The 71,938-nt window shown below is 41.6% G+C and overlaps 4 protein-coding genes and 1 long non-coding RNA gene across 5 annotated transcripts in view; 2 read left to right on the forward strand and 3 right to left on the reverse strand.

The window, feature by feature from the left end:
* LOC138959329 (uncharacterized) overlaps nt 1-1,006 on the reverse strand; it is a 17,970-nt gene extending 16,964 nt beyond the window's left edge. The window contains exon 1 of the long non-coding RNA XR_011453691.1: nt 876-1,006. This is a non-coding gene — a long non-coding RNA (uncharacterized lncRNA). The remainder of the gene's footprint in view (nt 1-875) is intronic.
* Nucleotides 1,007-33,740: 32,734 nt separating this feature from the next.
* On the forward strand, nt 33,741-41,970 carry LOC138959330 (uncharacterized). The gene is made up of 5 exons (XM_070330759.1): nt 33,741-33,924; nt 34,520-34,555; nt 35,147-35,293; nt 37,518-37,669; nt 38,356-41,970. The coding sequence occupies exons 1-5, from the start codon at nt 33,825-33,827 to the stop codon at nt 38,467-38,469; spliced, it is 549 nt and encodes a 182-aa protein (XP_070186860.1). The 5' UTR covers nt 33,741-33,824; the 3' UTR covers nt 38,470-41,970.
* Nucleotides 41,971-42,108: 138 nt separating this feature from the next.
* On the reverse strand, nt 42,109-57,481 carry LOC138959331 (intraflagellar transport protein 70A-like). The gene is made up of 16 exons (XM_070330760.1): nt 57,310-57,481; nt 57,034-57,099; nt 54,235-54,444; nt 53,780-53,836; nt 53,209-53,277; nt 52,642-52,813; nt 52,033-52,161; nt 51,297-51,499; nt 50,900-50,965; nt 49,642-49,761; nt 48,160-48,297; nt 45,956-46,105; nt 45,033-45,104; nt 44,152-44,255; nt 43,555-43,763; nt 42,109-42,983 (listed from the first exon to the last, which is right to left on the reverse strand). The coding sequence occupies exons 1-16, from the start codon at nt 57,361-57,363 to the stop codon at nt 42,859-42,861; spliced, it is 1,944 nt and encodes a 647-aa protein (XP_070186861.1). The 5' UTR covers nt 57,364-57,481; the 3' UTR covers nt 42,109-42,858.
* Nucleotides 57,482-57,697: 216 nt separating this feature from the next.
* On the forward strand, nt 57,698-59,857 carry LOC138959332 (protein KTI12 homolog). Its single transcript, XM_070330761.1, has one exon. The coding sequence runs from the start codon at nt 57,758-57,760 to the stop codon at nt 58,604-58,606; it is 849 nt and encodes a 282-aa protein (XP_070186862.1). The 5' UTR covers nt 57,698-57,757; the 3' UTR covers nt 58,607-59,857.
* Nucleotides 59,858-62,001: 2,144 nt separating this feature from the next.
* The window catches only part of LOC138959334 (uncharacterized), an 11,463-nt gene continuing 1,526 nt past the window's right edge, over nt 62,002-71,938 (reverse strand). The window contains exons 2-4 of the mRNA XM_070330762.1: nt 69,679-69,931; nt 69,318-69,455; nt 62,002-67,571 (exon numbers count right to left, since the gene is read on the reverse strand). Of these exons, the coding sequence (XP_070186863.1) occupies nt 67,231-67,571; nt 69,318-69,455; nt 69,679-69,922 (723 nt within the window). The 5' untranslated portion in view covers nt 69,923-69,931 and the 3' untranslated portion in view covers nt 62,002-67,230. The remainder of the gene's footprint in view (nt 67,572-69,317; nt 69,456-69,678; nt 69,932-71,938) is intronic.

Below are 71,938 nucleotides of genomic sequence, written 5' to 3' on the forward strand. Positions count from 1 at the left end.
CGTCAAATGCGTGAGAATGCGTACAGCAATTGTGACATCTGCGTGAAGAGAGCGTAAAAAGCGCGTAATGCCTGAGAATGCGTCAATAATTTGTGACATCTGCGTGGAGAGTGCGTAAGATGATCAGGACATCTGCGTCAAGAGCGCGTTAAATGCGTAAAGCAATCGTGTCGTCTGCGTGGAGAGCGCGTTAATAGCGTGAGAATGCGTAAAGCAATCGTGACGTCTGCGTGGAGAGTGCGAATTTGTCTTGGTGTCAAATAAGCGTGCGCTGGAGGTGCGTATGGTCTGCGTAATCTGAGGGAAAACGAGTGTGTCACGCATGTATTTCGCTTTGCAAAATCGCGCGCGTTACGCATGCGTCCAGTGCAGTTGTTACGCAGAGTTTGGCGACTGCGACACGCATTCGCTGCGCAAAATTTTGCTGGCTGGGTAATTAGTGCACACAAGAACAACCATGGCAGTTGGCAATGGCACTGGCAGAATACGATCAAATATCATTATTAGTCTCACCATGGGTTGACGTCCCATCAAAATGAATCACTGAATGAATTAGGGACTGAATCAAACTTCAGAGACATCATGATCATTACAATTTTTCACAAAGACTGATTTTCAGCAAACAGCCATGTTTACCTGTACAAATGTATCAGTGCTATCACTATGACTATGAGTATGACAGTGTGGTAACTGGTAAGCTTAGTATTTGGTTCGAGCACAGGCGAAAGGTATCGTCCACTGGACCACCAGACTACTTTCATACTCAATACTCATAGAAAGTTGTGGTCCAGTGAAGGATACCTTCCGCCTGTGGTTCGAGACAGAGACAAAGTTGAAACTTAATTCGAGAAGCCAAACGGCTGACGAATACTTACGTATTTTGAGCAAAACCCACACACGTCGACCACAAGTTGATGTCTGCTGGAGTACGTAGTCATAAAAACGTCCATAAAGCTTGGTTTTGAAACGTTTCTTAGCACGAGTTAGATTTATCCGCCATTTTTGATAACATTTTACTGCACATGGCGCATGCGCGGTCTGCGCGACGTTACCAAACTATCGCCGGCACAGGCCACTGGCACTGATCTAAAAAGAGAGACTGACAAGTACAGGCACCTTATGGTGACTGATAACCCGACAGGCACAACCATGCTGTTGTTGTACGTTGTTGTGTTTTGTAGTTGTTATATTTAGTCAAGTTTTGACTAAATATTTTAACATCGAGGGGGAATCGAAACGAGGGTCGTGGTGTATGTGCGTGTGTGTGTCTGTGTGTGTGTGTAGAGCGATTCAGACTAAACTACTGGACCGATCTTTATGAAATTTGACATGAGAGTTCCTGGGTATGAAATCCCCGAACGTTTTTTTCATTTTTTTGATAAATGTCTTTGATGACGTCATATCCGGCTTTTCGTGAAAGTTGAGGCGGCACTGTCACGCCCTCATTTTTCAACCAAATTGGTTGAAATTTTGGTCAAGTAATCTTCGACGAAGCCCGGACTTCGGTATTGCATTTCAGCTTGGTGGCTTAAAAATTAATCAATGACTTTGGTCATCAAAAATCTGAAAATTGTAAAAAAAAAAAAAAATTTTATAAAACGATCCAAATTTACGTTTATCTTATTTTCCATCATTTGCTGATTCCAAAAACATATAAATATGTTATATTCGGATTAAAAACAAGCTCTGAAAATTAAATATATAAAAATTATTATCAAAATTAAATTGTCCAAATCAATTTAAAAACACTTTCATCTTATTCCTTGTCGGTTCCTGATTCCAAAAACATATAGATATGATATGTTTGGATTAAAAACACGCTCAGAAAGTTAAAACAAAGAGAGGTACAGAAAAGCGTGCTATCTTTCTTAGCGCAACTGCTACCCCGCTCTTCTTGTCAATTTCACTGCCTTTGCCATGAGCGGTGGACTGACGATGCTACGAGTATACGGTCTTGCTGAAAAATGGCATTGCGTTCAGTTTCATTCTGTGAGTTCGACAGCTACTTGACTAAATATTGTATTTTCGCCTTACGCGACTTGTTTCAAGTTCAGATGATGAGGCCGTGTGCCAAAAGCAACTAATTAAAAGTGCGTGTGTGTGTGTAAAGCCGAGCGGTGGTAGCTTCACGTAGCTCCTAATATGGACCGGCTCCTAATATGGACCACCTCCTGTTCTGAAAAACTAACGGCGCTTGAGCGCTCAAAAAAGTTTTGTTCGCTGTATTGCAGAAACACAAATCTCAAAACCGTTAGGCTTTTTCTCTTTTTTTCACTCAGTTTGGCAGCGTTCACTCTAAACGGCTTTGCCGCCGAAAACGGACTCGTTTCTGTCCACAGCCAAAGCTTTTATCACACAAAAATTGCTATATATGACAGCTAAGACCGCATTTGTTACATTTTAGCAGGGTTGACCCCGAGTTTTTACCGTGCAAACAAAAAATATTAGCAAGATCTCAAAGTATGTGCGAGTCCCCTAATATGGACCACCTTCAACAAATCGAGAAAAAAAGCTAAAAGCTATTTTCAATAATTCATTAAGAAGCTTGCTGGAAATAACCTATAACTAGTCCTCGAGATTTAAAAAAAAAAAGTCTTCTTTTCGTGGAAGTTGATAATTTCACTTATTTTCACTCTGTTTTTGATAAGCTTCTTTAGTTTCCTGGTGTGCTTCAAATAATGCTCTCATCAACCCGAAACAGATCAATCTAAAGCATATTTGAATTAGACTGACTTGTACACTAAGTTGTATCATGTTATTTTGAAGTATAGGGGGCTTTTTACAGTGATTTGTGAAGGCCGCTTCACTGATCCATATTAGGCGCCCAGGCTCCTATTATGGACCATTTGTGATTTTGTCTGTATTTAATTTTTGTTGAATGTTTATCAAAGCTATTTCACTCTAATTAGGCCTAACGGTTAACCTAAGAGAAAAGGACTACCAAACACAAAATAAAACTTCTTCGCAAGAAAACAAGCTAGTTATCAGCATGAAACAAAAAGTGGTCCATATTAGGAGCCCTTCCTAACTGTCTGTGTCTGCGTCGAAGATGTTACCGTGAATGTGTTTTTAAAAGACATTTGACAGGACGGCATTCAAACCACACGCACCAGACACGAACCGACGAACAAAATACTTCTGACAACAAAATGTAAAATCAATTAACAAGAGTGTAGTAAGATTCCAAATTGTATTCAGACCAAAACAACAATCATAAAAATATACATGGGTTCTTTCATATGTGTGTGTGTGTGTGTGTTGATGATGATAACTAGTTTTAACGTCCTCTTAGAACTGCAACTTGCTTTAGGACAGGTAGAGTTAATATGCTTTATGTTGGGACAAGACACTGAACAGACATGCAACCAGAGAACACATATATGATCGTGTTATAATTATATCTGGAAGTCTTTTGCGATATTTCAAAATGGGGATGGAAGTAAAGATTGTGTACGCGGAATATGGTTGGACTGGAGCGGTTTTGTAGGCTTATTTTTTTAATTTTTGTTATGTGGGATATTGTTATATTTTTGGCTGAATAGGTAAGTAAATAGATAACTGGAAAAATAATACAATGAAGAAGAAAAAGCTCGGTGTGAGGAACGGAGATCAGGGTTTTTTAAAACAGATATCCTATTTCAGCCTTCTACTATTGAGAGACACAGGGTGTATGCTAGCTTCCATTGAAGCGTGCAATGTTTATCTAAAAAAAAACTCATGGGGTTTCAGGTTATGTTCGTTGACAAGGGTGTGTAGGTTGCAGAAATCTTGCTGGAGTGATTGGCAGCGGTCAAAGAGGTGTAACAAAGATATAAACTGTCCACATTCACAGAGACGGGGAAAGCACTTGTGAGCGCATCCATGGCCATCCGTGCGAATTCTGAGAAGTATTTTAAGGAGGGAGGTGGGGAGTGTAGGCCTGTTTTGTTTTGTTTGTCGGGGCAGAATAAGCCAACCATGGGCATTGCCTTCTATTTTCAATTCTGTTTCCCAGTGACGCCAGGCAACTTTGGCCATTTTGTGTTTTGCTCCCGTCTTTGTTAATTTTATGTCATGAAATGCTGCTTGATCTGTAACAGCCTCTTTTGCTTCTCTGTCAGCCATATCCTTGCCTCTGATCCATGTGTGTGAGGGGAAGTACGTAGCCTAAGGGTCAGTTCTGTTCAAGAGGCAATGATCTGGTGACAGAGGAACAATATTTCCGTCTGAAGCTCTTCTCGGTTTCTGGAACCATTTTGAAGAGCAGTTATGCTGGTTTTGAGTCGGAGAGAATCACGACTCTTGTTGGAGGTCGAGGGGGGTCATTGATATAGTTGCATGCTCTTAAGATAACGTAGCCAGCATTTCTGCAGTGAAAATGGACACATCCTTGTTGAGTTTAATTTTTTTTAACTTATTTTGAGGTCAGGAATGACAAAAGCACAGTCAGCTTGGTCATCATTTTTTTGGAGCCGTCAGTAAATATTTGTAGGTGATCTTTGTTATTGTTTGAGATTATTTCTTTTACTATTGATGAGACAAGTACAGGGTTATCTTTTTTTGTTACACCCAGATCATGATCAGGGATGATAATGGGGGATTCCATGAACCAAAATGGGAAGGGGTGAATGGGAATGTGGGCCATCCTACCTGGGTTTACCCCCACTTTCTTGAAATATCGGTTGAACATATAGTCTGCTAGTGGGATCGTTGCTTCGTGTATTTTGGGTGTTTTTCTTTTTAGGTTTTGGTAAGAGGCCGAGGTTATTGTGTCGAACTCAGCAGTGAGCTCTTCGTTCACAGCATTGTCAAAAGTACTTGCTCTTGATACGTACTGGGCCGACTTTAGTCTTCTTTCTTCATCGAGGGGCAGCCAGCCAGCCTCTTGTTTATGGAGTCTTTTGGGAGATCAAAGATGAGTTAGAGTGCAGCCATTTCGGCTCTTAGGCACAATAATAGCAAACTAAAGAAGGGGAAGGGAAACGAAAGGGAGGGTAAAAACCACGCACTTCTTTACTCAAACTTCATAAAACCGACTGTAAAACTAACACCGGCTATTCTCCTTTCTCAATCATTATCAAAATCGATCCTAAAACAAAACAAGTCGCGTAAGGCAAAAATACAACATTTAGTCAAGCTGTCGAACTCACAGAATGAAACTGAACGCAATGCAATTTTTCAGCAAGACCGTATACTCGTAGCATCGTCAGTCCACCGCTCGTGGCAAAGGCAGTGGAATTGACAAGAAGAGCGGGGTAGTAGTTGCGCTGAGAAGGACGGCACGCTTTTCTGTACCTCTCTTCGTTTTAACTTTCTGAGCGTGTTTTTAATCCAAACATATCATATCTATATTTTTTTGGAATCAGGAACCGACAAGGAATAAGATGAAAGTGTTTTTAAATTGATTTCGAAAATTTAATTTTGATAAAAAAAATTATATTTTTATTTATATGTTTTTGGAATCAGAAAATGATGTCAGATGAAGAATAAGATGAACGTACATTTGGATCGTTTTATACATTTTTTTTCTACAATTTTTAGATTTTTAATGACCAAAGTCATTAATTAATTTTTAAGCCACCAAGCTGAAATGCAATACCGAGGTCCGGCCTTTGTCGAAGATTGCTTGACTAAAATTTCAATTAATTTGATTGAAAAATGAGGGTGTGACAGTGCCGCCTCAACTTTTACAAAAAGCCGGATATGACGTCATCAAAGGCATTTATCGAAAAAAATAAAAAAAAATGTCCGGGGATATCATACCCAGGAACTCTCATGTAAAATTTCATAAAGATCGGTTCGGTAGTTTGGTCTGAATCGCTCTACACACACACATGCACACGCACACACACACACACACACACACCACGACACTCGTCTCGATTCCCCCTCTATGTTAAAACATTTAGTTAAAACTTGACTAAATGTAAAGAGACAGTATGTATTGCATCTAAACACGAGCTAAGTAAAACATTATCAGAAAAGGTAGAGCAAGAGAAATCCCAAAACTCAAATTCGAGTCACTGCAGTTCGTACTGTACAAGTTGAGAATGTTGCAAGTCCAGTCAGTAGCCACCATCTCGGACGGATGTTTCGGGGAGGGGGGGGGGGGGGGAGTAGAACAAATGCCTATCTGTGGTCCTTCGCCGCTTCGAATTCCTTACAGGTCCCACACACATGGGAAAACGATTAACTCGGCCAGTACCCCAGCAAAAGTGCATAGGAATATAGAAGAAAACTAAAATCTGACCGCGCTAAATAGTCAGGTTAGAATGACCTACTTTCTCTGCTCAACGCACGGGCAATGCAGTCTCTCGTGTACACTGTACTGTGACAAGGCTCATAATTATAGAGAAAATAAGAGATACCCCCAAAAATGTTTGTGCACTGCACTTTTTTTCACATTTATAAACTGATGATCAGTGTGTGTATGTGTGTGTTCAGTTGTGTGTGCGTGTGTGTGTCAGTTCAAGGGGTGTGTGTGTGTGTGTCACTGTGTGCCCGTGTGTGTGTGTGTGTGACGGTCAGTCAGTGTGTGCCCGTGTGTGTGTGTGTGTGTGTGACGGTCAGTCAGTGTCAGTCGCAGTGTGTGTGTGTGTGTGTGTGTGTGTGCATGTGTGCATGTGTGTGCATGTGTGTGTGCCGTGTGCAGTGACAGTGTGAATGTGTGTGACGGTGTGTGTGTGTATGATGTATGTGCAGTGTGTGTATGTGTGTGTGTGTGTGTGTGTGACCGTGCTGAGAGAGAAACTAGAGAGAGAGAGAGGGAGCCGATAATCGTCTGATTCTGCAGGTTCGGCACCAGGCTGATGAAAACGCAGAATAATCCATCAAAACAACACTCTAACATCAAGTTTTAGAAACCAGAAAAACTTATCGAAACTCCATAGGTTTCGTGGTGTTTTGCGCACTGCTGAAACGCGTTTAACACGACGTGAATCGCCGTGCGTTAATGTAGCGAAAACGTCCAAAACGCAGACACCCAAACTCGATGTTTTACTGTGTTTTGCAGCCCGCTAAAATCTCAGGGATTTTATTGCGTTACGGCAGTTTTTCTAACTTGATGTGAATCGCACAGGTATAATGCCACAAAATTCAGTTGATTAACTTCATGTTTCATGTTATATGCCACGTTATAGTGCCAAAACGTGACTTTTCGCCCAGTGGAGACAGTTGGTAATTCAGTGGCGAGACAAGAGTGTCACAAAGTTCATAGCTTCCACCGTGGCCTGCCAAAGTGCTACATCGCCATTACTTGTGTACGCTCTGTCTCTGCGGTGCTGAGGTAAATACCTCGCCGGCTACTCGGTGTCTCCTGTGCGATTTACACCAGGGGTTGTGTGCACGAGAGAGTGCCCAACTGGGTGGGAACCAATAACAAGAGCAAGATCAGAATGGTTGAAATTGAGATTTTTTTTTTATTGGTTTCAACCAATCAGACCACATGCTTGGTTAAATCCATCCAGTTGAGAACTTTCTCGTGCACAGCGCTCTAGAAGACTGACTGTGGGTGAAGGATGATAAAAGGGATGGCTGCCCGGTAAAAAACAAACACAAAAAACCACTTACCAACTAACTAACTAACTAACTAACTAACTAACTAACTAACTAACTAACTAACTAACTAACTAACTAACTAACTAACTAACTAACTAGCAAATAAAAACACAAAACAACAGGTATCTCAGTCTCCGTGGCCAATTTTATTCAGATACATTGTATTGTTAAAATAGTCTGTTTAGCAGAGTAACTAGTACACTGTTACCAAGATACCGGTAGATTTTACAAGTAAACCAAAGTCAGTCTTAGAGTACATTGGAAGGGAGGGGGGGGGGTGTAGCGCGCACTTTTCTTTTACACCGTTATGTGAGATAAGCAGAGATAAGCCAATTGTTGAGCTTTCTTTTCGGTGAAAATACCGGTACCTTTTATACCTTTTAAAAATTTTTGTTACAGGTTTTGTCAAAACGGCCAAGCAAGCAGAAAGACAACGGTAGCAATAGCTGTTAAGACACCGGTAGATTATACCGCAGACAAAAAAATCAGCTTTAGAGTTCTATATAGGATGGAGGGGCAAGCTGAGGTGGAGGCATTTTACATGTAAGATAATTATAATGATTGCCTTTTCAGTTTTCAAAGTGACACCGCCTTTGGTACTGCCCAAACCTGTCGGAAAATGAGCACATGAGCACCTCAAAAAGTCACGTGAATGCATTGAAAACAGCGAGTTGTTTAAAAATTAAGATCCATAAGCAGTAGCAAAAGTGGAAATAAAACAAACAAACAAACACATCAATCATCCAATAAAGGAATAAATAGAGAGATTACAATAAAAATAAGTCGCGTAAAGCGAAATTACTACATTTAGACAAAGTCACCCTGTCGAACTCACAGAATGATATTGAACGCACTGCATTCTTTTCACCAATGCAGGACAATATAGCTTTGTCGATTCCCCACGGCAAGGAAATCGCTGACACTTTCACGTGACAAACGGACAGAAATTGACAAGCCAGAATAGCGCAGTAGTGATTGCGCTTCACACGAAAGCGCCCTTTTCTGTATTCAGTCTTTTAAACTTTCTGAGCTTGTTTTTAATTCAAACATAACATATCTATTTGTTTTTGGAATTAGGAAATGATAAAGAATAAGATGAAATCAGTTTTGGATCGATTACTCAAATTTTTCTTTTAATTAGAATTTTTCAAATTTTAGTATGACCAAACTCGTTCATTATTTTTTAAGCATCCAAGCTGAAATGCAATGCCGTAGTCCGTGCATGCCCGAAGATTGCTTGACCCAAATATCAATCAATTTAATAGAAAAATGAGGGTGTGACAGTGCCGCCTCCGCTTGCACAAAAAACCCCGGACATTTAGACACACATACACCACCACCCTCGTCTCGATTCCCCGTCTATGTTAAAACATTTAGTCAAAATGTGACCAAATGTAAAAATAAATAAATAAAAAAGACAGCAATCCCTGCTGCTTCGAGTACAACCAAAAATCATAGCAACAACGACGACGATGGCACCGACAATAACAACGGCAATCATTCCAGGAAAACAATAAACTCGATTGATGATAGATCACAATGGGGGTCGGGGGGGGGGGGGGGTCGGTGAGAAAGAAGGGGGTATGGGGATGACTGGTAGGTTGGACCGGGATTTCGGGGGGGGGGGGGGGGGGGGGGGGTTGCAGTTGTCGAAGAGAGAAAAGAGAAATATGTGGGTAGGGGGGGGGGGGGGGGGGAGGAGACGGGAGGGACAGAATGAAAGTGTCAATGGGAGGAGACAGTGTGGCGGCGTGCGACACCTCGCTAACCGAGGGTCAGTCGCCGTCAGTAATTGGACCACTGTCTCTGCCCTGTCTGCCCGACTCCATGACTATCTGGTGTGACGTCTGCGTCCCCTCCTCTCCCCCTCACCCCTCCTCCTCACTATCCACAGGACTTGTTTCCTCACCAGCCTGATCGTCTCCTGTTGTCGCTCTCCTTTGTTCCGCCCTCGTGCTCAAACTTTGCTGTGCTACTTCGCTCCTCTCGGTCACCACCTTCCCCATTCCACCTTTGGCCCGGGATTAACACCAGTATCTGCAGCCGGTTCAGCACCACCTTCAAACCCCTCTTAATCCCATTTTGCACCAAAGTCCCCTGTAGTCAACACTATCTCGAATGCGGTTAAAAAAAAATTAAATACACTAGATAATGACGCCAGCATTTTAAATACAACAGTAAGCTATTCTTAACCTATGAAAATATGTGTCGTATAGGTCGCAAATAATTATAATAACAACGTGTAGTCGTTTTCTTATTGTCGTCACTGACTCAGTGTCATGTTGGCAACCTTCAGCCCTTGAGGATAGAGACTTGGCCCAGGCCTCCAAGACAAGCTGCACGGTCCCGTGGAGGCTCTACAAAAGACCACCAACTTCACTATTCAGAGCTGGACTCCAAGAGTAAAGGCGATCGACAAGAAGAAGACTGACTCAAGTTTCGGCGCCACGTTGTGTTCTTGATGGGTCGTCTATTTAAATCTAGCCATGCCAACATGTAAAAGATGTGTAACTGGGGTCGTTAAAATCTAGTCTACATCGTGCCCTCTAATTGAATTTGTTTTTAAGAGTCATTCGTTGAAATCTACTCTAATTGACATTAAATTTAGCCACCTCAACGTGTACCGGTCCCGGGTAGTCATATAGGCTGTAAGGGCGATATAAAAAAAATAACCTACCAACCAACCAACCAACCAACCAACCAAGCAAAACGTGTGGTGAGGTCGCTCCTTTAAACCCATCTACCGGCGTTCCGAGCCAGTAAGAAATCTACCTGCGTGTCGCGCCGGTCCCTCTCCCATTCCTTCCGGTGCCTCTTCCTGTTGTCTGTGGCATCGTTGTTGTCTCGTTACGCTCGTCTCGGCTTTCGTCTTTTGTAAGTCTCGGTGAAATCCCGAGCCAACTGTTGCTGTTCACGCAGCACCATTCGAGATTCAGAGACCTGATTTTTTAAAATTTTAGTAAAATTTTTTTTTAAGATATCAGCCTTCTAGCGTACTACCTATGTCATTTAGGAAATTATTTTAGCAAAACAATTCCACTGTGCACAGACAACAACCAGGCCATTCTGATCAGTCATCGCTCAACGGCTATCGCCAGTTATCTCTCTGACCGGACGCGACAGTCCTACGCGAATCTATCAAAACAAAAATACAGAGTTATCTCCCATATGTTTTTCGCGAGCACTGATCTAAATTTGAGATCAGTGTTCGCCGCGAGACGAAAATGATTGCAGATTGGCCGACTTCGACAGTGATCTCCGTTCTGTTCTTCACAGTTATGATAAAGACATCGTTCTAAGGTCAAAACCAGTCGAAATTTTGGGACTGCTGCCGGAAGGAGACCGTAATACAGTATAGACCGGTTGTAAGAAACATCGGATGTAACAAAGTCCGTTTGTATGAAAGGTGCTGGGGGGGGGTCCCGGCAGCATCTACTCTTTGTTATTACTTAGAATTTTCCGCTTGTAAGAAACACGGATGTATGAAAGTCCGTTTGTACGAAAGGAAATCTCTGGTCCCGAGCAGCACCAATGGCCGGTTATAAGAAAATAAGTTTAGCTGAATACCTTATAATTATTATTATTATTTTTTTTTTTTTACAATTTTAGAGCTCCAATGTACTTTGATCCACATTGCGGGATTTGTTTGTTTGTTTGAGTTTTCTTTTCTGGTAAACAGCTAATTACAATTGATGAATAGTCTTCGATTGTCAAGTAGAAGTGGTGACAAATTGCTTAAGTATACCTTGTATTGGACTCTGTAAACGGAAGTTATTTTGGGTAGTCACTGCCATGCATGAGGTCATGCAAGCTTACATCTACATGTATGTATGTGGCCTTTCTAATTTAGTGTGAGTGCTTGCACAGAAGCGAGGCAAAAGATGCCAATCAGTAGGCCTAGTGGGCCAAAAGACAACTCTGCTTGAATCTCCATTGAATATCGAGATGGGTGAATATATTTTTCATATTTTTGCTAGTATACATGTACTTAGAACAGAATGTTCTGATTTCTTTTCACTCCAAACAGATGACTATTCATTTCCTAGATCAATTTGAGTCGAAGGAGGAGGGGTGAGTGGGGCGGGGATGAGAGAAACAGACAGACAGACAGATAGATAGACAGAGACAGTCTTACTTATAGGAGACTACCCAAACCACAAATTATGAAAGACAATCAAAATATTTCCGCTGGCTCATATAATTATGGAGAAAAACCCTCTGAGCTTTCAACAAGTTCAAAAGTCTGACGAGGTACATCACAAATGGTGATTATATTTTGAACCCTCTGAAAGAATTATCATTACATTTGCACGTTATTTCGTCTGAGATGTAGCAAATTGTCAAACATATGACATTCTCTCTTTATTTGAATCAATGCCTGTTATTCGTCCGTTAGCTGGATTACCATCATTATTTGTTTTACTGCTTTTGGAAATAAAAGCTTTAAAGATAAACTTTCCTTGGGTTTTGTTGCTCTCTCTCTCTCTCTCTCTCTCTCTCTCTCTCTCTCTCTCTCTCTCTCTCTCTCTCTCTCTCTCTCTCTCTCTCTCTCTCTCTCTCTCTCGAGTTTTCCCTTTTTGCACTGCTATCATCGTCCATAGTGGGGTTGCAAAACCAACTGAACATCTTATATAACGTTTCAAGGCGTCTCGGGTTAAGGCTAAACATGAATAAAATCAAAGTCGTTGTTTTTCGAAACGGTGGTCATTTAGCCAAAAGTGAGAAATGGTTCTACGGAAACACAAGTATCAAGTGCTAGCTCCTACAAGTATCTCGGTCTGACATTCACAACCCAAGCCCGTTTGAATCTCTCTTTCAATGACGCAATCACCAGAGCCAAACAAGGTGTTATTGACATTTTTTAAGTCTTATGGAATATAGGATGCCACGACATGGGCATATTTTTCAAATTATTTGAAGTTAAATGCCTCCTTTGCATGAATGGATTTGGAGATGTGTGGTTGAACGGGTCTGTAGGTAGGGAATGTGTGTTTATTAGAACATTTCAGCAACGTCTTCAAGACTGTTTTGAGCAAAACTGGCACTGTAAACTTGAGACAAGTGTGAGATTTGATGTATACAGGATGTTTAAAAGGAGAACTTGAAAAAGAAAAGTATCTGGGTGTCATTGAAAACCAGTACATACGCAAAATGTACACAAAGTTCAGACTTGGCATTACACCATTGAAGGTACATAAACTGCGCTATAATCCCGAGTGCGCTGAATCCAGAAATTGTACATTTTGTCAATCAACGGAAGAAAATGAAAACCACTTTCTGTTTAAATGCCCAGCTTACAATGCAATTCGTCAAAAGTACATTCGTGCTTGTTTTGACCTTGACCAGTTCTCCAACTCATCGTTGTGCATTTTACAGACTGACAACAAATTGCGACTGATTGCATTGTCAAATTATCTGTTCTACGCGTTTAGACAAAGAGAAAATCAATTGTGAAATAGACTGGTGTGATCGTACAACCCAAAATCCTTGTCTTCATCTTACTGTATTTTTTTCTGTTTTTACTTCTTGTTCTATGTGTTGATTTTAAGTTGCCTTGCTTCCGGATGGTCCAGTCCACTTTGTTCACCTGCAAATTATTTTCTCCCACTTGTACATACACATTTTGTTTGATGCAATAAAAATTTGCCTTCGCCTTCGCAGATAAGCTCACAGCGAGCCGCATTCAAATTACAAATTGACGACTGCATTGTGAAAAAGGGAAACTGGATCACACGGGTTCACGATGGCTCAGGGGTACGGGTAAAATAAACCACGCAAAAATAAATTCTTTGAAAATTGCTCGCTCTTTACGTAGGGCACCCAGGATGTACCCGTTCGGTGAGCGTTCAAATGGAAGGGTGTTTGTACTGTGTGTAAAAGCCTGACAGTATCTGTGATGGTTTACGGGAGGCTTACTGTGCCTTTAAGGTGGTCCTTAATTGAGCCCGAAGTCGACTTCACGAAGTCTTTTTACTAAAACCTCAGTGCTAAAGCATCGTGCGGCCAGCTTCGACTTCGCCCAGCTAAGGACAGGCTTAAAAGTATGTTCGGATCTGCAGTGGTCAACATGATTGGTTGCGCGAGAGGGATGGCCACGGTACCTTTCACTGTTCCTGTAACCTAAAAGCTTCAAGAAGTAGAAGAAAGGAAGAGAAAAGGAGACTACTACTACTACTACTACTACTACTACTACTACTACTACTACTACAGGTTGTCTAAGAAGTATTGAGAATTAGTATTTCGCTTGTGGTAACTGTAAAATTAACAGCACAGAGATGTTTCTGGTGTGTAATGAAAGAAGACTATTTTCTCCACTTGCACAATCAAATAATATGTTTTTCGTTTTCCCTTGGTTTAAACTGTTTTATTCAACGTTTGTGCATTATTTACAAAAAACGCATATTGAGTAAACAACAACAAGCATAATGCTTATAGTGGTGTTTACAGTTTTCTAGAAAAATACATATAAATGGCGGCTATTGTACAGTTTAAATGAAAAGCAAGCAAACATGAAAAGAAAATTGAATGAAAATTGTACATCAAAACAAAAATCCGTTTAAGAATACATCTATATATATATACGACTAGTGTCTGTGTGTCTGTCTGTGTATCTGTCTGTGTATCTGTCTGTGCGCGATGCACGGCCAAAGTTCTCGATGGATCTGCTTCAAATTTGGTGGGCATATTCAGGTAGACCCGGGACACGACACAACCTGGTCGATATTTCAACACGTGCTCTCAGCGCGCAGCGCGGAACCGATTTTGGTTCCACCTCAGCTATTTTGGCTCCACCTCAGCTACCCGGGCCCCCATACCGACACACCATAGCCGCTACACCACATCACAACGCCAAAGTTCTCGGTGGATCTTTTTCAAATTTGGACACCGTATTCAGCTACACCCCGGACACAATATCATCGATGAGATATTTCAACACGTGCTCTCAGCGCGCAGCGCTGAACTCATTTTCGTTTTTGTGTTCATTTCACCATTATAAGTAACTCTTCCTTATCTTCTCCAGTGTTTGGCGTTTATCTCCCTTCCTTCGTGTGGCTTTCCCGTTCAGTTGTAAGTTACTACACTGCGCTGTCCACTGCGCTGAGCGTCTTCGGATATATTCCCGGCGTTCTGTTACTGTTACTATTTTTAGAAGGTCAACGCAGTGTACAGAACGTAAATTGGACCCGTAAATTATCCTCACTGTAAAAGTGCAAAGGTCGAATCAATTTATAGCCACGCGAAAAATACACTGTCATCTATCTCTCTATAGATACGGCTTCTCTGTGTTTTTGTGTGTGTGTGTGTGAGTGTGTGTGTCTCTATGTAAGCAACACCTGTGCATTGTTCAGTTCTGTTTGTGATGTGGTCTGGCGGCTTTTGTGTAATTTTATGTACTGGCCTTCCTTTGAGAAGCCATAACTTGCTCAGTCCTGTTTGAGTGGAGTTCGCCTCCAAAGGTGATTAACACGGTTACATTCGTCGACAAGGATGGGACTCGATATGGTCAGGAATGGCATTATGGCCACTGAATCATTTTCGTGCTGTTCCCATTCCACGAATATGGGAGGGACCTAAGCTTGGCGGGTCCATTGTTCGGACCCGGCGAAGCCGGCGTACGGCTCTAAGTACTTCTTCCCGGCGAAGCCGGCTACCCGGCGAAGCGGGTATTCATTCTGGTATATAATATTTATGGTATTAGCGAGTAAGAGATGAGAGAGGGAGGGAGGGGGGGAGAGAGAGAGAGAGAGAGAGAGAGTGAGAGAGAGAGAGAGAGAGAGAGAGAGAGAGAGAGAGAGAGAGAGAGAGAGAGAAAGAGAGAGAGAGAGAGAGGAGAGAGAGAGAGAGGGAGAGAGAGAGAGAGAGAGAGAGAGAGAGAGAGAGAGAGAGAGAGAGAGAGAGAGAGAGAGAGAGAGAGAGAGAGAGAGAGAGAGAGAGAGAGAGAGAGAGAGAGAGTAGACGTATCGATTGTGCTTTTACTTTACATGTTTATCTGTTCGAAACGGCCGGACTGTCCAATAAATTCCTGTACTGTTAAAAAGATTTTGTTGTTAATTTTTGTTTGCAAGGAGGGGTTTCTATGAAGTAGAATATCTGTGTGTATGAGGTTGTCGTTTTCCCTTAGTGAAAAGATATATATAGTTAGGCGCTTAGAATTTTTTGTATAAAGGATTTGCGCCACAAAAGTATCCTCACTACATGTATTATTATATTGTCAGTGACTGACACCCTGTAAAAGTCACGGTACACGCTGGTATGTGTATGACAGCAGCAGCGGCCGTAGCAGCAAAAGAAGAAGAAGAAGAAGAAACAAGTCGCGTAAGGCGAAATTACTACATTTAGTCAAGCTGTGGAACTCACAGAATGAAACTGAACGTAGTCCGCCGCTAGTGCAAAAGGCAGTGAAAGTGACGAGCCTGTTTGGCGCGGTAGTGGTTGCGCTGTGCTTCATAGCACGCTTTACTGTACCTCTCTTCGTTTTAAGTTTCTGGGCGTGTTTTTAATCCAAACATATCATATCTATATGTTTTTGGAATCAGGAACCGACAAGGAATAAGATGAAATTGTTTTTAAATCGATTTCGGAAATTTTATTTTGATCATAATTTTTATATTTTTAATTTTCAGAGCTTGTTTTTAATCCAAATATAACATATTTATATGTTTTTGGAATCAGAACATGATAAAGAATAAGATGAACGTAAATTTGGATCGTTTTATAACAATGTTTTGTTTTTAACAATTTTCAGATTTCATTAATTATTTTTTAAGCCACTAAGCTGAAATGCAATACCGAAGTCCGGCCTTCGTCGAAGATTGCTTGGCCAAAATTTCAATCAATTTGATTGAAAAATGAGGGTGTGACAGTGCCGCCTCAACTTTTACAAAAAGCCGGATATGACGTCATCAAAGACATTTATCGAAAAAATGAAAAAAACGTCCGGGGATATCATTCCCAGGAACTCTCATGTAAAATTTCATAAAGATTGGTCCAGTAGTTTAGTCTGAATCGCTCTACACACACACACAGACAGACATACAGACAGACACACACACACACACACACACACACACACACACACACACACACACACACCACACCCTCGTCTCGATTCCCCCCTCTACGTTCAAACATTTAGTCAAAACTTGACAAAATGTAAAAAGAAGAAAAAGAAAAAGACGACGCCGCAAAACGCCCAAAAACACTATTGCATATATATATGTTCATTTTTTTTTTTAAACAATCTGGCTCAAGTGTGACAAACGACGCACTTTCACTATATTCAGTCAGTGACGTCCGCTTTAAAAGTAAACGCTGATGTAGGCTTGACAGTAGCAACAAGCAGAAGAAGATAAAGTAAGAATCATTCGCAGAGTATTAGCTGTGGAGAGGAGAGGCCAAGACATAGCGACGAGTCTGACGTGTAGGCGACAGCAGGTCTAGCATCTCACGCTTTACGGCCGCCATTGTTGTTGTCTAATTAGCTAGAGTCTGTTTCAAATTGTCGTAATGTTTGCCGCCAAGACTGCTCAGTTTATACCTCTGATTGTCGTAACGCATACGAGAGCGATGCCACTCGAGTCTGTCTCCAGCGCTTATTATAAAGCGTTGTATGTCTCTTACATGAGTATTGTCGTAATTGGCGGTCCTTGTATCGTCTGCCAGCCATACACTTATGGGATACTTATTGAAATGACTGTAATCAGCCCGAATCGCCGGGTGGTCGTGTTTTTCTGTCTGCAGTTTAACTTTTAGTATAATGTCATTAGATTGCCATAATTTTTTGTCTTTGCGCGACTGAGGTTTTGTTTCTTGTTGTTTTTCATGGAAACGTGAATCACCTGTTGGTTTCTGTCAGCGTTGAGCAGGTGTTCTTGACCTAAATGTGTAATTAAGGGAAAAGACACTGGATATATAATTATATAGAGAGAACCTGTTTCTTTCTTAAACCAACCTCTCCTTACGCCGCTCTTCTGAGGAAAAGTTATTCTTGTTTTCATACTGATCTCGATGTTGGAAACAGGTTGAGAAGGACAACATTGATACTGTCCCTGGCGTCAGTGATTGCCGAGACTGAGTTGTCTCCATTTTTCAAATGTTAAGCATTCAGTTTCATTATGCGTACAGCAATCGAGCCGTGAAACATATAAAACTTGTTTCTAAACATCAAAGCATCCATTTTTCTGTCCTGTATCATGTAACTTCTGAATCTGTTCTGGTCGATTAGTTATTTTGCTGACTCGTCATACGCGATTGTTTCATCTATATATATATACGACTTGTGTCTGTGTGTGTGTGTGTGTGTGTGTGTGTGTGTGTGTGTGTGTGTGTGTGTGTGTGTCCGCGAGTCACGCCCAAGGTTCTCGATGGATCTGTTTCAAATTTGGTGGGCATATTCAGGTAGACCCCGGACACAACCTGCTCGATGAGATATTTCAACACGTGCTCTCAGCGCGCAGAACTGAACCGATTTTGGTTTTTCTCTGGATCCATTCCCAGTAACTCTTCCTTATCTTCTCCAGTGTTTTCAGCGTTTATCTCCATTCCTTCGTGTGGCGTCAATCCATATTCCCGTTTCTATTTTTAGAAGGTCACTGTCGACAACGCTCAATCCATATTCCCGTTATACTATTTTTACTCTTCTCCAGTGTTTTGCGCGTTTATCTCCCTTCCTTCGTGCGGTGCGCCGGCAAAGCCGGCGTACACCCGGCTGCGCCGGGTCCCCGGCTGCGCCGGGTATTCGGCTCGACTTCTTCCCGGCGAAGCGGGTATTCATCTAGTTAAATATATATTAGCTATTCCGTCGATGCGACCGTTGGTTCGATACTTACCCCAGCGATTCGGTAAATAATTTTCCTAGTAAAGTATTCATGTGGTGAAAAAAGGATAATTTGATTGACGAACGTATTGGCAGCAGAGTCTCAATACAGGACCACTGCGCAGTTATAGGCTGCGCTTAAAAAGTTTGATTTTATTCATAAAAGTACTAGTTAAGCAACATATATTTATATGATAGATGAACACTGACTCATTCTCATGCTACCTCTTAATCGCGGCATTGGGTTTGCATTAGTATCTGGAATGATATATAGGAACCCTTCCCTAATTAACTTCGAGAAAATTGTTTTTAATGTAATGATTGCTCTGCGCTATATTTCAAACCGGTATTTCTTTGAAAGAATGAATTCTTACAGAAACCAATAATTTTGTCACAAAAATCACATAAGTAACACGTTAGATTTGAATTGAGGACTTATTTTGCAAGAAACATAAGTCGAACGATAGATCAACCGGTAGATATAATCGGTTGCTGATTTCAGTTTTTGTAATTTCAAATTGTAATTGATATTATATTCTTGGCATTTAAGGGTAAAGCAACCCCCGTTATCATTGGAAAACTTACACCTTACTTAGGTTTTAGACAATAGGCCATCACACAAAAGAAAAGCCTTACAACTATCAAAGAGTGTTCCACCCTCAGCACCCTTCGTCGTTTCTTACCGTCCTTAGCGCCAACTCCTCTCCGCCACCCCCTCCCTTCCCCCCCCCCCCCTTCAATTTTTCACCCTTCCGTCCCCCCCCCCCCCTCCCTCCCCCCTTTTTGTGGCCCGCAAGCAAAAGGGGCCCAGACGGCGGACAATTCGGAAGTGTCATGTTTGACTCACTGTGCGAGTGATTGAAGCAGGAACACCTCACAGAACGCGTAACACAGACACCAAACAAAGGGGGAGGGACGGAGGGGGTGGGGATGAGAATAAAAGGGCTTGTAGAAATAAGTTAGACAGTTAAGGGTAGCTCAGGTGGTAGAGCACTGGACTTGTGATCGAGAGGTCGCTGGTTCGAATCCGGGCCGGGACGGACACGGGTCAACTTTATGTGCAGACCCAGAGACGGTATCCATCTCCCACCCCCGTGTCACCACAATGGCACGTTAAAGATCTTGGTCATTCTACCATAAGTGCAGATGGCTGATACCACCTAAACACGCAAACATCAAAAAGCCGTGAGGGTGTAAAACTCGAATCGTATAAACCAATTCATGTCCAATATAGGCAATTAAGACCTGACGGACAATAAGCCTAAAATTTACTAGTTAGACAGTAAAGGGAGGCACGAGGCATGATGCAAAGATTCTTTGTACATATTTTTGTTTGTTTGTCTGTTTGTTTGTCTGTCTGTCTGTGACTGTGTCTCTGTCTGTCTATCTGTCAGCCTCTCACTCGCTTTTCTGTCACTATACTGCCTGTAAACAACCTTGCCTGTTTACATTCAGTCAGTATTTGAGTTACCTGTTATTTGGGGGTCTATTTCTTTTGTGCGTTCGTGTTTCATCACAGACGTATGGGTGCGACGACCGACATCTTCTGCGCATCATCAGCATCGATGGCGGCAGCATACGGCAGTTTGGCAGTGCGGCAGAACGTTACAGCGCCGCACAGCAGCGGGGGACCGTAGACACAGAGACACAGCAGACAGACAGCAGGCGTCTAACAGTCATCATCATTATCTTCTCTTCCTTGTCATCGTCCGCCACGGCCTCCTTAGCGGCTATCATCATCAGCGGAATATCAACCATTTTGCACCCGGCGAACGTCTTGTCTACATTCCTGTGCTCTGCTGTACTACGATGGTAGTTTCATTGGCTGTATGTCTGTGTGAGTGTATGTAGTCGTCATCATCGTCGTTGTCATCATCATCATCATCATCATCGTCGTCGTCGTCGACATCATCATCATCATCATCATCATCATCATCATCATCAGTAAAATTATGCCCTACCCTAAATCTGTATCGACTGTGTGTAACAACTACTATTCATCTTCACAATTGACAAATCTGAGATGTAAAATTGGTATAATTCAGTCAGCCAGTCTGTCTGTCTGTCCGCCTCTCTTTTTTTCTGCTGTTGTTTGAGTATTGTTATGTCCTTTGTGGGCAGCTGGAAGACCGGATTTCCCAGGAAACTCCGTTGGCAAATTTTTTCAAGCAATTGTCTCAAAGTTTCGTAAATTTTATAAATATACTCATTTGCAGTCTATGCACGTTGGCATACATTTAGCGAGAGAACTTGATTCTACTCCTTGGTAAGATATTAGCGGGCTTCATGCACTAACGTATCTATTGATGATTTAAAAAGACCGAAAACGCTCGAAGTTGTCAATGTGGCAATTGAAGGTGCCGCCTGTTTTGCCGACGCCTGGCGTTTGCGTCTTGTATCTTCCCCCTGTCTGTCTGTGTATTAGTAACTCCTCAGTGGGCTATTAGCCTAATCCCCAATTTCACAGGAATTTATACGGCCTCATTTTTGTTTTAAACCGATTGACCCCAAGCTTCGTAAACAAACTCGTTTGCATTCTTTGCACCGATTTGGCCTAAATTAGGCGATAGAAGATTCTACTCCTAATTATCACAAAAGGGCAACAAGTAATTACAGCGCGAAAGATGCACGCATGCGATTAAAACAAAGACTACCCCTATGGCGGGATGAGAAGTACTTGAGGCCTCTTTTGCGACCTTGGTTTCATGGTCTGATATTATCTGTTTGAAGTATCATTCGTAAAAAAAAGTCAAATTTAAGGGGCTTATTGTCCGTCAGGTCTAAGTGCCTATGTTGGACATGAGTTGGTTTATACGATTTGTTTGTTTGTTTGTTTGTTTGCTTAACCACGAAGGGCCATATCAGGGCGGTGTTGTTTTGACATATAACGTGCGCCACACACAAGACAGAAGTCGCAGCACAGGCTTCATGTCTCACCCAGTCACATTATTCTGACACCGGACCAACCAATCCTAGCACTAACCCCATAATGCCAGACGCCAGGCGGAGCAGCCACTAGATTGCCAATTTTAAAGTCTTAGGTATGACCCGGCCGGGGTTCGAACCCACGACCTCTCGATCACGGGGCGGACGCCTTACCACTAGGCCAACCGTGCCGGTGTAACACGAGAAAATTACTCCCACGAGATTTTTACTCCGGAGTAAACATTTCGTACGAAAAAGTTACTCCCTTTACGAAAAAAGCACTCCCCCATTACACGAGAAAATTACTCCCCAAGACAGGTGAGTTCCGAGTAAACATTTCGTACAAAAATGTTACTCCCCTGACGAATAAATAACGAATAAATTACTTCACCTCAACACGAGCAATTTAACTTCCTATGCCAGGTGTACGATATTTTTACTCCCTTGTCCCCTGTTAGTTCTTGGTGGTGGAAGGGGTGGAAGGAGGGTAGCGCGACATTCGTGTGCGCGAGATCACTTATTGGCATTATCCCTTCGCCCGCATCCCATTTTTGCGTACGAGATTTTTACTGGAAGTGAAAAAAATGGGGAGTAAAAATTTCGTGGAGGGAGTAATTTTTTCGTGCCTTGGGGAGTTCTTTTTTCGTACGAAAAGTGTACTCGGAGTAAGAATTTCGTACGAAATATTTACTCCGGAGTAAATTTTTCGTGGAGTAAAAATGTTGTGTTACACCGGTCAATAGTGTCGTCATGTCGGAAAAATTCATATACTCTGTGTTAAAATAAAATTTGGTTTGATCAAAATGTGTTTCACAAGAAACTGTGCATGCTTCAAGTAAAGCTCTGCCCCGGGTCAGACGAACGGTTCATCTTTTGCGAAGTGTTTACGTGAAAGTTATGGACGAGAACCAATATACTTCATTCATGTCTCATGGCCTAGACAAAATATTTATGAAGTCTTTATAAATGTTGCGTGCTATTTTCCGTCGCCACATTTGATAAACAAGGTTAAAATGAGCGGGCAATGACGTCGGTGTGTCGGGGGGTGGGGTGAAGGGGGTGGGGTAGGGGGATAGGGAATGGAGGGAGTGGTGAAGGAGTGTCAGTGATCGCGCAAGGTGCTTTGTAAACAGGTATTAACTGAAAGTAATAGGCAAGAACACATCTTTGACCAACAACCGGTCACTTGGTAGGTCGCAGAAACCGGTCAAACTTCGTCGCAATGACAAAGCAAATTGTCACTTTAATTTGATAAATTAAATAAATTAAATGCAATCTAAACTGCGAGAGTGACCGCGGTTGATGATATTTTTTTCTGGTGGTTTTACCTCTTTTCATCTTCGTACATGTGCGATCCGAGACTAACGACGCTAAACGTGGTGGTGGCAACTGTCAAGGCTTTGAATTGATGTGTTAAGAAAGTGATGTTTCGTCAACGGGAAGACGGTATCTTTAAGCAAGACAGTAACCCGCTGATTACAAAAAAGGGAACCCCTTTTATCCGTTCATTCGATCTTAGCCAAACGGTTACAACTTAAAAATGATAGCAACTGAATGACTTTGAATGAACGTGTTTAAAAAAGTGGTTCTGATCTGAGATATGGAAGGACAACAACTTTAAGAAATACAGCAACCATCAGTGGAGAAGAGAGGAAACCTCTTCTAGAATTCTCTCCGTAAACATACAATCGACATACTAGACTAACGATGAAAAGTATGAAAGCTTTTAGTTGTCATGTTGAGAAAACTATGATTGGTTTTATAGCATACATAGGACGCCAGCAGTTTATAACCAAAACAGCAGCCGACTGAGTCGAGGAAAGCTGCTTCCCATGTTCTATATACATACAATCCTACACTAACACATACAAAAAGGCAAAATTATGACAGCTGAAAAGGCTTTAAAGAAACTTGTTTAAAAAATAAAAGAAATGAAAGAGAGGGTCCAATCCGGCAAGGACGGACAGCAGCTTTAAGCCAAACAGAGCAGCCGGCTGAGTTGAGGAAAGGGGAAACCCCTTTTCTCCGTTTATACGATGCCAGACTAACAGGTAGCCGGGAAAGACGCCGGCCCACCTGAGTACAGGTAGCTAGGAAGGGAGGAAATTTGGCAAGGTGCGGAGTAGGTACAGAGTGCGGCAGACTCGGTATGGCAGCATACTAACGCCAAAAGTGATGGTTACAATAAACTGATCACTTTCAGTGTTAAACTATGATTAACTGTAATCAACAGTTTTGTCTTACGGTCATTGTAGCACCAAATGATTGTAGTTATCACTGACTGGGAGATACCGTTTAACCGAAGTGAATGACAGCCGAGTCTGTGTAATGTAAGCTTACAGTTGTCACTATACTACCCAACTTGATATTGACGGACTGTGTGATGATATCTTCTGCTATGGTCTGTTGAGACAGTGATATCAAAATCTCGACCTCCGGTCTCGATTTTGATATCACTGTCGAAACAGACCAATAGCAGAAGATATCATCACACAGTCAGTCAATGTTAGATATATTGCTAATTCTCTGAACATTTTGTATTTACTGTAAAGAAATTACAAAAGTATTTGTCTCAGTTTTGGCTGTTCCATATCCCTCCCTCTGATTATTATTTCTTTTTGTTCACTCTTTTCTTGTACTTTTCAGTATTTCAAAATGTCTTTTCTTTCAAAAAGTCTTTAGTCAACTAAATTCTGGGATAATTACATTTTCATATATATTTGTTTGTTTTTAAATTTAGGTGTTTTTGTTTTTGAAGTGGGGAAGCAATAAAGAGGTCGTCGATATCAAAACTGATATCGACGGAAATGTCGTCGATATCACTTTTGCAGTGAGCTCAGTTTTGCCCAATTGACCAATGGAAATCCACGTAACATATGAAATAGCAATATTAGTTGTAATGAATAGCATTGACCACATTTTTAATCGTGTAGGAGCATTTACTGTAAACGTCAGTAAATGATGTCGGTAAGTTAGGTGTCGGCAAGGTTAACTGTAATCACAACTGTGATAATTACTTGTAATCATCATCTTGTGATATCGGAAAGTAGGCAATCGTCAGTGGTAACTGTAATCTAGACAGTTGTCATTACTTGTAACGATCACCAGATGATATCAGTTATTCAGCTATCGGCAGTGTTAATTGTAATCAAGACATGTAGTTACAAGTGTAATATCACTGTTGGCACTAGTACGCCGTCATAGGTGGCAAATAATTATTGAAGAAGAGATGATCGAGCTATGTAAAGTAGGTGTGCGCTACTTACTCTCTCTTACTTGTGGAAGGGGGGGTGGGGCTTGGGTTAGGGGGGGGGGGGGGGCTGTCGGGCGTTGAGCCGTGGCCTCGGTACCAGCCCGGCTGTCGCCACCCCCCGACCTGCCCGGCGCCGCTCTGTCCGGGGTTTGGCTTCCGGCGACACTCTAACCCCCCCCCCCCCCCCGATTCCCTCCTTCCCTTTGCTCCCCTCCCCACCCTCACCCCACACCCTCCTTCATTCGATACCTCTCCCATCCGCCAATCTACCCCCGCAGATTTAAATGTTGCGTACCTTGTTTACCTGAATGCTATTCTTCCTCCCTTCCATCCCCTTAGAAGATCCTTTCTTTTTTCTATTTCGGTCTTCCTTCGTTCCCTTCTCAATATATCTCTCCCCATCCACCAATCCACCCCCGCAAATTTATATTTTGCGTACCTTGTTTACCTGAAACCTATCCTTCTTTCCTTTCAGTTTATTCTTCCTTCCTTTCATCCCCTTAGAAGATCCTTTCTTTTTTCTATCTAGATCTTCCTTCATTCCCTTCTCAATATATCTCTCCCCATTCGCCAACGCACCCCCGCAGATGTATATTTTCTGTACCTTGTTTACCTATATCTTATACCCTCCTTCATTCTTTATTTCCCTTAATTATACATCCATTCTTCCTTCTTCCGTTTTGTTCCATTCAAGGTACACTCCTAAAAAAACCCAGTTCGGCTTAACATCGAACTAACTAACTAGGGGGTCCTTAACGTCATCACAGGACATTTTCCTTTTAGGGACGTGAGTTGATGATAGCTTAACATCTCAGATCTGACCAGGCTTATACATGGGATGAGACCATACCTCTACTTGATCACATACCAAAAATCAACATCCAGACCGCTTGCTGTGTTAAGAAGGATTTTTTCTAATGAATCGATTCCTTAAAATGCCACTGGTGGCCTTTACGAAATTAATTATATACAATTCAATGTGCACATAGAGCACCCAGGCTTTTCATTTAATTGGTATGTTTTGGTATTATTTTGTATACTGATCGTTCTCTCTTTCTGTCCATCGATGTTTCGGCCTTCCTTCCGTCTTACCGTTGCCGCCTTATTCATTTGTTCGTTCGTTCGTTGAAACGTTCGATCCTTCAACTCATCGCTGTCCCGCGTTATACTGACCAAATGTCCTTCCTTCATTCCGTCCTTTTATGACCCCCCCCCCCCCCCCTTCGATGACTGACAGTTTACTCCCTTCCTTCCAATTGTTCTGCTTTTTACAAAAATTCTTCAGAAGATCTGAACACCCGTTTAATTCCTCCAATTCCTTACACTGATATTATCTGTGGTTTTACCTTATTTGAAAAAAAGATGGAGGCACCAGTCTTACTGCATCACTCAAACATTGTTTAATGTACGTGCTTGTGCGTTTGTTTGGTAGAGAAAAAGCTGCGATTTATATGTGAATCACTTACAGTCCAGCACATGACACATACCTCAGCATCATCAGAATATTTCTCGTTTAGTAGCACACCTCACCCCTCTCTTTCTCCTCCCACCCTCCCCCCCCCCCCCCATCTCCCGCTACCACTGTCACCACCATCACCACCGCCTTCACCACCACCGCCAACGACGCCGTCGCCGCCGCTGCAACCGCACCCGACAATCTGAAGCACTTTGAGTTCATCCGTCGTTGCGCATGGCTCAATAAACAGGCACTTTGGTTGTGTCTGGCCCCTTTCAAATATATAAACTGACGGCGCCTTCGTCGCCAGACTCACAAACTGTGACGCAAATGAGGACATAATAAGTGTTTTACCTTTTGCGAGCTTGGATGATGATTTCCATGAAATGAATCCTTAGTTACTTTATTTTGTTGCCTCTCATCACGGCTGCGTCCCTGTCTGTCTTGTCTCTGTTTTCAAGTCCTTGCAGCTATAAACAAAGCTAGAGAATTCTGTAACATACTTTTAATTTTAATTTAATTTAATTTAATTTTATCTAAACAATAAGAATTGTTTACATTCCAAAGAAATTCAGGATCGGATGGTAGATGTAGAAAAATGAACCAATTTAGATAATCTGAGGAAGATGGATTTCTGTATTTTGTTATATTTATATGTACACATAATTCACACGGATTTCAAACTCATCTAAATAGCAAGATCTATCATATCTCTCTCTTACTAGTATAGTGTTTTCGGGTTACAAATAATGTCTCATTGTGTGCATCTGAATTGTAGTATCTGTAACATCACCAAGTTATATCCTTCTCAGAAAAAGTTCAGTTCAGTTCAGCAGATATTTCTCTCTCTCTCTCTCTCTCTCTCTCTCTCTCTCTCTCTCTCTCTCTCTCTCTCTCTCTCTCTCTCTCTCTCTCTCTCTCTCTCTCTCTCTCTCTCTCTCTCTCTCTCTCTCTCCGACCCCGCCTCTTTCTTCTCTCCTCTCCCCCCTCTCTCTCCAGCTCTCTGTCTATTCCTTCCCCCCCCCCCCCCCCCTCTCTCTTGGTACGTTAGTCTGCGGGAGGTCTAGATCTAGTAACGTCTACGCAGTAATTCTAAGCAGCATTTGGATTGTAAGTGAGACGCCTACGTTTCACCTCGAGCGTTGCCCGTGTCTTTTACTGATCGGCTACATTTCGCCGATAGCTTGTTAGTTCTATGACAGGGTAGATATACACCAAATTCCAGTGTTTGTTGAAGTCTGTTGGCGGAGAAGACGAAGAGAGAAACTTGAGAAAGTGTAAGCTGAAAGCAAAAAGCAAAATTAACTGAGAGCGTTGAGAGCGAGGCGCCTGCATGTTCTGTTTAAAGATAGACGTCTTCCTGTGTAAGCCATCGCTTCAAGCACCACAGGCATTGTCTGGCTTTTACACGAAATCTTTACTTCCATCCCCATGTTGAAATACCGCAACAACAGACTTACAGATCTATAACACAATCATATGTGTTCTCTGTTTGCATGTCTGTCTAGTGTCTTGCCACTCCCCCCCCCCCCCCCCCCCATATAGCATATTAACTCTACCTGTCCCAAGATAGACCAATTGGTCCTATAAGAGGACGTTAAAACTAACTATCAATCATCTTGCATACGTTGTCGTCGGTGTTTGGCGTCGGAAGTTGGCAAAACCCCGAAACTTCTTTAAAGCCACACTACTTCTCATGAAATCATTCTGGTACACCATCTCACATCTGGCCTACTTGGATACATACCAAAAATCAGCACCCTTACTATACTGTTTGCCGCGGTGAGTTTGATTTTTTTTTAATGAATTAACTTCTTTAAAAACCACTAATGGCTTTTACGATAACAATTCACCAACAAATTCCCGCTGTTTTTGGCACGTGACCAAGTGGACAGATGATCAAATCCCATGGAAAAGCCTGGCCAGATCTGAGATGGTCAGTCAAAATGTTTTCACGGGAAGGCGTGTGTGCCTTTAACGTCGCCGAAATGTCGTCATTTTGGCAGATCTACCAAACCATGCTATATATGTGGGTGAGTAGGATTGCTAATATACACATTTTTTTTTGCTCGTGCGTCTGTTGCTTCGTCGTTTTTTTCTCAAAGAAACACACACCACAATAATGCTCACCCTTAAAACAAACGGACAGAAAAAAAACTTCGTTAACTCTTCACAGTCTCGACACCATGCGTGCCAAGACTTAGCGACGCGACGCATAACTTTCCGAGGCTGAGGCGAGGGCGCAAGAATTTGAAGCACGGCGACATCAAACTTTTCTCATTCCGAGCAACCACCCGACAGGGGAGGTAACAAATGAGTCCCGCCCGGCCGTGAAGGTAACATATGGCATTGTTCTTGGAGCCCGCCTCACGGCTACACATCACCTGCAATCTTCAGGAAAGATGGTAATCACGGTGCCAGAGACGAGACTCGAATCTTCCTGCACTTTGCGTCGGCGACGGGACACCATTCCTAGCTGTCTTGTCTCCGTCTGGTCTGGAGTTGTCTCCTTTCCACACAGTGTTAGTTAATTGTTGTGGCTGTGCCGGCATTATAGTTTTTTGTCGCTGAATTGCAGGCATTATTGTGTAGGTTGACTTCGTTGCTGATTCGGTTGCTTTCTAAGTTGTTGTTTTTTGGTTGCGGGGGTTCCAGGCGGGATTGCAAGTTGGGAGATGTCCTGTCCCCGTCTGAGTTTGGAGTGACTATGTTCAGCTGGTTGGAATCTTCCACAATGAAGGGCAACATTACAGGCAGTGATTATAGCCCTTCCCGTATAAACGATAAGACCTGATAATCCCATCACAGGTTTATTACATCTTCATTTTCATTTTTTTTTTTCCTGAAGAAAAATTTCATTTTCCTGAAGATTGCAGGTGATATGTAGCCGTGAGGCGGGCTCCAAGAACAATGCCATCTGTTAATCTTAGCCTGATTTTACATAAAATAAGAGCATCCTTTTATATTGACACAAACCAAAATAAACAGCCTGGCTGCTTTCTGCGCAGAATGGCTGAAAAATATAGGTATAATTAATTTTACAAAATAAATTCAACATAATTTCCACTCTGCACAGGAAGCAGCGAAGGGGTTGGGTTTTTGGCATCTGTTTAAAGGATGGTCTAAGTCTCGAGTAAAAACCTGAACAGATACTGTCGTGATGGCGAACTTGATCGCTTATACGAGAAGACATGTACCTTTAAGGCGAAGAAAAGATTGGCCGGCAATCATTTTAGATGCTATCTGTCCTCTGTCCGGAGTTTTGGTGGACATATTCTTATTTTGATACGTAGTAAAGTTATTTATATATATTCAACAAATACTCCATTCGCAGAGTTCCTGCAACTTGAAGACATTCAGTACTCAGCCCTGTCACTGAGTCTCGAGAGTCTCGAGAAAGAGATGGGACTCAACCAAACAAACTAATTTTACTGCATGATGGATTTATTTATTAATTGATTGAGTCACTGAATGCTCAATGACTATTTTATCAGTGATTAATAAGTTGGTTGGATTGATTGATTGGTTAGATTGGCCGGGTTTCATTGTTGTCGGGTTTTTTACTTTACAAAATCATACTGCTCACGTATACCACTCTTCATTCTTGACAATGATATGAACTCGCGATACAAACAACTCCCCAGATTGCAGAGGTGTGAAAAGCATTCGATATCTGTTTCAGCGATCAAAGCAATTAGCAGGCTGATACCACTGACTCGGGCTGGAAATTCCACCTTGTGTAAGAATCCCTTGTATACTAATAAAACAGGGTGAGGCCCAAAGGCTTCTCGTTCATCATAATTAAACGTCTAGAGGCGTCAGGTAAACATACCCTCCGTTTTTTCAATCAAACTACGCCGGGGAGTCGTCTGGATGAGCCGCCGAGACTGCAAAATAGTCTCGGCAAGCCAAGAGAGAAATATTTACCCCCAAAGCTAAAAGAGGGATAACTGCACTAAACTTCATCCCACAAAGGCGTGTAAGGTTTGCCACGTGTGGGGCCAATTTACTCACGGAATCGGAAAACTGGATCCTAAGAATTTGAACTAGGGGAAGCTTATATTGGTAATAGCCGCTCAACGAGAGACCGTTAGGCACGATTTCTCCTGATTCGCGGTTATCACAGAAACTCAGTCGCAGCCCTATTTTGAGACCACCGGGAGGCCCCACGCTCAGTGAGAGAGGTGAATTGATTCAGGGCGATGGATGACCAGAAGTAGCGGTCTTTTTGTTGTATGCAACCCCCCCGCGTTGTTACCTACCATTCCAGAGGATAGTGTATAATAACCTAGGCTACTTTTGTTCATAAACATTCACTGAAATCGTGCCATGCCGCTCAGCTCGTGTACATTTCAGAACTCTGGCATGTGTGGATAACTTTATTCCTCAACTGAAGATGATGACTAATGATGCGTAGAGTATACTTTTTATTTGGTCTTTGTCAGTCAGTTTGAGACTGCAGACTATAGAAGGCCGCTTTATCGGGTATATGCACATTTGTATTGCGACCCATTTATTCAAAACCATGCTTAAACTGTATTGACACCGCGAGACCGGGTGGTTCCAGGCATTAAAGTTAGGTGTTTTGCCCTAATGAGCGTTTGTTTGTGCCCGCACGTAGGCCTACCTGTGTCGGAGTGTGTGTGTGTGTGTGTGTGTGTGTGTGTGTGTGTGTGTGTGCGTGCGTAGGTGTGTGCGCGTGTATGTGTGTGCGTGTGGGAAAGTGTCCCGTCATTATGTGTAGCGAACATCTGAGATTGTTGTAGAAGTAACGATAGACGGAGTCATTTGAATTGTGTATTGTGTACGTGATTGTGTTGCATTTATTTAAAGTTTATTTGTTTTTAAATGTGAAATTGTTGCTATTATTAAGATGATTATATTTAAGATTGATTTAAGGCGCTTACGTTGTGTATTGTTGCTGTTATTAAGATGATTATATTTAAGATTGTAAGGCGTTTAGAACTATTTTAGGATTAGTACCCTATAAATACCCTTTAAGTTATTGAGACATCCCAGTGCACTGAGGGATTTATAGAGCAAATCGAGAAAATTCATTATTGAACGAAGCGCATAGCGCTGAGTTCAATAATTATTTTCGAGATTTGCTCTATAAATCTCTTAGTGCACTGGGATTGTTTCAATAACGATATTGTCAGTACCGCCAGAGAAAAAAAAAAGATTCAAAACGCACATTTTGCAACGCGCATTTGGATAGGCGTAACTGTGTGGTCAGGTTTGTGTCAGATCTAATTTTGTGTTGGCTGTCTCAAGTGTGTCGTGCTTTCGCCACACGCAAACTCTTGTTTTAATTTCTGTTGGTAAATTCCAGTGTAGCGTTAAGCTAAAAAGTGATGATCTTTCATAGAGACCTCATTTAAACTCGGAGAAAGGACTGTGCTCTTAGTTATTTGCGATTCGAAACCTAGTCGAGCTTCGACAGATTGACTGTGCAGAGTGTTGCCCCTTGCCAAGGTCGACGGTAAGCCACATTTTCAAAATAAATGTGGCATGTTTCTCGTGTGGTATCTTCACTCATCGGGGAGTCTGGTACTAAATATGAACGGTAAGAATGCTCTGAACCCTACACGTATTATATCCCCATCGTTTTATCGTTCACATTTGCCCAACATGTTAATTTGCTGAGCGGGATTTATGTCGTCTGCTAAGCTATGGCAATCGAACCACTGCACTGAGTCTCATTTCAAAAACAAAAATTGCTCGTCACGTTGCACTTCGTCTGCACGCATGAGGCACTGGCAGGCTGGTAATAAGTCTTATATATGGTGAGAACGTTCTAAACCCTACACGTTTTCGATTCCGATTGTTCTTGCCTTGAAATAATAATTCAGAAAACATTCATTTACTGAACAGATGCAGTCGTATTTCAGTGTAGTCTGCTACGTGCTATTCTAGCTGCTACGTTATCGGAATAACACTTGTGTTTTCTGTTAGCTGCTGGGAATTGTATACTAACTCATCATTTGGTAATGTGGATAATATTAAGCTACATGCCACTAACATGGCATAATTATGAGAGGAATCTTCGCAAGTCGAAACTGAAAAATTAGATACAGCGGGTTCTATTTTTAGATCAGTGGCAACTGTGGCACAGGCACATGCAATCTGTCAGAAAAAACCCACTTCTGCTTTAAATTGAGAAGCAGGAAATTTATGGTCATAATCATTGGTATTGTGGAGAATATAAGCTACATGTCATTAATTAATTCTGAGGATGAGAGTACAATCTCGCTTATGCAAAGGGCGGAAGAATACGCTCTGTGGAAAAGTTAGCGCACTCAGTCCAAGAGTGCGCTAACAGTTTTAGCGCATCGCCATTAGCCAATCAACTGGTTCACATCAGTCATGTGACACCAGTACTTACTGACAATTATTATTATTATTATTATGATTATAGTGTGTGTTAGGGTGTGTGTGTGTGTGTGCGTGTGTGTGTGTGTGTGTGTGTGTGTGTGTGTGTGTGTGTGTGTGTGTGTGTGTGTGTGTGTGTGAGCGGCTTAGAGAGTGAGAGAGAAAAAACAGACAGACACGGACAGACAGACAGGGAGCAAGAGGAACACTGATGGGTGGAGACAAGCGAAACTGAGACTGACAGACAGTGTCAGCCGGATTGTATACGTGCCGCGTGTGCACTGCAGTGTCACGTTTGTCAGTCTGTGCACGGTGCGCTTATCATGACTTGCTTGTTTTTCCATATAGGTATGTACACATGCAGACGGATACTAGAGCAATCGTGCAAGGCGAAGCAACCTTGTCAGTTGTTCCAGTAAACACGACCGGGCCATCGTTCAAAAACCGCACAGTAGAGGTTTTTGTCGTTTTCGTCGGAAGACTGCAGTGTAAAAATACTGTCCAAACAAAAGCAGCGCCGGAGCGACTCCAGTAAACGGTGGCCTCCATGGTTAGGCACGGGTGAGAAAAAGTTCATCAACAACAAAGCGTTAATCACCTCTCGTCACTTGTGTTGACCAAATCAAACTGTATCACTTACTGTTGACGCAGTGTGATGTTTTTCCTGTCTGCGAGTTGTTTTGCAGTAACCCCCCCCCCCCCCCCCCCCCACACACACACACACCGCTGCACTGGTTGAAAGTGAGCGGCCTCAGTCCCTCCCACCGCCCTCCGCCGTCACTGAACTGAGACGAAACTGGCCAATTACTATATTTTGATTAGTTCATTATTTGTTTAGTTTAGTTCTTCGAATCACTGAGTGATGTAGTTCGTTTGTTCGTAAGTATTAACAAATTGTTCAGTAGTACACTGTACAAGTATAAGTTGTTTTCTTTGTCGGTTCTTCAAGTTCACTGACTTTCCTTTTTCGGGTGTACTTTTGGATGTTCAAGTTATGTCGTCACTGTGGGGATGTTCATGTCTTCCTAAAAGATTTCTTTTTAATTTTCGGATGTCGTTTCGTTTCAAGTGCCCATCGGGTCAGCTTTTCCTTCAAGCCGGTTACCGTGAGACCATCCGGGCCACACTGAGGTCACGGTCGTGCACGGTTCTCGACCCTTTGATGGTAGAAACTGTAAACACCACTGACATAATAAACTGTAACTTTCCGCGATTTATTCTTCTCTTGTGTTTAATCGAGAACTCAGACGAAGAGAAACGCATTCTAAATATCGAATTGTGCACCCACTGGTTGAGTTGCTGCCGTGATCCCTTTCCGCTAAGCGATCGTGGCAGACAATCTAGGCCGCGGAGTTATGCTCCCTTGTGTCAACTTGACAACATTTCCGGTGTGACGACGCCAAGTCTGTCGAAGAACCAATGGTCTTCGAGATCGTCAGCACGCACCCGGCCTTTACAAAACAAGTATGGCACCTCATTCCAAGCTCTGTGCTTTTATCCTGATTTTAGGAGCCTGCAGTGTCAGCCTTGCCTCAAACAATGCCCTGCCAGAAGATATGCATAGAGGTAAGGAGATAAACTATGCGGATGTTTTGTTCGTGAAGACTATTGTGCGATTTTCGTGAATGTTGTGTTGCCATTTCGCCTCATTGATTTCATCGGGTCTTTGCCCTGTTTCGGTTCAGTGAGCAAGCTAATGAGATCGAGTGGCAAACCTGTAATGCTAAGAGTAAACAGACAGGATTTGACTCGCTCAAACTGATTGGTCTTGTCGTTTCTAACCTTACCTTGTCACGTAGAGGAGGAAATTCACACACACTCACACATACACACACATGCACACACACACACACACACACACACACCCATACACACACACACACACACACACACACACACACACACACACACACACACACACACACACACACACACAATGAGAGCGACAGAGAGTGTGTGCTTAATGTGTACACTGTACATAGTATATGTTTGCTCAGTAGGCCTATATATATCTATGATTCAGAACCATTCTTTCAACAACAATTATAACATGTACATTTTCCCATGAAGATGAACATGCACACTCCTTTTTTAGAACATTGAAATATGTGTGAACTCTAAAAGATTATTCTTCTGTTAACACTTATCATTTGTTTTTCAGACATGTACTGCATTGGGTGTGAGATGACAATGAAAGGTATGTCAGGATAAAGCCAATGTGGACAGTAAAATCTTCTGATTTTTGAATGTCACAAGAATTAAGGGTCATTTTGTCAGAAAACAAACGATCATTTATCTCATACTTACTACATGTGAATAAAAATGAGATTTTGAAAAAAAACTACGTATGAGCTTGATTCAGATAACACCCAGTTTGTGCATGAACTCAAACTGGTGCTTTTTAAAAATGAAAAATAAGAAAAGAAATTAATCAGCAAAGTATTAATGCACATGTATGTATTTGCACGTGTCAGGCAGCACATTTTTATGCATGCATCTGTGTGAGTATATATTTCTAGTATGTACGCGTGCAGTGATGCATACACAATACATTTGTCTCTCAGTCTGTCTCTCCGTGTTGCTGGTTGTTTTTGTTTTGTTTTGTTCTTTCTTTCTCTCTGACTGTGTTTGTGTGTGTGTGTGTGTCTCTCTGTCTCTGTCTCTCTCTCTGTCTCTCTCTCTGTCTCTCTCTCTCTCTCTCTCTCTCTCTCTCTGTCTCTCTCTCTGTCTCTCTCTCTCTCTCTCTCTCTTTCTCTGGGTGTGACTTAAGTATACATGTCTGTTACAGTTGTTGTGAAATCGCTGACTCGGGCACCAAAGGATCAGCTGGACGTCCTTGTTCCCCAGACACTGCGGAGAATCTGCAAGCCTAACCATTTTGATATCAGTGAATTCTCCAAAGACTCACTGTCTGATGCCTGTAAACATTTGATTAGTGAGTATATGTTAACTTATGGTTTGTCCATTTGTATTAATTAGTTATAAGCATGTAAGGTGTTTTTATCCATTCATTTTTATAGTTTCCAATTTCCATTATGCTGTCTTCAAGATATAAACTTAGATGAGCATTTTCAACTGTTGCTCTATGAAGAAGGGCAGGACAGATGGTTTATATAACAAATCCTTGATCTCAGCGAAGCTGGAGGTATCCCACAAACGCTATACTGTAATCGACTTGAGAAATTGTCATACCGATAATACATGATAAAGAAGGATTCTTTGTGCCCGGCTACGGGCTACAGTTGAAGATGGAAGTTCACCAAAAATTGGGACCATACTAACAAAAATACGGTGGGTGCAATAGGCGCCCCCATTTTTTTAGCAAACGCCACCCAAGGCCGCTTTGGCCTGGTAGAAATTACGTAGTTTCCAAGTCGATGGATAAAGCTCGCGTGAGAAGATTACGTCACGGTCGAAAGTCTTTGACGTCAATTAATGCATCATGACGTCATGCCTCCCTGTAGTCTTTTTCTCTCGCGGTGTGTGTGTGTGTGTGTGTTCATTTTGTGCACATGTGTTAGTGTTACTGTTTGTGTGTGTGTGACTGTGTGTGTGTATGTGTGTGTGTGTGTGCGCGCGCGTGCATGAGTCTGTACTCCTGTGTGTGTGTGTGTGTGTGTGTGTGTGTAAGAGAGAGAGAGAGAGAGAGAGAGAGAGAGAGAGAGAGAGAGAGAGAGAGAGAGAGAGAGAGAGAGAGAGAGAGAGAGAGAGAGAGAGAGAGAGAGAGAGAGAGAGAGAGAGAGAGAGAGAGTGTGTGTGTGTGTGTGTGTGTGAATGTGTGTGTGCATGAGTTTGTGTGTATGTTTGTGTATGAGTGTGTATATGTGTTTATTTGTAAAGGTGTGTGTGTCCATCTGTCTATGTGCGTATTTGTTTGTTTGTTTGCTTAACGCCCAGCCAACCACGAAGGGCCATATCAGGGCGGTGCTGCTTTGACATATAACATGCGCCACACACAAGACAGAAGTTGCAGCACATGCTTCATGTCTCACCCAGTCACATTATTCTGACACCGGACCAACCAGTCCTAGCACTAACCCCATAATGCCAGACGCCAGGCGGAGCAGCCACTAGATTGCCAATTTTAAAGTCTTAGGTATGACCCGGCCGGGGTTCGAACCCACGACCTCCCGATTACGGGGCGGATGCCTTACCACTAGGCCAACCGTGCCGGTCTATGTGCGTATGACTATGAGTGTGTGTTTTGTGTGTATGAGATTTGTGTGAGTCAATGTGTGTGTGTGTGTGTGTGTGCGTGCGTGTGTGTGTGTGTGTGTGCGTGCGTGTGTATGTATGTACATGTGTGTGTGTGTGTGGGTGTGTGTCTGTTTGTATAAGAGAGAAAGAGAGAGAGAGATAGAGAGAGAAAGAGAGATAGAGAGAGTGGGTGGGTGTGTGTATGTGCGTGTGCGTAAGTGACAAGTGTATGTGTGTGTATATGTGTGTTTGTTTGTAAAGGTGTGTATGTCCGTCTGTTTATATATGTGCGTATGGGGGTGTGTTTTGTGTGTATGAAGTGTGTGTGAGAGAGTGAGTGAGTGCGTGTGAGTGAGTGTGTATGTGTGTACGTGTGTAACTTGGGGTGTGTGTGTGTGTGTGTGTGTGTGTGTGTGTGTGTGTGTGTGTTCGTGTGTGTGTGTGTGTGTGTGTGTTCGTGTGTGTGTGTGTGTGTGTTTGAGAGAGAGAGAGAGAGAGTAAGAGAGAGGTTTGTCTTTCGCTGGGGTATGCAGTGCCTTGGCGTTGCACTTCCACTTAATTATTATTGTGTTTTTAGTTTGCTAATAGATCTGATTTGATAATATAGATGCAATAGAAACTGGTCTAACCTAATGGTGAAGAGAGAGAGAGAGAGAGAGAGAGAGAGAGAGAGAGAGAGAGAGAGAGAGAGAGAGAGAGAGAGAGAGAGCACATAACTAAAATAACTAAGAGTAAGTGAATCGTTTTTTGTTTTTTTACATTTCATAAAATGTATGTTCTCATTTTCAGACCTGAATTTCTATAGCTCACATCTTACACAAGTAAATGCTACTAGGAGTTTATAGTATCTCACACACAAACACACACACAGAGCTTAAGTTTCACTCTCTCTCTTCAATTTTAGGTTAGACCAGCTCACCTTTTTATCAAAGTTAGAACGTATACATTGTTACAAACAACAGGTGAGCACAGGACATCACTAGAGGCTGCTCTGGTCGGTCACTACAGACGTGAGAATCCTCCGTCCTACCTGGACCTTGTCCAGAAAGTTTGCCTGGACTTGACGGATGCCTGCCATGGTGTGACTCATGATGACCATGATCACGACCCTCTGGTGGGTACACTGACTTACTTTTCTCTGTTAAAATACATGTACATGTATAAACGAAAAAATGACTTTGGGTGAGATGAACAAAGCTGAAAAACAAAAGAAATCTGTACTCACCAAGACAAGGACAGCTCACACACAAAAAACAAAGTCACATTTTCTTCTGTTAATTATTGTAACTTGCAAAAATTCAAAAATAAATTGATGTTCTCGTTTTGTTGTTTTCAGTGCGTAAAAGATACTATCGAATTTAAGTGAGCGTTTTCCATACTGGTGCAAAAATAACATAGTCTGTATGCTTTAGGTGAGATGTTCAATAGCTACTGAATCAAAAAACAAGAAAGGTTATTTATTGGAACGTTTCATTTTGACAAGAAGAATGTTCACAAGTGGCAAGACATGCAAATAATTATAGGCGTTGAATTCGACCTCTGGTACATTAGTTACTATTATACAGGCATAATGAGGCTGTTTACGCATATCAAAACTCAGTGTGTGTATGTGTGTGTGTAAAATGTGTGGACTTCAACAAACATTTAACTTGCAGATGGGTGCTACAAATTGGTCTTCCTTCAACCAATTAAAACTTCTTTTTTTTAATGTTTAGCAAGGTCATGTTGTCATGGACAATTTTAGTAGCGGATGATTTGTTTTGAACACTGTTTTAGATATATGTCTTTTCTTTTTTCCAGAAGGATGATGCCAGAGTGAAATTTGACAGAGACAGTAATGATTTCATTGTACTGCCGGGCAAAAACATGAAGGTTGCCAAGCCTGTTTTGCAGTCGACACATGAGGAACTCTAGTAGATACAATTGTATACAGTGGAACCCCCTCCCCCCTTGTAAAACTGTGACCACCAACAAATTAAGAAAATCAGATCATTAGAAGTTGGGGTTCTTAAAATGAATCTACATTTACAGAACTTACAGACAGAACATCTGAACAAAAGCAAGGTTGTAAAAGGGAGGTCTTAAATTGGGGGTGTCATCTTTTTCTTCTCGTTCGCTACTTGGGGGTGTCATGATGTGGAACTGTCTTTTGAGTCTGCTTACCTTATGATATACTGTGTCCGTCCATCAATTAATTTAAATGTTGTTTTTTAACATTTTTTCTTTGTCATAAACTTAGAGGAAGAGTATAAATGAAAAATAGAGGAAACAGAAAAACACATGCATCATTGCAAAACAGAACACCTGGGGGAAAAAGTTTTGTGTGTGTGTGCAATATTTGAGTGTTTGCTTGGTTTGTAACTGACGGGTGGTACTGTTTTACACAGAATGCATAAGCTGTTAATTCAGAGCAGATAATCAAACTCAAGTTGCTGTCTCTATGAAAAGTTGATGAGGATATATATGTGTAATTCAAAGCAGAGGCTCAGTCATAAAGTCTCTGTTCTATCTTACATGCAATACTGTCTTATAACATTTTCACCATGAAGACACGGGTATTCTTCACAGATGGGGATGAGAAGGAGGGGGGTGTAATAGGGAGGGGAGTGTTTTGGTAGTCTACAATCTGTAATAAATGTTGTTTAACAATTACAATTCTAACATGTTATTCTGTCAAATATCCCTCTACCTCATTGTCCTTTTTACATTTAGTCAAGTTATGACTAAATGTTTTAACATAGAGGGGGGAATCGAGACGAGGGTCGTGGTGTATGTGTGTGTGTGTGTGTGTGCGTGCGTGCGTGTAGAGCGATTCAGACCAAACTACTGGACCGATCTTTATGAAATTTGACATGAGAGTTCCTGGGTATGAAATCCCCAGACGTTTTTTTCATTTTTTTGATAAATGTCTTTGATGACGTCATATCCGGCTTTTCGTGAAAGTTGAGGCGGCACTGTCACGCCCTCATTTTTCACCCAAACTGGTTGAAATTTTAGTCAAGTAATGTTCGACGAAGCCCGGACTTCGGTATTGCATTTCAGCTTGGTGGCTTAAAAATTAATTGATGACTTTGGTCATTAAAAATCTGAAAATTGTAAAAAAAATTTTTTTTATAAAACGATCCAAATTTACGTTCATCTTATTCTAAATCATTTGCTGATTCCAGAAACATATAAATATGTTATATTTGGATTAAAAACAAGCTCTGAAAATTAAATATATAAAAATTATTTTCAAAATTAAATTTTCGAAATCAATTTAAAAACACTTTCATCTTATTCCTTGTCGGTTCCTGATTCCAAAAACATATAGATATGATATGTTTGGATTAAAAACACGCTCAGAAAGTTAAAACGAAGAGAGGTACAGAAAAGCGTGCTATCCTTCTCAGCGCAACTACTACCCCGCTCTTCTTGTCAATTTCACTGCCTTTGCCGTGAGCGGTGGACTGACGATGCTACGAGTATACGGTCTTGCTGCGTTGCATTGCGTTCAGTTTCATTCTGTGAGTTCGACAGCTACTTGACTAAATGTTGTATTTTCGCCTTACGCGACTTGTTTTTCTTGTCTATGTTATACTTTCAGTATATGAAATTGACTCTGTATGACCTTCCTTTACAGGGTTTATGTCACATATACTTTGGTGAAATATATACTCCACTACAGTGCTCAAAGGAAAATGCTCAGACTAAAATCTCTAGCTGTTGAAGATACGTACATGTATCTTAAATTCCTTCCAGTGTCAACCATCACAGATGTGTCCAGGCTTTTTCATGGGCTAAGAGCATCCTTCAATGTGAACACATACCAACATTCAGTGGCCTGCCCGCTACTTCCTGTGCGGAGTGGGGATTTTTTTGTTGAATTAAAGGCTGACATATAGTCCTGTTTAATTACTTCCAGGGCTTTTCCCATCGTTGCGGGGATGTATAAATTAAACTTCCTGCAAAGTTTTAGGTTTGAAGTCCTTACCAATTACGAGAAATAATTAATTCTTTATTGCATTGTTTAGCAACAGTTCTGCAGGACTTGGGCTATTTTTAGACCGTTGACGTCACTTCGTGACGTTTCGTAAACCAAAGATGACGCCGGAGACAGTCAAAGTGCGGTTGCATACAATGGCAAAAAAGATAGAAGTAAACCCGTCTAAATCTGCTGAGAAGAGAAAGTGGACTCTTTGCTTCATCACCACGCAGCACCAGCGCTGGGTCGCGCTGAAAGAAAGATTGTTTTCGTCAGAGGCCCATCGCTTCAAATTGAGAACCAAGTACAAAGGAGATACTGAACTCGCCAAAGTTTTGCTGGACACGCGAGTACATAGGCCTATTAGAAAATTAGATGTACTTGTAGCTTGTCAGCTGAAGCCTGTGGCCTTATTCTTGCGAATATGTGCTGTGAGAGATCGTATATTTTCGCCTGCGCAATTTCCGGAAAACATCCACTTTCACTTTGAGACTGTTCTGTTTACATTCGACACTATCAACACCACTTTGCAATACTGAAATAATTTTTTCTGTGTTGGAAAGCTACAGCCAATCGTTATTATATCCCCTTTGGTACAGTTTTATAACATTATTGGTACATGTAAACAATATGAATTAATTAATGAACGCTACGAATATGGCAGCCTTTAATTTTGTAGCTGCATGACACCAGTGTCGACATGCCAAGTTAATTCAGTAAAAATATTCAAACTCAATCCGCGCAGGACACCATCAGGCCGTTGATTTTTGGTGGGTGTTCAAGTTGAATGATGCTCTCATTCACAGGTGGTTAGGCTATTTTAAGATTTGCGTAGTACATGTACATGGGTAGTGGGTGTTCAAGTTGAATGATGCCCTCATTCACAGGTGGTTAGGCTATTTTAACATTTGCGTAGTACATGTACATGGGTAGTGGGTGTTCAAGTTGAATGATGCTCTCATTCACAGGTGGTTAGAACTATTTTAAGCTTTGCGTAGTACATGTACATGTGTATTCTCATTTTTATTACAGGGGCATCCTCTTTATAATTATTCTGTGTAAAGACCTGTTAAGATTGACATGATAACAAAATAAAATGAGAAGTTAAAGTGAACTCTCACCAGCACCTCTGTATGCTGTCAAAAATTGTTTCTGATTCATGTTCCTGGACCACGTCATTTTACATGCTGGATTTCTTGCACAATGTTGCATTTGAATCTCAATCTTCACTTGGCTACTTGAGGCTTTTATTTTTAAGATTTTATTTCTGGAGTTGACATTTCTTACTGTTGAAAGATTGACCATTTGTATTTGTGTTTTATTGGATTGATTTGCTGTGATAACTTTGAAAGTGCAACTTTTTGTGTTTTGTACCATTTAAAATTGACTTTTTTTGTACAAAAATCCAAATAAATTGCGCAGATTTGCATTTTTCTGTGGCATATTCTTAATTCTTTTTTATGTGAATTGTTGTGATTGTGACTATTGTATATTTACACATGTGAAGGTTATTATGTATACACACACATAACACACCCACATACGTACACACACTGTCCTTTTTCGAAACAGCAACACTTCACACATACTGTTGTATCACAGACATATTTTTATTCCCCAACATATTTCATACTCATACCATGCAAGAATATTAGGTCCTTTCAATATTTCATGCTTGAAGCATTGTATATGTACATGAAAGAAATGGATGGAACCCACAGAACTTTCAAACAACATGTGCCTTTTCATGGGTTAGTGAACTCTTTAACTTAATGTGTTTGGCATGCGATAAACAGTATTACACACAAATGTGTGTCACACAACATTTTTTATTGACCAATACTACAACTCCGTTACATGTAAAAAATAAAAATAAAAAAAAACCCAACTGTTTTAGCTCCCTTTACATAGACCTTTTTTTTACTCCTTCACCATAACATGGAAAGTCTAGTTTGTTTTCACCTCTGGTTACTACCCTGCCCCTTACACACAGAAAACTTGAAGAAAAAAGTATGCAAGTTCACATTTTAACCACTGACACAGCTGCTCTTGCCTTTTCCATCCTCATCTTATTTCCCTTCACCAAAAACAGCAAAAAGTATTGTTTGATGTGACCTCTAATTGATACCATGCCTGCATACACAGTTTGTCTTTAAAAATCCACATTTTGAGTGCTGAAAGAGCTGCTCTGTTGTAAACCCTATATCACAGTTTCAAACTCTTCACACAACCAGAGCATTTGAGTGCTGAACAATCTGCTGTGTTGTGAACACTATAGTTTCACACTCTTTGTACGACAAGAGCAGAGAAGTCTAATGGGTGTGAAACGAGGACGGGTCCTAGTTGAGTTGCAGCAGAAGACTCTTGAGCAGTCGCGCTTCGTAGGACACTGTGTTGCGACCAGGGTGCATGGGTTCTTCCTCCAACGGTTGCTCTATCACCGCCTTCACATCACGTCCGTACACTGAAACAACACATCCATTTTATCAAACACGTCCGTACACTGAAACAACACATCCATTTTATCAAAGTGTGCAGTGGAGCACATTTGTATCTTGCTTGTTATTCATTGATGGTAACATCACCTTATAACACCAACATTTTGTCATCTGCAAATGTAATGTTTCACTTACATTTTCAGTGCCTCCCCTTAATGGCAATGTGTAATGGAACTAAGACTCAACAAGATACAATGTACAAATAAACATTTAACCATCTCTATAAGGAGTCCTGATACATGTGTGGTTTTCCTCTCGGCACTGGAACAGACACCTATCACCACATTCTGTTCAAGGAAATTCACCTTCATGGAGATCACTTATCCTCTATATATCGTCTCCTCTCTTAAAGGGACTTGTCCCCACTTACGACTGCATCCGAACAATTAAGTAATTTGTATAAAAGCTCTTAAGGTTCATTAGGGAAGATTTAACTGATGTAACAGATAGGTTCCAATGGCAGCTGTAACAAGTTCTAATCAATCTAGTTTTTTTTCTAAGAGACTAAATTTTTAATACAGAATTTTTTTCACTCACTTTCACAGCACTCCAAAAACTGGATGCACTCAGCGACAACAGAGTCGCGGATCATGATCATGTGCTTGGTCATGTTCTCGATGAGAGAGAGAAAGCAGCGTTTGGCGTAGAACCAGGTGTCCGTGCCCAGCTTCTTCTGGTACGGCTCCAGACTCTTGATCACACGTGAGATGCCAAACTCATAGTTTCCCTTTGCGCAGTACAGGGTTCTGCAACACAACACATTTTACTGTAGAAACAACAAAGTTTCCTTCTGCACAGTACTCGCAGTGTTTTGAAATGAAAACAAAGTTCAGACCTGCATCACACTTGCTGCACAGGAGAGAAGTGAAAATGTACATGTCACACCAATTTAGAGTCGATAACACCAGTAAGGGCTGACATCATGTTATATGTACTATGTGTATGATGAAATACTTGCAGCTAGCTAAGTTCCTTCAATAATTACAATTCACAAATTTTACATTTGTGTATTATACACAGTCTCTTTTGAAGCCACTGCAACAGAAATCTTTTAAATTAAACTCGGCCATTTGAAAATAACAATGTCCACAAGCCAGTACTTTCCTTATTTCTTGTTTTAGACATGCTGCTTACCCAATGACCAGGTTGACAATACACAGGTGGTAGATCTTCTTTTCAGGATCTTCATAGGCCAGCTGTTCCTCTTCCTTCTCTATCTTGCGCATCGCCTCTTCTGCCTGAGACAACAACAACACAATTAAAAATATTCCTCTACCGGAAGCATCAATTTGGTCTACACCTTATAAAAAGCAACTTATGTAGAGGATTGGATTGAGTGCTCTGGTGTAAACCCAATTGCCTCTTGCACAAAATCATGGTGTATTCTCCTAGCTACGGAACCACCTTATGAAGCAAGGCTTGCTCTCATCTGCTTAAACAGGGCCATCTCTCGGCACAAAAGGGGGAAAGCGATTTTGAAGATGATTCATGCGGGCCTGACAAGATCTAAAGATGATTTATCTAGTGGGCGATATTGGACGCTCTGGGGGACATTTGATTCATTAACTCAGCGCATGAAGGTGACCCTGTTCCTCGCAAGAGCACAAAAGGCATGCACGAACAATTACAGGTTGAAGGCATACAGTTATTTCTTGAGTGGCAGCTGAACATTTTCTCAGTGCCTCAGACAACAAGAGCTTTCTTTCTTTCTTTATTTGGTGTTTAACGTCGTTTTCAACCATTCAAGGTTATATCGCGACAGGACAACAAGAGCCCAAATACCTCTTTTACTGTGGCTGAATTCTGTAAAACAAGACAATATGCACAAATCTCATATATGAGGACTCCTTAGTCAGGCTGGTCTGTTTTGCATGAACATTTGAATAGACAACTCAACTGCTTCCCCATGGTTAACACAATTATAACACATGCACCAAGCTCTTTTCTCCCTCACACTTGTGTTCTTTTTGTTCTAAGCTCAAACAGAAAACTATGCTCAGCATGTCAGAACTCACCTCCTCATTTTGACTAGTCATGATATAGGACACGCACAGGTTGGCCAACACAATGGCGCTGACACTCAGCAACTGAAAAACACACACATGGTCAATCCAGTCATTTTGCAGGTCACAAAATGTGCAGCAAATCTGGTTTGAAAATAAACACAAATGTTGTCCTCAGTAAATGTTCTCATCCATTACTTCCTGAGAAAGCAACAATGGTAATGCTCATGATAACTACCCACCATACATTACTTATACCTGCACACAGATCCCCCGTTTTTAAGACCCCACGATTTGAAACTTCCCCGCTTTTAGGACCTTGCTCTTTTAGATTTTCTATGCATGTCTGTAATTTGACCTCCATTCTAAGCCTGGCTCCTTTCTAAGGCCTGATTTTCTATGCATGTCTGTAATTTGACCTCCATTCTAAGCCTGGCTCCTTTCTAAGGCCTGATTTTCTATGCATGTCTGTAATTTGACCTCCATTCTAAGCCTGGCTCTTTTCTAAGGCCTGATTTTCTATGCATGTCTGTAATTTGACCTCCATTCTAAGCCTGGCTCCTTTCTAAGGCCTGATTTTCTATGCATGTCTGTAATTTGACCTCCATTCTAAGCCTAGCTCTTTTCTAAGGCCTGATTTTCTATGCATGTCTGTAATTTTACCTCCATTCTAAGCCTGGCTCCTTTCTAAGGCCTGATTTTCTCATCTTTTTTGAGGTCTCAAAAGAAGCGTTCCACTTTACTGGTATCAACACGACATCACCAAACTAAAATTTGATCTCAAAATTTGTCTTGTGACCGCATCAACAAATAATCTTGCACACTAAATTACAGACGCAACTGCTGCAAAAGTATTTTGCTTTTATGATGTACCGCAAGAAACAAAAAACAAAAAGAAACTTATTATCAGGTAGTTTGGGACAAGTTATACTCACTTGGTCATAGTTCTTTTTGACGATGGGATCATAGAAACCAGCAGCCTCCTTGTATTTGTTTTCTTGCATGAAGAGGACATGAGCCACATTCAGCTTCCAGGCATCGTGTTCATTGCAGAACTCCACAGACTTGCGGAAGATCTTCTCGACCTATAGGTAGTAGACACATATAACAAAATGATGAAGCAGTTTTAGTTTGTGTCACGTTAAGCATTACATACTCTAAAGTGTGGCAGTATTCTTTTAGAAATCCTATAAGAGGAGTTGCTTTGTCAATACTGTAAACAAAACAAATGCATCCATGCATCTTCTGGCTGATGATAAAATCTGAAAGTAAGAAACAGTAATAAATACAAAGGCATGTATCAAATATACATGAGGGAGAAAATGTTCACTCTCAATATAGCAGCTTGAAAAGACAGAAAAAACACTTGATGTAAACCCCTTTCCCCAGTACTCAATGTCCCTGTAAGAGCATGAATAGGAAAATGCTGACAAACAAAGTTGAACTTGAAAGACAAACACATTATTGCACATACATGTAGAGAATAATAATAATGATAATAATAATAATAATAATAATAATAATAATAATAATAATAATAATAATAATAATTGTCAGTAAGTACTGGTGTCACATGACTAATGTGAACCAGTTGATTGGCTAATGGCAATGCGCTAAAACTGTTGGAGTGCGCTAACTTTTCCACAGAGCGTATTCTTCCGCCCTTTGCCTAAGCGAGACTGTGCTCTCATCCTCAGAATTAATTAATGACATGTAGCTTATATTCTCCAGAATACCAAATGACCATAAATCCCTGCTTCTCAATTAAAGCAGAAGTGGTTTTTTTTGACAGATTGCATGTGCCTGTGCCACTGATCTAAAAATAGAAGCCGCTGTGTTTCATCTCATTTTCGCCGACTTGCATACATTCTTCTCATATGCCGTGTTAGTGGCATGTAGCTTATCATCCACATTACCAAATGATGAGTTAGTATACAATTCCCAGCGGCTAACAGAAAACACAAGTGTTATTCTGATAACGTACCAGCTAGACCAGTGAAGACTGACTCGATCGACTCTGTCATGCGTAGCAGACTACACTGAAATATGACTGCATCAGTTCAGTAAATGAATGGTTTCCGAATTATTATTTCAAGGCAAGAACAATCGTAATCAAAAACGTGTAGGGTTCAGAACGTTCTTACCATATAAAAGACTTATTACCAGCCTGCCTCATGCGTGCAGACTCAGTGCAGACTGCAGTGGTTCGATTGCCCTAGCCTAGCAGACGACATAAACCCCGCTCAGCAAATTAACATGTTGGGCAAATGTGAACGAAAAAACGATGGGGATATAATACGTGTAGGGTTCAGAGCATTCTTACCATTCATATTTAGTATCTGACTCCCCGATGAGGGAAGATACAACACGAGAAATATGCCACATTTATTTTGAAAATGTGCTAACCGTCGAGTCCCTCGGGAGGGGGTAGTCAATTCAAGGGGAGTCACTCCGCACAGTCAATCCGTCGAAGCTCGACTGGAGGTTTCGAATTGCAAATAACGAAGAGCACAGTCCTTTCTACGAGTTCAAATGAGGTCTCTCTGAAAGATCATCACTGTTCAGCTTAACGCTACACTGGAATTTACCAACAGAAATTAAAATGCATGTGACGAAAGCACGACACACTTGAGACACCCCACACAAAAGTAGATCTTACTGTACACGACCTGACCACACAGTTATGCCTATTCAAATGCGCGTAGCAAAATGTGCATTTGGAATCTTCTTTTTTCTATGGCGGTACTGACAATATCGTTATTGAAACAATCCCAGTGCACAAAGGGATTTATAGAGCAAATCTCGAAAATAATTATTGAACTCAGCGCTATGCGCTTCGTTCAATAATGAATTTTCTCGATTTGCTCTATAAATACCTTAGTGCACTGGGATGTCTCAATAACTTAAATAATATTAATACATGTAATAATGCTGTTGTCTTATTAATTTTTCCTTCTTGCAAGAGCTCATGGCAATGTACAACAACAAGACACACACATACTGAAATATGGTACGTCATAGGTAAAATAAAGTCAACGCTATTCACACCTATGCAGGTAGTACATGCATGGCATAATAAAGAGAAACAAGCTTGTGCTTTATTTTTTAACCCAAAAAGTGCGGTAGTGACTGCAAATACCTGCTGATAGTTCTCCATGTCCCAGTAGATCTTGGCTTGCTGCATGAGGACAGGGATGTAGCGCTCCAGTGCCTCATCGTACTCGTTCACTGCACGCTTCACTGCCTCGTCATCGTGGTTCTGTCTTGCTTCTTGCACCTGAACAGGTGAACATTTCAGACTGAGTAAGAGCTTATTTTCTACAACCGCTTCTCCAATACTCTTATTAAACCTGTGGGTCTGATGTCTTCCTCAGATATTGAAAGTGAAGGAGAGCCATGGTAGAACCACTGACCATCTTGGGAAGACTATCTTTCAAACAAAAGAACACTGCAGAAATTGAACTTTGCTCAACAAACTTGAGGATCTGTATTCGTATATCTTGATCACTGTAAGGTAAAGGGAGAGAACTCACCACTTGCCCTTCTCACCTAAAGTTCTCTTGCTGTATTGTGCACATTCTCTACTTTTGATTAAAGCTGTGGTCTATTTATGACTTTCCGGGGCTACGAGGTTGAAAAATAGGGATACAATCATGTACAGAATTCTGTACAGCAAACGCTACCCGAAACCCCACCTATACGGCGTGTATGACCTTGAGAGCTTCAGTGAACGCTTGAATTTTGCAGTGATAACATCCGGTTTGCTCTCTCAAGACTGATCATATTTTATCTTCAAGAGAGATCAAGGGGAAAAAATAAACGCCCCGGCGAAGATTCGAACTCTCGACCTCAAGACTTCGTGTCTCATGTCCTAACCACTAGGCTACTGCGCCAATTGAGAAAAAGAAGGAAAAACATTGATATAAATTCATGTTATGTTATTCTTGAAGCAGCATGATTTATATCTCCATCCGCCCATTGTTCAGAAGTGAATACATGTATAACTATTTCTTAGATGTCTGTTTTTAACTGCACAGAGCTTTGGAGAGATTCAATTACTGTTCTTGTCATTTTTCTTGCATGTTGTAAATAGAGATATCGCAGCTATTTGCATGGCGCGAATGTCATGTAGCATGACGGTGTAAACATGTACTGCGATTCCGTGTTTGCAAATAAAGGCAAATTTTAATGGCAAGTTTGACGTTTTTGCAACGCATGAATGGTAATTCAAGTGTAGAATGATATAAGATTATCAATTTTTTTTAATCTTTGATAACACTGGTGAAGTGGCCTAGCGGTGAAGACATCGGCCCCGACATTTCGAGGCCCCGAGGCCTTCGAGTTCGAATCCCTGCCAAGTCGTTTATTTTTTCTGCTCGATCCTTCTTGACAAATATGCTCAGCTCTGAGAGAGCAAACCGGATGTTACCACTGCAAAATTCAAGCGTTGACTGAAGCTCTCAAGGTCATACACGCCGTATGGGTGGGGTTTCGGGTAGCGTTTGCTGTACAGAATTCTGTACATGATTGTATCCCTATTTTTCAACCTCGTAGCCCCGGAAAGTCATAAATAGACCACAGCTTTAAGTCGGCATACCTAAGCCATTCAATCTGTCCTTACCTGTTTTGTCAGTTTACGTAGAGTCTCTGTCTGTTTGGTGGCCATTTCATCCAGTTTGCGGTATGCCTCTTCTGGTGAGGTCTGTCGTGTGATCACAGCTTCCAAAAAGTCGTACAGGTACTGAAAAATGCAACAATACATTGAATTTCTATTTTCAAAATCATCCCTTTGAAAAGTGATCTGATCATTTCATTAAGTACATCTTCTCACTGCTGAACTCACAGCAGGAATAGCAAACTGAAAACACCCAAGAGTAAATAAATTCAGTGAACCAAATTCCTCACCTCAGTAACGTTTAACAGAATATTAAGAGAAAGAGCTGCATCTAGTGCAGCAAACAAGTGTACAAGGTATGAATTCACATCAACAACAAACAAAAGACACACAAAAACCCACACAAATATTCACATTAAGATAATATCGTAACCTTTTAATAAAAAAGAGCCATGTTATTTTAGATTTTGTTTACAAACATTTTCAATTAGGAGAAAGGACAGTTTCATGCCAGATTGATATAATTATACGCTCTTAAGAGTTCTAGTAGAATGCAGACAGTATAACACTAAATATTTCAACTATTCACACATGTAGTGCAAACTGTTTGAGCTATGACTGGAATAAGACAAGAAGCACTCGCACAGCCAACACTGCCAAACCCATCAACAATGCTGTAATAATTAATGCATAAACAAACTGACCAATGCTCATTCCGTTTTAAAAACAACCCATGCCCACTGGACCCTATGCCAAGCCAAGTATAGGTTAGCTCTTCAATGAACAATGCTCAATGCTTCCCCAATGACCCTGTTACATCACAATTCACCAAGCCCAAACTGTTCACACTCCTTTCACCATTGACGGCAGCAAATGATCTCACAAACCTTTCTTGCTGTCTGAGCTTTCTAGAGAAAATGGAAAATGCAAATACTTTGATTTTTTTTCTTTATGCTAAATATGCCTATCCACTAAAACAAAAGCTAAAACATAAATGTAGTGTTATGCTACAATCCATTAATTTTGAGGATAACGATGCTGAATTGAAGCATGACATTGTTTTATTGAGAGTCTGCAGTTTGAATGTCTGAAACTTCTGCAGTTTGAATGTCTGAAACTTTGCTAACTCTGAACTGCTACAACCTGTTCAAACTTTAGAAATGCTGTTTAGATAGTCTGCAGAAAACTGTTAAAATGGATTACAAACATGATGCATTTATCCTCAGTGTGTTAGCCCTGACGAATACAAGATGCCATAACTTACCGGAGTGAGGTACTTGTATGTCAGATGTGCATTTTCTGCCAAGACATCTGCTGCCAGGTCATAGTACTAAAAACAGAAAAAGATTCCAAGATTATTAACCACATTCACAGCCTTTGTTTATTTTATTTCCTCATACCATTGTGTCCCGTACAATCCAAAAGGTTCCATGACAAATAATTCTAATTCTGTATTTGATTCTGATTCATACAGTCATGCTTGTGCATTCATGCACGCACATGCTTGTGCACGCATGCATGCACAAACACACACAAAAACACATCTACATAGATGACATGCTGTGTTCTTCGAATAAAATCGTTTGATCACTTGACAAATCTGATTCAAACACGCACACACAACCTTTCTGCTTCATCACTAAACCCGCCAAAAAGCTCACCTCGTATTTGACATAGAGCACAAGCAAGTTTCCAAACGTCTCTGGAGGGAAAGGGTTCTGCTGCAGCAAGAACTGAAGTTTCTGGAACCCTTTAGAAGGCTCAGCCTCCATGTTCATCAGCGCCTGGTTATGCAGGGTCACTGCATCCAGTTCTTCTTCCGAGCGAGGTGGCATGTCGGTTAGCGCTTCACAAGCCGCATCAACTGAAATGCACACAGTGAGTACAAAATTAGCTATGGGGCACAGCATTTCTTCTTCCTATAGCATTTACTGTCGATGTTTACTTCTGTAGTGTGTATGAAAGATGACATTTTTCTCAGGGCTTCCAGGTAACCAAAGAGCTCTCCTGCAGGGGAACTCATCTGGCAACGTTCTATGTCTTGCATCATCATTGAGCCGGTGGGCAGTGCATGGCCACTGATGCAGTGTCACAGGGACACACAGCTACTGTGACCAATCTTCAGTTTGTGGAAGAGATGTGCTTGCACCCTTTTGTATTCAAAGCAAACTATCTCAATTCTCTAAATAGCGAAGTCATCAAACTTATAATGAGAAAAACAGACCGTAATTATTGAGCATTCTCTCCCCCCATTCTCCCATCATTCTTTCACAACACAACAACAAAACCTCACAACTTATGAACCCCAGAAAATCTGCTTTAAACATTTGTCTTGCTGCTGAAACATGCTCATAAGGTGTAAAGACATACAAAAGCATGGACGTGAACGTTACTCACAGTTTTTCAGCTGATATTCAATGGCTGCTTTGAGGTTGAAGGCCTCGACGAGGGCTGTCTCGTGGAGTGTCATGGAGTTACCTACACTTCTTACATCTATGCCTTCTGTCGTCATGCCCACACTCAGCTCTGAAAGTATGCAAAGAAATCAAACACTCATGCTAACAGCAATGCTCGAAACCAACAAAGACAACAACAAAAGACCCCCCCCCCCCCTCCCCCCCAAAAAAAAGCAGGAGCATGCCAGAGGTCACATGTGTGTAAACATTTTCATCAAACCAAATAATACACCAAACTAATGACCACCCGTAACAAGACAGCCCAAAAAGTTTCTCATTTTATGTCAATCGTTTTCTATAATTCCATCTGACAATTTCTATTCAATCATGCAAACATATCAGTTTCTGTTTAGCCCCACAAAGTATTATTAATTTCCAGATGCTAAAACTGAAAGTTTTGCTAACAAGTAAAAACAAACCAATATTGTACAACTGTTTGTGAATCATCTGAGCATTCTAAACTTCTTAATACATGTACTCTTAACCTTCACACACAAAAATTACCAAGAAAAATAACGTTTAAATGAGTTTTGCATCTTCACATGCATACCTGGATGCTCCCTGATGCCACGCTCGATGATGTCAGCAATGTGTTTGAGGGCTGGGGCGTACTGCTTCAACATGTAGTGACACAGGGCGATGTTGTAAGACAGGTCAGCCTTGTAGCCCACAATTTGCATGGCTGCTGAGAACTTCTGGCATGCCTCCTCGTATCTACCTTCCTGTGGTCAATAGAAGTATTCAGCATTGAACAATAAGACATATTTAAAAACTCTGTGGCGTACATTTTATCCTACCTATTCCTATTTGCTAGCCTTTCTTGCAAAGTACATAATTATGACAGAACCTGTCATTCAGATCGACCAAAAATGTTGCTTCATGGCACATCTTTTCATTGCAGTGACACTTTCTTAAAGATAACAATGAAGCAAATAGTTTCCGTAAGTTATATATTCTGAAATGTCCTCTCATGGTAAAAAAAAAATAAAAAAAAAGCCCTCCCATAGGATATATCATTTGTAAAATTGTATTTTCTTCCATGAGATATTATGTAACCAGATGAAACAGCTGGTTAGTTATTCATACAAAGATATGTGAATTACAAAAATTACTGTACCTTGTACAGCAAACATCCAAAGTTGATCTCTGTGTCAGGATCGTCAGAAGGACACTGCTCCACTAGACTCTGTGGGAAAAGTCACAATGGCATAATCATTTAGTTACATTTTGTTTTAATTAGGTACTAAGTAACCCACCTTGAACTCAATTACCTCCCTTGTTTCACATCCAGTCACCAAATACACTTTACTAACGTTTGCGCGTCCCTGTGTAGCCTGTTTCCAGCTAAAAAGTTTAGCGGATTTGGGTAACACATAGTGTGGGGTTGGCTAGTAAAATTAAACTTTGTAAAGAAATATGACCAGGCAGGAGAACGCAGTAATCCCATTTGCCTTCCAAGCTAAATCTGAACAGCAAAATCTTCAGCAACGAACAATGGACTATCCTGCCTGACAGATTTGCAGTAAAGCAAGAACTTTCAAGCAAGTCTTAAAGAACCATTAAAAGATTAAAGCTACTACAACGCTAGATGAAATCAAATCATGACGATGTATTTTATTCAATCAGTTTCAGAGACCTAACATTTTCTCAATAACTAAAACAGCTAGTAGACCAAAATAATGAATTACCTTTGCTCCTGGAAGATCCTCTTCACCATATTTGATGGCTGCCTGCAGCTTGGTAATCTGAAAAGAAGAAAGTAATATATTATACAAAAACTTCCCTTCAAAATATAAGTGTTAAAACTATACTCATTTAGTCACACCAACAAGAAGAAAAAAACACCTACTTAGGTCTGCAGCAGGGTGCATATACATGGTATTAAATACTGCTCCTAGCTCTTGAAGTATAATGCTTTAACGACTTGTCAGCACCACAGTTTTTCTTAAGCATGCAGTATCAAAAGTAAATACCAAAAAAAACAGTGCTCAGCTTCAGACAAGATCAACTAGGTTACAATCTTTCACTTCTACCTGAAAGATCACTCATCCATAACACCTGTAAGTCAATCTATTTCACCAATCATTCTACAGTCATTGAGCGGTGTTTCTTACCCCTTACATCGTGCAAGTCCAACACTCACCTGCCCCTGGTGCTGTGGCTGGTCGATCATGCAAGCCACTTTCATGGCCTCCGTGAAGAGGCAGGCCTTGTAGAGGGATTGTGCGTAATACAGACGGTACTCTTCCACCTCAGGGTGAAGGCTGGACAGCTGCTCGTAGCAGTCTGAGGCGTTGACAAAGTCCTGCATCTGGTAGTAAGTGTAGGCCAGTACAGACAAGGCTGCTCTGGACTGGAACAGAAAATACAGTATTTTGTTAATCATGCTCGAAGACGAATGGTACAAATTGCAGCAATAGTCACACATTATTTTTGATTTTGTTTTACCCTTTAATTCTGTGTCAGAAGAACCATACGAACATACTAACTCTTGGCTGATATCTGTGGAAGTGACAACAAGTGCCGATTAAGATCAAAAGCAAACATTTCAACGGATCACACATTTACACGAACTGCCATATATATATATATAACACTAACAGACCTGAGAACCCGGGCCTGTTTTGCACTTGGAGTATTCTCACACAAATTGTATTCATGTGTCAAAATACTGGATCGGATTCGGGATGAGCTTATGAAGAAAAGTTGCCTAGGAATTTTTCTCGTCGTATTTTTTCCCCATTGGTCGTACTGATCGTATTCTAGACAATCATGCTTTAAAAAAAATATCGCGAAATCGTACCTTCTTTGTCTCTGTAAATGTACTCTAGGTATATTTCTTGTATTTCCATTGTTCTCTTGTTACATCTATGATGTAACTATTGCACTCTTATAACACATAAAATAGTGGATAAATAAGGGTGCACGAAATACATCATAGCCGGCTCTACTTTCTGTCGTCCTTGACATTCCAAAGTGCACATGTATGTACCTGTCGACCGGATGTGCAACGGGTTACCACGCTTTTGAGAACTTGCGCGAGAGTCGTTCAGTGCTATTGCTGAGTTTTAGTCTCGACTTGCCAAGACTATCATCACAGCATCATAGATTTCATGACGTCTGTCGTCCATCGCGTCATATTATGGGGACGTAATCTGTTATTCGCTGTTTTATTTCTCTCTTGTGATCAACATGACAAGCCGTATGTGTTTGAGTGTGTGTGCTCGTGCTCTCAACTAAAACAGAAGTCAAACTAGCAATCGTTAAAAACCCAGTCAGTCCGACCAGCACTGCTAGTGCTAAGTTCAGGCTATGCTCATGTGAAGTTACAGCGTGCCCGGTACACACGCCCTTATCGGTACATCATCGACTACGATTTTTCTCTGGACAAGCTGTTTAATGCATTTTGCGAGTATTTCTAGCTCTTCTGTGGTGCAGTAGGCCCTATAGACAATGAAGGTGTCCACGATCTCAGGAGATGCGTGTGACCACTAGGTATTCAGTCAAATCCGTGTAAGAGGCTTTCAATTGACGGGGACAACCAAGCCACCATTATGCACCGACTTGACATAGATCAACAGACGTGCCTTTAGAATAAACTATGTGCAGAGGTGCCTCATCTGAACACACAACTAAAGCTTGATGTTTCCGTCACACTTTGTCTTTTAGATCTTCATGGGATATATATATACAGGTTACAACACTCGTGATATTTTATATGGCTTGTATTTCAGTCAAGACCCTGCGGGAATATCAAAGGGACTCACTCGCCAGAGGCTCTTGATATTCATCCGCTGGATCTTGACTGAAATACAAGCCATATAAAAAACCACTCGTGTTGTAACCTCTAGATATATAGCATCACTCCACATTGGACTTGTCTTGTCTTGTCTTTCCATTACTGCCCACAATCAACAGTAGTGATTATTTCGGCACTTGATGGGATGTTGCGCAAGTCCAGTAAAGCAGCGTTTCCAGCATCTAAAAGTCCATTAAAGTTCACAGGTTGGGGAGTATGGGGGGGAGGGGACATGAGTCACAGTGGCTGCTGGTTTAGTGCGAGGCGCGCGACACAAAGGTGTCGACAGTGCGGGCCTCGACGACAGCTGCTGGTAGAGAGTTCCAGTCCTTCACTGTGCTGGGAAGAAAAGCGGCACTCCGATACTGAGTGCGGCAGGCAGGTGATGAGGCCGAACTGCTGGCAATGGCCTCTTCGCTGGCGTGGTGGTAAGGGGGCCAGCTTCGACTTGATGCCCGGACAGTGGACGATGCTGTTCTTGATCTTATAGAGCATCGAGAGGCGGGCAAGCTTCCTGCGCTCCTCCACAGACTGCCACCCAAGGGAGTCCAGCATCCGGCTGACACTTGACGTGTTGTGGTAGCGGTTGCAGACGAATCGGGCAGCTCGTCTCTGGACGGCCTCAAGCTTGTCGATGTTCTTCTGGGTGTGCGGGTCCCATACTGACGAGGCGTACTCCAGGATAGGCCTGACAAAGGCCTTGTACGCCTGCTCTTTCACGGATCTTGATGATATCTTCAGATTGCGCCGCAGGAACCCCAGGGTCATGTTTGCCTTGCTGACGATGTTGTTGATATGGTCGTCCCAGCACAGGTCACTCTGAATGGTCACACCCAGGTACTTGACCGCCTTCACTGTCTCCAGCGTATGCCCGTGGAGCTGGTAAGAGGGCTGTAGTGGGCGTCTGCTCCTCGTAACAGGCAGGGTGTTGCACTTTGCAGGGTGGAACTGCATGTCCCAGTTCTTCTCCCACTCGGCTAGGCGATGGACTCATAGCCTACATTCTACATTTTGTATTTGACTTTGGTGATTCTGTAAATAACTAAATAAATAGGCCTTGTGAATTGTGTAACGTTAAAACATAATTGAACGGAAACAGTTGACACTTGGAATTCTACAAATGCGTTCTACAAAATTGCCTACCCGTGGATGACTCTGCAGTTGATGATTCAGGATCTGCACAGCTTCGCTGTAACGCTGATCCTTTATCTGGAACAGAAAAATAAATAACTCAGTTTTCTCTGAAGAGAACAGATACTGCTGAAATGTAGCACGATGGCCTTTGATAAACCTCATTTGCTGCACATCATTGGCAATTCAAGGAAGATCATGATCCTAAGAGTAAGAGCTGTACAACTTTCAAATTCACACAACTGCCCCCCCCCCCCCCCCCCCCCCCCCACACACACACAAACTTACAAGACCATAGATCGTCGATGTGTATTCTCCTTCTTTCATCTGTAAGTGCGCCATGTTTTGTTGTTTTTTTTGTAACACCGCGATCCTCCCAGCATAAATAAACTAAGTGTACAACTCCACCCGAGTTCTAAATCGTTTGGGTTGACAACCAATGGAATTTTCTTCAATGCGCATGCTCGTACTCGGAATGTTAAAATTGCGTTTGTCTACCGAAGAAAAGACAAACCTATTTAAACATTTCCTCATTTAAAGAATACAAATTATTGTGTTAAAAATAATATATTGTTGAGGTAAAATATCCAAATTTAATGTTAAAACGAAATGAGAACCTGTGGAATTTAGTTTACTTTTCCCCCATCGTTTATCCACTTATTTGATATCTTGTGCTCAGGGGATAGAACTCTCACAAACCCAAGTAGCAGACGGTATTAAAGAGAGACTCACAGCCATGCCGTTGGTTATTTTATGCGGATTCCCCGCAAGTGGGAAAACAACCAGAGCAAAAGAACTACAAGCATACCTTGCTGACAACTTTGCCCAACGACATATTCATATGGTGAGCGAACATTCGCTAAATGTCAACAAAAATGAGTTGTACAGCAGTTCCCACATGGAGAAAGAGATACGCAGTTCGCTGAAGTCCACAGTACAGAGACTTCTCAACAAGGATGATGTAGTGATTCTCGATTCTTTGAACTACATCAAAGGTTTCCGATATGAACTTTACTGTGTCTCCAAAGGATGTCACACCACACAGTGTGTTGTCCATTGCGATGCCAACAAAGAAGTTGTGACTGATCGCAATAAGACGAAAGCAGCTGAGGCAGGTGAGGGACCCGAGACATATCAGCCAGAAGTGCTGGACGGCTTGATCATGAGGTTTGAGCCTCCCAACCCGAACAACAGATGGGACAGTCCGTTGTTTGTTGTGCACCCAGACGATAGCTTACCAGGAGGGGACATTTGTGCTGCCTTGTTCGAGCGAAAAGCCCCTCCACCGAATCAGTCAACGCAGTCACAGCCTCTTTCCTCAACAAATTTTCTTTACGAACTGGACAGAGTCACTCAGGACATTGTATCTCGAATTCTTGATGCTCAGAAGAATAACTGGGTTCCAGGGGAGGTGATCATGATCCCCACTTCAGATGTACCTGTGACGTCAACTAGGGTTCTCCCTCTAGCCGAGTTGCAGCGACATAAACGTCAGTTCATTAACTATACCAAGCTGCATCCTGTGACCGACACAACCAAACTGGCTCATTTGTTTGTGTTGTATCTGACCGATTATATAAAGTAGGATGTGTATTGCTTGTTGTTATAGTTTACATAAGCTTGTGATATACCGAATGGTGCTATACCTCACCTTTGTGGTTCTCCTGGCTCCCAGCAGTTTCTCCGAATGTGTCAACTGAGAATGCAACCGCTCTGTTGAAAACTTTATATTATGTGAATAGCATTTGTTATGTACTTCTTCTTAAAATTGTGCATTTAGGGTGCTAACCACTGATTAAACATTTTAGCCTCTTACCTCGGAGAATTTTAACTTTAAAATTAATTTTTAAGTTCAACATCAATGTGTGAAAAAAATAGATACATACTTTTAATGCCTGCTAAGCAATGCGTTTTTATTTGTGTGTGTTGTCAATACAAATGTCAAACACAAAAAGAAACATAATGCATTATAAATAATCATATAATGTACACCTGGAATCTTGTAAATGGATATGTGGCTTTAAACTTCTAAGCTGAATCTCAAGATGAACCTCCTCCACTGTTTTTTTTTCTCTCGTTCGCAAGTTAACCCCCCTTCCAAAAGTGTGTGTACATATGAGAGTGTATGTATTCATGCTTGAGTGAGTGTGTGCAAAAGATTTGATGAAAAACACTTGGTTTCATTTTCATGAAAATAACATCACATGGTACAGTGGACGCCGCTTAATAAAACCGCGGTTAATAGAGCCAGCCGCTTATAAAAGCCGATTTCAGACGGTCCGGATTTATCACTATATCTTATGTATTAGAAAAAGCCGGTTAATAAACCCAACCCGCCGCTTATTAAAGCCAGTTTTCTCAGAGAAATCACGTAGTTTGTGACTAAAACTCACATTATCTTGTTCTTGTAATCGCTCAAGTCATAGGCCTATTTATGTTCACGCTCACGCGTATCACGAAGTAACCGAGTTCAGAAAAGAATGTCAGTCAATGTGCGAATGTGGAAGCCGGGCAATCGGACTTGACAGGTGATGATGAAGATGACGAGGAGGATGAAGAGATGCCACCCCCACCGCCTTCAAACCCAGAGATGAGGCAAATAATGACCCGCCTTCGTTCTGGTCTGGAAAGTCGTGGTTACCGCATGGAAGAATTTGAACCATTCGCAGACTCAGTGAGAGAACTGATGTGGAAGACGACCAACAAACAAACACTCATAAAATCGTTCTTCTCTGCCGAGTAATGATTCGTGACGGTGACAGTGAAATGATTGATGTACCGAAGTGATCAAAGTACATGTACATGAACATAATTAAAATAAAAGTTCAACATCCTTCGTGAAGTTTTGTTTAGATTCAAACAAGTGCAAATGACGAAAGAAAGTGACTGAGTGACGTAATCAAAAGAGAAGATTTTTTTCTTTCTTTCGAAAATGACGTATACCTGGACCGCCGGTTAACCTTTGCCGGATGCCGCTTTTGACTACACACGCCCGACGATGCGGGTTTGTCTGAACCCATACATTTGAAAGAGGGTTTTTACCGTTTATTTCTCTAACGACGGGGTGGGTTCAGGGAAACCCACAGCGCTACTTCAGTGGGTGCATCGAGTTTCTCCCTTCACCGACTTCTTGCAGGGGAGGGAGAGGGGGAGGGGGAGGGAGAGGGGGAGGGAGAGACTGAGAGACTAAGAAAGAGAGAGACTAAGAAAGAGAGAGACTAAGAAAGAGAGAGAGACTACGAAAGAGAGAGAGAGACTAAGAAAGAGAGAGAGAGAGAGACTAAGAAAAAGAGAGAGAGACTAAGAAAGAGAGAGAGAGACTAAGAAAGAGAGAGAGACTAAGAAAGAGAGAGACTAAGAAAGAGAGAGAGAGACTAAGAAAGAGAGAGAGAGAGAGACTAAGAAAGAGAGAGAGAGAGAGACTAAGAAAGAGAGAGAGAGAGAGAAAGACTAAGAAAGAGAGAGAGAGAGAGACTAAGAAAGAGAGAGAGACTAAGAAAGAGAGAGACTAAGAAAGAGAGAGACTAAGAAAGAGAGAGAGACTAAGAAAGAGAGAGAGAGACTAAGAAAAAGAGAGAGAGACTTAGAAAGAGAGAGAGACTAAGAAAGAGAGAGAGAGAGACTAAGAAAGAGAGAGACTAAGAGAGAGAGAGACTAAGAAAGAGAGAGACTAAGAAAGAGAGAGAGACTAAGAAAGAGAGAGAGGGAGACTAAGAAAGAGAGAGAGAGAGACTAAGAGAGAGAGACTAAGAAAGAGAGACTAAGAAAGAGAGAGAGACTAAGAAAGAGAGAGACTAAGAAAGAGAGAGAGAGACTAAGAAAAAGAAAGAGAGAGAGACTAAGAAAGAGAGAGAGAGAGACTACGAAAGAGAGAGAGAGAGAGACTAAGAAAGAGAGAGAGAGAGAGACTAAGAAAGAGAGAGAGACTAAGAAAGAGAGAGACTAAGAAAGAGAGAGACAAAGAAAGAGAGAGAGAGACTAAGAAAGAGAGAGAGAGACTTAGAAAGAGAGAGAGACTAAGAAAGAGAGAGAGAGAGACTAAGAAAGAGAGAGAGACTAAGAGAGAGAGAGACTAAGAAAGAGAGAGAGAGAGACTAAGAAAGAGAAAGACTAAGAAAGAGAGAGAGACTAAGACAGAGAGAGAGAGAGACTGAGAAAGAGAGAGAGAGACTAAGAAAGAGAGAGAGAGACTAAGAAAGAGAGAGAGAGAGAGACTAAGAAAGAGAGAGAGAGAGACTAAGAAAGAGAGAGACTAAGAAAGAGAGACTAAGAAAGAGACTAAGACTAAGAAAGAGAGAGACTAAGAAAGAGAGAGAGAGAGAGACTAAGAAAGAGACAGAGACTAAGAGAGAGAGAGACAGAGAGAGAGACCAGGGACCCTCTAATATAGGTCTATGGAGAGACAGAGAGAGAGAAACAGAGAGAGAGAGACACAGAGAGAGAGAGACAGACAGTCAGATAGACAGACAGTCGGATAGACAGATAGACAGACGGATAGACAGACAGAGCAACTGACAACAGAGATACGGACAGACAGACAGAGAGACAGACAGTCTCTTGGAGACAAACAGGCAGACAGACACTGTTCCGCCGCTTTGGTAATTATGGGTGTAGCAGAACCCGCGCCGTCGGCAGAGGGATAGTTACAATCACTACTACTCTTTAAAAGTATGGGTTTGCGTGAACCCGCGCAATCGGTAGTGTTTATGTTAATAAACATAATCAATTAATTTTAATGTTTTGTCATGTACACACTAAAAATTTGCAGACAGAGAGCAAATTAGCTGTGTGAGAGATACTTAAAATTTCAAAACGATACCTTTAATGGTTCCAGAGTTACAATGATTTTAGTGTGTCTCTGGGTACAGGTGAACCCAGGAAGCAAAGGTTAATAAATCCTCCACTTATTAAAGCCATTTTTCGTCCGTCCAGAAGTGGCTTTATTAAGCGGCGACCACTGTACCATGACAGACTCAGAGGTACAGATAAAACAGCTTTATTTGAACTATAAGTATAACATAAAAATCATTTGACCAAAAGCTGCACACGTAAAATGATTAGACAAAACTGAAACGATGCTACATTTGACTTCAAATACAAAAGCTAAGGAGCACTGCTCTGACTATCAGTAACTCCATGGCAGTTATAAAAAAGAAAAAAAAAAGGAACTCTTGTCGATTGATGTGTGAAAGATGAATGCTGACGCGACAGAAAGATTGTACAACAACAGCACATGTTCTTTATAAAACGTGTGTCAGTAACTTTTATTGTATTATGATATATAAGTACCAGTGCTGAAAAAAATCTATAAGATATATAAAAGCAGTACAAATGTATTCATATACCGTCGCTGTAATTGTAATTCACAAACCTCGTATCTCAATTTTTGGGGTTTCGGAACTAAAACAATAGTAAGCTCCCTTATTATGTTGCCTGTGTGGTGATACTTAGCTCTCTAGAAAAGTTCTTGAGAAGAAAACTCGTATCTTAAATTCTTTGAAGTGAGCGGCTAAAAAACCCGCTCAAGTTAAACTTACAAGGTTTTCGTGCCACACTTTGATGGAAACTATGTCATAATATGAAAGATACGGGGTTCTCCTGTTGTATTTTTAGTTTGCATAAAAAAAAACTTGTATACATACCACTTCTGGATCACTCCTTTCGGATGAAAAGCTACTATATCTCAATATTTTCTCAACTGAATGGAATATCATTGATAACTGACATTGACACACATTAAGAAAAGTATTGCACTGATTTAAAGAAATATTAACCCATGAATTGAAGTTATATTTGAAGCGGTGGTTTTTCAAAACATTTGTTTTCATTTTTCTCACAACATGAAAAATTGAGATACGAGGTTTGTGAATAACGGTGATAATATGGTCTTGTTGCTTAAAGGCACAGTAAGCCTCCCGTAAACCATCACAGAGCTCCCTGAGCGTCTACATACAGTACAAGCATACTTCCATTTGAACGCTCACCGAACGGGAATATCCTGGCTGCTTTCTGTCGAGCGTGAGAAATTTTCAAAGAATTTATTTTCGTGGACTTGGGCTGCTACAACAATGGCGCCTCGTTTTGGTGCTGGACGGCTGTTATGATACCGGAAATCACGCCCGGACAGTAAGCCTCCCGTAAACCATCACAAATACTGTCAGGCTTTTACACACAGTACAAACACCCTTCCATTTGAACGGGAACATCCTAGGTGCCCTACGTAAAGAGCGAGCAATTTTTAAAGAATTAATTTTGCAGATTGTCTCGAACACTTTTAATTTGGACCCATCCTGAACTCAGGTCAAACATGAGTTACTTCCCCTTCGGGTCTCATTCTATCGATGTACACTGGCGATTGCCGTGAATCGATGATTATCAAAATGTTTTTGGACCGTGGTGCGTTTTTGCGCTAGACCTAACTTTTAAAATCTAAATAATAAATTGACAGCTTGTTACACAAACATTCTTTAATCATAAAAGAATTCTTTTTTCATCAAGACAAGATCAGTACAATTCGAAGTTGTGAAAGTTTGAAAAAAGAAAAGCCCGGAAGCAGGGTCACGCAAGGGTCGTAGCAGACTACGGTTTATCATGCATATCGCCGTTCCTCTCAACAGTCAAAAGCCATCGCTAGAGTTCTTGTGAACCACAGCCGTTTGTTTCATGCATAAAAACGTGCTATTGTAAATAAGCTCACATCGAGTCGCATTCAAATAACTAACTGACGACTACATTGTGAAAAAGGGAAACTGGATCACACGGATTCAAGATGGCTCAGGGGTAAGATAAACCACGCAAAAATAAATTGTTTGAAAATTGTTTGCTCTTTACGGAGGGCACCTAGGATGCTCTCAATCGGTGAGTGTTTAAATGAAAGGGTGTTTGTACTGTGTGTAAAAGCCTGACCGTATCTGTGATGGTTTACGGGAGGCTTACTGTGCCTTTAAGTACATGCATGTATCTTTCTTTCTTTATTTGGTGTTTAACGTCGTTTTCAACCGTTCAAGGTTATATCGTGACGGGGAAAGGGGGGGGGGGGGGGGGGGGGGGGGGGATGGGATAGAGCCACTTGTTAATTGTTTCTTGTTCACAAAAGCACTAATCAAAAAATTGCTCCAGGGGCTTGCAACGTAGTACAATATATGACCTTACTGGGAGAATGCAAGTTTCCAGTACAAAGGACTTAACATTTCTTACATACTGCTTGACTAAAATCTTTACAAACATTGACTATATTCTATACAAGAAACACTTAACAAGGGTAAAAGGAGAAACAGAATCCGTTAGTTGCCTCTTACGACATGCTGGGGAGCATCGGGTAAATTCTTCCCCCTAACCCGCATGTATCTAAAGAAAAAAAAGAAAAAAAGACAACTAGAATAAAATGTGCATGAACTTATTATTCCAAGCATTTGAATAACAACATAAACAAACAAAAACAGTCTTAAAAGTGAAAAAGGTACATGTGAGAAAATAAAAAGCAATTTTGCGTGGAGCATCTATCTTTGGCACCTTCCCAACTAACACTCACACAAGTGATTCTAATTACAAACAAAAACATTTTCAGACTTTTTGAGAATGTGACCTCGCAACAAAGGCAATTTGACTGAAAGTCTGAAAGTAATTTTCAGACTGCTATTAACCATCTTTTCACAAATTAAGAAGACAAATACAGTTTTAAGATATTTAAAAACAATGTCCGACTGAGCATTATACAAACGGAATTTACTTTCTTCATTATGACTGATTATATCATGTTCACCATCCCTATTAACCTTTCTACCAGTGCAGGCATAGATCTTGGGATGGTCTATGTACCAAATCCACCTACCAATTATATCCGAACAGTAACTCCTGCTGTGATGAAAGTATTTAACATGATCATTTTTTTTATTGTGTATATATTCTTGAGGTCCTGCTCTACCCACTCCAACCAAATAAGGACACCGCATATGTCCTTCCCAAATTAATTAAACAAATCCAATAGGAATCATATACAACCTACACTGTTCAGACTGTGTAGTTCAAAATATGCCAGTGATTGTTTGGTCACCAACGTAACGAATTAAATTAAATTGTAAAGCGTCTGGAACCAATATTAATGGGACTCGTGCTGCAGACGTTATTTATTATTATAATAATGATTAATGAGACTTAGTCATTAGGAAGGTCCTGCAATGTTTGAAGATTACACTAAGTCTCAAGCAAAAACTCCAAATATTGTCATAAACACACATTTTTGTGTGAGGGTATGGGTTATTCATGACCCAGGAAGCAAGGGGAAGATTAAGTTTTAAGAGTTTCCTTTTTGATTACTTGATATTCTGAGTTAAACTGACTTGTTGGGCCCTGTTTGGTCCATATTTAATATCCTGAACATGAAAGAGTAACACACAAATTCCAGCAATTTAAAATCAAGATATGTGCATCTTGAATGGCAATTTATAAGCAAAGCAAAGCTTTAAAAAAAATAATGATTGATAATAACTGTTGATATTCCAACATAATTCTAAAATCTATCAAATCATGCAAACTCAATAGGTAAATCAAAAACGAATGGGTAAAAAAGCTTTGATGTCCAAACTATAAATCAGAATGGAAAAAAAATCATCTTTCTGGGACAATCATTTTCATAAAGGAAACAAAAAATATGCCTTCTGATTTGATCTATTTTTTAATGTTGTATATCCCTCACTGCAGACTCTGAACATTGAAAAAAAATACTGTTAACATTGAAAACAAAAATCAAACATGACGATAATTAACTGATGATAATTGTGTATCTTGAACGATCAGTACTCCCAAAGAAATACGCTGAAAAACGAGGTGGAATATTCCACCACTGACTCCTCAATCAAATAATTTTTTGTTATTGGTTGTGGTGATGCCCTCCCTAAACACAAATCATCCCCCCCCCCCCCCCCCCCCCCCCCAAAAAAAAAAAAAGAGCAATGTGTAGGTGATCTGCAAACCTCAGAAACAAAGCAAATGCTACAACTGTTCCATCATCACCCCGCCAGAGAAAGAGAGATAAAAACAAAGAAACTTTAACCCTCTGATCCTCCTCGCCCAAATTATCCCTTTCATTTTCATAGCTCAAGACAATCGTCCTTGTCCCCTTAACATCCCATCATAGCAAATATCCATTGCTAGTGACCATCTTGAGCCCTGACTAGAGGGGGGGTGGGGGGGGGGGGGGGTGTTGATGACTCACACCTGATCCTAGTCAATCACCTATTCTTTCAGTAAAGCCATTGGGGTCCTACTGCTCCCAATCCAAAAAACAAAACAAAACAACCCAAAAAATAAAGATTTAAAAAGATGACCATTGTGAAATGTCACCAACCGCACCCAAGTCTTACTTGGCTTATCTTTCTATTGGTGTCCTCTAGTCTACGACCACCAAAACATCATAAAAAACCTATTGCAGAAATACAGTGGACGCCGCTTAATAAAACCGCGGTTAATAGAGCCAGCCGCTTATAAAAGCCGATTTCAGACGGTCCGGATTTATCACTATATCTTATGTATTAGAAAAAGCCGGTTAATAAAACCAACCCGCCGCTTATTAAAGCCAGTTTTCTCAGAGAAATCACGTAGTTTGTGACTAAAACTCACATTATCTTGTGGAAGACGACCAACAAACAAACACTCATAAAATCGTTCTTCTCTGCCGAGTAATGATTCGTGACGGTGACAGTGAAATTATTGATGTAACGAAGTGATCAAAGTACACGTACATGTACATATTTAAAACAAAAGTTCAACATCCTTCGTGAAGTTTTGTTTAGATTCAAACAAGTGTAAATGACGAAAGAAAGTGACTGAGTGACGTAAACAATAGAGAAGATTTTTCTTTTCTTTCGAAAATGACGTATTCCTGGACCGCCGGTTAATAAATCCGCCGCTTATTAAAGCCATTTTTCGTCGGTCCAGAAGTGGCTTTATTAAGCGGCGACCACTGTATAATCAACCAGAACAATTTCACCATGGCCCCTCCAGCTGCTATAATTATCTCTTCGAAAAGTGCAAAGTAAAGTTCAACAAGTCCATCTCACCCCCCACCCCACCCCTCCCCCCCCCGATCCTTAAATAATCTGTCTGGTATCCATTCATAATGACCATTATACACACCCATCCAACCCCCCCAAAACGATCAAGAGCAAAATGAAATTTCACTACTGTCCACTCCTCACTCGAATCATCGGTCTAATATCCATTGTTGGTGACCATCATGGGTCCAGGCTGCAGTGCGTTGGTGTTGACCCCCACCATGTGTTCCTCCTGCAGGTTGAGGTAGGGGTTGTTGACGGCGGTACGATTCTCCATGCTGACCATGACGGAAGGTGCGTGGCCCAACACCATTCCACGAATGGGATTGTCGGGGGAGGCGAAGCAGGCCGTGAAGGAGACGAGGCCGAGGAGGCCAACGCCAGCGCAGAAGAGGTAGAAAGCCCAGCCGTAGGACGAGAGCTTGAAGTCTGCGATGGTGGACGTGAACACGTCTGTGTTCTTGGCGAACATGATGGCGCATGCTGCTCCTGACACAGCTGTGCACAGAAAGAGTAGATTTGTGAAAATAATAACAACAATAATAAAACATAATTTTTATCAAACTTAAAAATCCAATGATACCCTGCTCAAAGTGCTGTAAAATCATGCAAAGTAAAAAAGGAATTTAGCATTGACAACAGAAGGGCTCTTAGCCTAGTGTGTAGGACGTCGGCCTTCAGTATGGAAGGTGACGGGCGCAGTGGTGTGGTGGTAAGACGTCGGCCTCCTAATCGGGAGGTCATGAGTTCAAATCCCGGTCGCTGCTGCCTGGTGGGTTAAGAGTGGAGATTTTTCCGATCTCCCAGGTCAACTAATATGTGCAGACCTGCTAGTGCCTTAATTAACCCCCTCGTGTGTACACGCAAGCACAAGACCAAGTGCGCACAGAAAAGCTCCTGTAATCCATGACAGAGTTTGTTGGGTTATAGAAACACGAAAATACCCAGCATGCCTCCCCAGAAATCGGCGTACACTGCCTGAATGGCGGGGTAAACACAGTCATACTTGTAAAATTCCACTCTTAGCTAAAAACATGAGTGAACGTGGGAGTCTAAGCCCATGAACGAAGAAGAAGAAGAAGAAGTATGGAAGGTTCGGGCTTCGAATCCTGGTTGCACCTGGTGGATTTTGCTGATCTCTGAGGTCAACTTTTGTGCAGACCTGCTATATAGTGCCTTAGTGTATACACAAACAAAAGACCAAGTATGCACGAAAAAGATCCTAGGTATTATCCATTTCTGAATTTGGCCAGTTATAAGAGCACAGCATTCCCGCGGCGTTACAAATTTCTAAGAACGCCATGGGATTACAGGAAAACTCTGCGATTGACTGTGCTCACGGCATGATAAGAGTTGTCACTGCGCGTCCACGGCATGTCGATTAAGCGGAAGTGCGTGTATACGACAGGGGAGTGTACTCTGCGTTATGGGGTTGGCTCACAATGCACTGGCAACTTCCTGCAAATGCCCTGCCAACGCTGATGGATGCGGTAGAAGCGCAGTGACATCCCCAAGGACTCCGTGAGGTCTCTGTGCAAACGCCGATGGACGCGGTAGAAGCGCAATGAAATCTACGTGCAAGCGCCGCCGACTACCACTGCGTCCGTACTGCCCGCCCATGGAGCTCTTGTGGGGCGGCAGGAGACGTAACTGCGCTGCTATGACGACCCTACGGCGACCCTACAATGCGCATATATCAGAATGCCGAGCCACGGTGCATACTTTGAGCATGGTAAAAGTGCGCGCTGTTGCATGGCGTTCTTGTCGACTCCACTGCGTCAAATGGAGATGTCACCGCGTTGCTCCGGCGCTGTAGGAGGCCCTACTGCACGCACCTCAGCGTTCTTAATTTTTCTTGGACGCCGTGGGAATGCTGTGAGGACACAGCCCTAGTGTGACAGGGGTATTATACAAACACGAAAAACAAAGCAGCATGCATCCCCTTGAATCGAGATATATATCTACCTGAGAAAAATTATCCTCCCCTGACTGCAGTTTTCCAAAGTGGGGGGTGGGGGGTGGGCATTTACTAGGTACTAAAAAACCCTACCATACAGCCTGTGTGTGAGGTGTCTGAGAGCACCACCGCATGGCAGCAAAAAGAAAGAGGGACATTTTTCTCGGACTCACGAGGTAGATGCAAGACAGTAACACTTAGAGCTGTATACATGCAGTTTGGACGTAAAGTAGGCAGTAGGCGTTAACTAGATACTGGGCGCTTACAAGGTACTTTACTGTACTTACCAGCAAGGAAGGAAAGGATTCCCAGGCAGATGAAGCGCTTGCAGCAGTTGCAGCAGGCCAGGCACAAAGAGATGGAGCCAGACAGGATGGCCAGCAGCACACATGCTGAACCACACACACGCGAAGTGTGGAACCACCCTGTACAGATAGTCATCATAGTGCAATGTTTCTGAATCCAACAGGAACTTTTATTTACTAAACAAACACACACACAAACAAAACCCTCACCCATCCACACAAACAGCGACACCGACTCACACACACACACACTGTGACACAGACACCAAATCACACACACCTTCCCATATCTACATGTATGTATTCACACACTTTTTTCAACGCCTATTTTGCCGAGACTTACCTCCCTGATCTCCAATCTCAAAAACTTCACAGTTCTTTTCGCCAAGAAGTTTCACTTCCACACAGTACATGTACAGCCCCAGATTTCCTTTGACGATTTTTCCAACAATGGTGCCGACCAGGTCGAATCCTTGAGGGTCGGAGACGATCCAGTATGGTGACAGTGCTCCGGCAATGCACAGCAGAGCGCCAATGACCACTCCTGCCAGAGAGAGCTTCTGGATGTTTGTGTAGTTGTGCCCCATGGTCAATTCCTGTTGCAGAGAGAAGGGTTCTTTCTTTCTTTATTTGGTGTTTAACTTCGTTTTCAACCGAGAGAAGGGTTAACTTGTATACTCTTATATAAATTTATGAGACCTGATGATTTGTCTCATAGAGTAAAGGATGACTTCCCTTTCTCATGACGTCATTTTTCTGCATTCTCGCTTTAGACGTCAATCTATATCTATAAATACAAACAAATAAGGAAAAAATAACCAAAACAAGCCTTATTTTCACCAATATTTCGGCCTCATGGCCTTCGTCAGGGTGTTCTATAATTAGCTCGCATGATGTTTACAAATATCCTTTGACGCAATGTCTGTATATGATGTAATTATACATGACGTAATATTTTTTGCGTGCCGGAATTCCAAAAATAAATAAGGCAGTAGTAGTTCTAAACAAGTCGATTGTTGAAGATAATGCAGTGTTGAATACTTGGATGATGACAAGGTGGGTAGGAGATATTGAGTACTTCAAAACGGGTAAGTAAAGGTGAAAGATAGCATGCACATGCACGTTTGTTGCATGACTATTTCATGGCTATTTTCAATAAACGTGTGTGTGTTCGCACGTGCTAGCACTCACCCCTACATGAATCCACATGTACCCACAGACACACACACTGACACAGGCACATCCACACATCCCCAATGCACACACACATACAATCACGCGCGCGCACACACATACATATATCCATATACGGCTTGTGTGTGTCTGTCTGTCTGTCTGTGTGTTCACAATTCACGGCCAAAGTTCTCGATGGATCTGCTTCAAATTTGGTGGGCATATTCAGGTAGACCCCGGACACAATCGTGGAAAATTTTGAACACGTGCGTGCTCTCAGCGCACAGCACTGAACCGATTTTGGTTTTTCTGTACATCCAATCCCAGTAACTCTTCCTTATCTTCTCCAGTGTTTTGCGCATTTATCTCCCTTCCTTTGTACCAAAATCGGTTCAGCGCGCAGCGCTGAGAGCACGTGTTGAAAATTCTCATCGACCAGGCGTACTTTGCCGGGTCCCCGACGAAGCCGGGTATTCGGCTCTACTTCTTCCCGGCGAAGCGGGTATTCATCTAGTTTGTATATAAATTTACGAGCACATGCAGGTTTACATGCGCGCTTATGTGCGTTAACATGTTCATAAGTTAGCAATTAGATTCATTGTTTTTCTGTTTTCAACATATATATGATACTAGATGATTACCCGCTTCGCCGGGTACCGGCTTTGCCGGGAAGAAGTAGAGCCGAATACCAGGCTGCGCCTGGGACCCGGCTTTGCCGGGTGTACGCCGGCTTTGCCGGCGCACGAAGGAAAGGAGATAAACGCGCAAAACACTGGAGACCTTCTAAAAATAGTAACGTGCAGTGACCTTCTAAAAATGGTAGCGTAGTAACGGGAATATGGATTGACGCCACACAGAGGAAGGGAGATAATCGCGGCTGAAAACACTGGAGAAGATAAGGAAGAGTTACTGGTAGTGGATCCCGAAAAAAAAAAAATTCGGTTCGGCGCTGCGCGCTGAGAGCACGTGTTGAAATATCTCATCGATGAGGTTGTGTCCGGCGTGTAGCTGAATACGGTGTCCAAATTTGAAAAAGATCCACCGATCGCGAACAGACAGACAGACAGACAGACAGACAGACAGACACTAGTCGTATATATATAGATCTATACTAGATGAATACCCGCTTCGCCGGGTAGCCGGCTTCGCCGGGAAGAAGTAGAGCCGAATACCCGGCTTCGCTGGGTGAGTGGCGCACCATACGCGATTGACGCCACACGAAGGAAGGGAGATAAACGCGCAAAACACTGGAGAAGATAAGGAAGAGTACGGGATGAAAGCGTTGTGGACAGTGACCTTCTAAAAATAGTAACGGGAATATGGATTGAGCGTTGTGGACAGTGACCTTCTAAAAATAGTAACGGGAATATGGATTGACGCCACACGAAGGAAGGGAGATAAACGCAAAACACTGGAGAAGATAAGGAAGA

The sequence above is a fragment of the Littorina saxatilis genome, linkage group LG2, assembly GCF_037325665.1.
Source record: "Littorina saxatilis isolate snail1 linkage group LG2, US_GU_Lsax_2.0, whole genome shotgun sequence".
Lineage (NCBI taxonomy): Eukaryota > Metazoa > Mollusca > Gastropoda > Littorinimorpha > Littorinidae > Littorina > Littorina saxatilis.

What these genes read in the sequence shown, in the direction of transcription:
- LOC138959330 (XM_070330759.1), top strand. Translation starts at nt 33,825, where the DNA reads ATGGCACCTCATTCCAAGCTCTGTGCTTTTATCCTGATTTTAGGAGCC. An exon ending in GTGTGAGATGACAATGAAAG is followed by an intron (nt 34,556 to 35,146) that starts GTATGTCAGGAT and finishes TGTCTGTTACAG; the next exon opens with TTGTTGTGAAATCGCTGACT. An exon ending in ACCATGATCACGACCCTCTG is followed by an intron (nt 37,670 to 38,355) that starts GTGGGTACACTG and finishes TCTTTTTTCCAG; the next exon opens with AAGGATGATGCCAGAGTGAA.
- LOC138959331 (XM_070330760.1), bottom strand. Translation starts at nt 57,363, where the DNA reads ATGGCGCACTTACAGATGAAAGAAGGAGAATACACATCGACGATCTAT. An exon ending in TTGGATGTTTGCTGTACAAG is followed by an intron (nt 52,814 to 53,208) that starts GTACAGTAATTT and finishes TATTGACCACAG; the next exon opens with GAAGGTAGATACGAGGAGGC. An exon ending in ACATGGAGAACTATCAGCAG is followed by an intron (nt 46,106 to 48,159) that starts GTATTTGCAGTC and finishes TACTACCTATAG; the next exon opens with GTCGAGAAGATCTTCCGCAA.
- LOC138959332 (XM_070330761.1), top strand. Translation starts at nt 57,758, where the DNA reads ATGCCGTTGGTTATTTTATGCGGATTCCCCGCAAGTGGGAAAACAACC.